The 52,634-nt window shown below is 42.4% G+C and overlaps 1 protein-coding gene across 6 annotated transcripts; it reads right to left on the reverse strand.

Annotated features, from left to right (window-relative positions):
- Positions 1–617: 617 nt before the first annotated feature.
- Positions 618–35,250, reverse strand: gabra1 (gamma-aminobutyric acid type A receptor subunit alpha1). 6 transcript variants are annotated; one of them, XM_069678105.1, is made up of 10 exons: positions 35,005–35,250; positions 32,534–32,639; positions 28,620–28,732; positions 27,504–27,571; positions 25,088–25,308; positions 23,591–23,673; positions 22,345–22,488; positions 21,401–21,553; positions 5,366–5,568; positions 618–4,750 (listed from the first exon to the last, which is right to left on the reverse strand). In XM_069678105.1, exons 2-10 carry the CDS (start codon positions 32,611–32,613, stop codon positions 4,427–4,429), a joined length of 1,389 nt encoding a protein of 462 aa, XP_069534206.1. In that variant the 5' UTR covers positions 32,614–32,639; positions 35,005–35,250; the 3' UTR covers positions 618–4,426. The 6 variants fall into 6 exon arrangements, with proteins under 6 accessions (XP_069534206.1, XP_069534190.1, XP_069534213.1 ...); XM_069678089.1 differs by having other exon boundaries at positions 34,945–35,250; XM_069678112.1 differs by lacking the exon at positions 35,005–35,250 and adding an exon at positions 34,640–34,785.
- Between the last annotated feature and the right edge of the window lie 17,384 nt (positions 35,251–52,634).

A 52,634-nucleotide genomic window follows, 5' to 3' on the forward strand; every position in this document is an offset into this window, starting at 1 on the left:
GTAGCTCGTATAGAGGCATCAGTATTCATTTCAGTCCGTTTCATAACCAGCTAAAAACTCGAGTGCAAACAAAGTGTATTGAACAAACTGAAGTTTAAACTATAGAGGGCTAAAGAGACGTCTAAGTTAGAGGTAATCATTGGGGACCATAAATGCGATGTGTGAAACCAAGTGTCAAACTGTCGGACGGACTGATGTTGCCATAGCGACAGAAATGAGCAAAAACTAAACAAAACTGAAGTTAAAATTTGCATGGAACGGTTTGTATCAGTAATGAGTGAGTATGAGTCTCCATGTCAGCATATGTCTGATGCTAGTTTGGGCCGGTTCCAGCGCATCGTACTGGTTTTGGGACCCCTCAATCATTTAGGGCCTTGTTCTCTCTCTTATGGCGCCATTATTTTGTATTTTGTTTAAAGGCAGCTTTTAACTTTTACCCTGTCTATTTCTTTTTAAATTAATTCATGTATCCATTGAAATGTGCACACCTTGCATCGGCCTATCAAATACTGTGTGCACACCACTACATGTGATGCACCCTCGACTTGTCTCTGCTTCAACACAGACCTGCGTGTGTCACGGATCCATAGCACAAGGACAGAGGTGTAGCCACGCCATTCATTTGTTTTCTTTTTATTTAAAGACTAATGCAGAGAATCAGATTCTACAGGGCCATATCATAACCAAAAGAAACAAAAGAAAACATTTACAGAAGGTTCACCATTTCATCTACATCCATCAGAACCCTTTGTCAGTATCAATGAACTACCAACACATTCCTGTGTACTGTATGTGGCTGTGTGTGTTTGTGTGCATTCTGAAAGTGTGTCTGTCCATGTGTATACAGTCTCGCTCTAGCTTCTCGTACCCTAATCAACGTTTGTGCTTTAGAAAATTAGTTTTTTTTTTACATTTCAGTGAAAATCAGAACATATTTCGCTTGATAAAAATACAAGAAAAACTCCAGTAGGTATCTAGGAATAACCAAAGACTCAATGTTGAAAAGCAAGTGCTGCTGAGAACTGCAATGGACCTTGCATCAAACATGAGGAAATAAACGAGTGATGTGCCTACAAATGTGATATTTACATGTTCGCTCTGCATATGACTGTGAAGGTAAAAGTTGGAAGCTCATGATTGCACTGTGCCTCATATTTCACATTCTCTCTCTGGAGCAGTAAATGTAGCAAAACCAGACCTGGCTTTAAAAATATTTGCAAATGGTCTACAGCATTTGTTTGATCCTGCTTGGAGTACAAGAGAGGGGCTTAGCAAAGATATTCCCAACAGAAACGTGTACAAAATTCACTTTTTTTTTTTTTTCACTCTCAAAGTCGACACTCTCTGGTGCTCCCTGTAATTTCATTGAGCTTCGGAAAGCAAAACAGAAACGAAATGATCCATTTAGCAAAAGAACATTTTTTCGACCGGCCTCCATTTTTTGTAATGACAAACAAGCTCAAGAAATGAACAGAAATATTGTCAACAAGGTGATCTTGTTACAGTTTTGCTCCTGTGTTTTTTTTTTTTTCAGTTCCATCACTTTATTGCATGTCTCTGGAGAAAAAGTGCAATCAACAATGAAAGCCCTTTTCCCTTCAACCACCGACAAATCCAAAGCGCAAACAAAAGTGATAATCCACTGTTTTTCTGTGATGACACCCTGTATAGCCATGGTGGGATGAAAAAGAACGCTAACGTGTGCGCAGCAGATAATAAAGCTAAGCTTTTTTTTCTCTTTTCTTTTTTTTTTTTTTATAATAGCTTGTAAATCTGAAACACAATGATCAGGGAGAGAAGGTCATGATGTGGTTCAAAGCTGTCCTTGCATAGCACGAAGCTGACTACATAAATGTAATGTTATTGTTCTTCTAAATGTGCAAAATGCATAACAATAGGTTGATAATACAAACAATATTCATCATCATCTTAGCTAATATCTTCATTAATAGAATCAAATACTGTATGCATTATATTTTACATATGTATATAGATTTTTTCTTCATGATAATAAACATACATACAATAGTTTAGAATTCAAATATCTTTATACAACTCTTCACTCTGAACTTCGCAGTTCCTTGACCCTCTGCTTGTAGGTTTAAGTGGCTGTTAATGGTAGACTGCTTGCATGTGTTTGCAAAGACGTCCGCCATTACGGGAAAGGTTCTTAATGATAATGCAAATAATAACAATAGCAACAGCCTCCGATCTGTCTTTCGTTTCCCCTCTGGCGATAGCTTGATCTCTTCACCCCAGCGCACAAACACACAGAGAATCCTGCAGGGCTCCTGCATGCCTTTCGGCCTGTTCAGTGCCCTGTAAAACATATTGAAAAAAGCACGCCCACAACCCATAATGCAATACAATGCACCCCCACTCTCTGACAAAGAAATGTCGAGGTTCTGTAGGTTAGAGTAGGAGCCAAAGGCTTCAGAACCCAAGATGGACACACAGTATGATGACTGTAAGTCTAAATAGCTCCTAGATTCTCCATGTAAAGTACACAGATGGAACTACAAGTAAGAGAGGGGTCGATGTAAAGCTACAATGGATATTCCCCCCAAACTGAGTGTCAGGTTCAGGTCCTAAGAAAAGCCCTTGCTAAGTAATATTGCTACATTAACATAATTTAAAATGGACTGTTCAGAAACCTCAACGTGCCACGTCAGAGAAGAAGCATTTCCTTAAAGAATTCTTTAGAAGTGAAAGGAAAAAAAAAAGAGCAAGCAATGTGTAGGACAAAAAAACAAAAGCATTCTTTTCACATTTGCGTTAGTTTCTGTTGGTTTTTTTCTCGGAAGAGGGATTGACATCATGCTACAAAAATATATTCATCTTCGTCACTATCGTAGAACTACAAGACAAGTCCTCTGTGCGAAACACAGCGCCGGCTAAAGCAAGATTACAGTGCCACTGCAACTCAACGTCTCCTCTCTCTCTCTCTCTCTCTCTCTCTCTGTGTCTCTCGTTGTCTCTGTCTGTCTCTGTCCCTGTCTCTCGCTGTTGCTCACCGACAAGCAGCAACAAATAAGTCCAAACGGGCGTGTGATACTGAAGGCAGTGTAGCTGGTACTTTCTGAGTGTTAACGTCTCAATTTTCAACTGAAAGGAGATGGGAAGTATGGAGGCTGTGGGGGAAAAACAGACGCGCCATCAGTCAACAAAGTATTAGCCAATCGAAAGCTTCGACTCTGAAAATGGAAAAGGCACTTCTCCTCCCACTCAGCGTGCCCCGCCCCTTTTTAAGCGAAGCTTACCGTACTTTGTCATGAATGGCGTTTTGGCGAATGAGGCCCCACCGTAAATAAAACCAACAAAATATGTAAATAATGAGTTTAATACTATTTAAAATGCACTCCAGGAGATTTTTTTTACATTCTTACTCATAACTAGCCAATCTCAGTTTACACCGTTGATGTTGTTGCAATTGTTGCCGTCAGTGTGTGCGCAAACACACGTTTGAATGATGTGTGAAAGCAGCTTTGAATGGAACGCTAACTTGGCGAGAAACAGTCACTTAAGCATGAATTAGACCATATATACTCTTTTTTTTTTGTAGAAATGATCATAAATGGAAAGAAAATAAAGAAAATAAAAAAGTTTACTCTCCATGTATTTAATAAACAAACTCTTTAGTTACACTCTGCAAAGCTTAAACATAATATTGACATCTCTAACACTTGGTAATATTTACAACGCTGTGAAAGGAAATAAGAATATTTTCAATGCTGAGCACAGAGATGATTGAATTTTTCTATCTTTTTTTTATCCCTAAATAAATGGTGTGTCCACTGAGACATGTTTTATTGCTATTGCAGAAACCCCTAACGTATTTTGAAGGATGACGTAATTAATCTCATAAAACATCTACAGAGAATTGAAGACATTTCGACAGAGACTGAGTGTGGCGTCTCGCTGCTGATGTCAAATGAACTAAGCTATCAGTCGATGTTGATCTCTATTTTGAATAAATAAACTGAAATAATAAGATGCCCTGACCATGCATATACACAAGTGCCTTTTACCGTGTCTGTGATTCCATTTTTAAATAAAAAAACAGAACAAAAAGAAACATGTTGAAACAAAAGCCCCTAAACAAGTTTGGGCCATGTGCAGTTGTAGAATAGCATTCTCTTGGCTATATATTTATAGTAGCATTTTCTTAGTAGCATCATCCGAGACCTGAACAACACCCTCAGAAGTCTTATCACTTTTTTTTTTCTCTATTTAGTTTTTTTCAAAGTCGTCAAACTTTAGGTAAACATAGAAGCAATGCAACAACTGGGAATTCAAACCAGCATGGACACCATGTTTGTCTGAAAATAAACACCTGTTTTAGGAGGAATAAGAAAGAAACAGAACCAAAAAAAAAAAAAAAAGAGAGAGAACTTACAGTTATAATTTAAAAGGAATGAAACATGGATTAGTGTTGTGGATTCATCCCCTGCAATTTGGGCTTCTTATTCAAGTAGGTCGCCCAGTAGACCAAGTTAAAGGTTCCAAAGAGCAGAGGGAAGGCTATTCTGGCGATCCTGTCGATCTTGCTCACACTGTTAAAGGTCTTCTTGGCCTCTGGAGGCTTGGGCTTTGGCTCCTCCTTGGGCTCAGTTGGAGGCGGCGGGGCGCTTTTGGCAATAGTGGCCAATCCAGGGTCCCTGGCAATATTGGGGGCGAAGGCTGTAGCAGTGGCAGCTGGGTAGGCTGTGGTGTTGTTCTTCTTCAGGAGGGACTCCTTCTTCTTCTTTTGCTACATTTGGTTGGTTCGGGGAAAGTGAAAATGATACAAGTCAGGCTTAAAGGTTTTTTTTATTTATTTATTTTACAAAACGGTTGTTTGAGAATCCTGATGAATGAATCCACTATGTTGAAATATTTCCACATTGAAGCGATCTAAAAATTAATACGAGGGACTATTTTTTGTGAGATAACGGAGCATAGTTCTGCTAACTGCAGCACAGAGACAAGTGAAGCAGAAAGCACAAGATGAACACTAAACTATTAATGTTCATGTCATGTTGCTCAAATTGCATTTTCTATGAGATGAGGTGGCGACAACAACAAAATGTTCCCTGCCTGGCCTCGCTCCCTTAGTGGTTAAGTGCTAACTGTCCTCCTGAATGACTCTATGAACTATAAATCCAGATATATAATTCGTAGGGTGTTATTTTTGTTAAGTTGTTTCTCGTGTTTTCTTTCCCTGCCCTTTACTTTGCCCCCATTTTAGCAGTAGGATTTTGTGATCACAACAAGGTTAGACACCGTGAAATCCACCCTCTTCTTCTATGTGACCATATTTTATCAAAGCTTTATCTCTGATTATTTTCTAGAAATATAAGTAAAAAAAAACAAGGGTTTTAAATACCTTCTCTGGCACCACACTTTTCCCGTCCCAGGCGTAACCCCTCTTGGTGAAGTAGTTGACTGTGGCAAACTCGATGAGGGCTGAGAAGACGAAGGCGTAGCAGACGGCGATGAACCAATCCATGGCTGTGGCGTAGGCCACTTTAGGGAGGGAGTTCCTGGCGCTGATACTGAGTGTGGTCATGGTCAGGACAGTGGTCACTCCTGCAGGGAGAGAGACATGGACAAGTCAGATATTTGGAATCTGATCGGAGAGCAGATAATCCAGCGGATGTCATTAGTACCATAACGTATGAAAAGAAACTATGGGAGGTAAGTTGGTATTGTTAAGCTTATAAAAAAAAGAAGATATATATTACTCATACTTTCTCAAATCTTAAGGTGCAATTATATGAGTGATTTTGTTCTTAAAGCAAAGCAGCAAGCAGCTCTATCACAGTTATCTATGTATGCAGATGACGCTGTCTTTTAACAGACTTCCCTTAAATGCAGTTGGAAAATGCAGTTGGCTTCGGATATACTGCTGCTTACTAATAGCAGGCAAAAAAAGGCACCAATTCACCAGCAGCAATACGTTAAATAAAGCATAAATTAACACAGTCGATGCATGTTTCTATCCAAAGTGTCATGGAGCTTATGTCAGCCCAGGAAAACCAAATGGCTGAACTGCAGCTGCTGAGAGCCGAAATGAGGCACAGTGTGCAGAGAGGGAGAGGAACTGGGTCAGAGCATATCTAACGATGCGGCGCTCATCACAGAACAGGCTCCTGCAGATGTTTACACACCAAATAACATCAGCCCGAGCAGCAAACAGTCCACAAATTCAGCCTGAGCTTTCATGAATGCGCTGACGAACAGCTGGCTTGTGCATGAATGATAAAATATGAAGAGGCGAACCTCCCACGCGTGTGGAGAGACGTGTTTATGTGAAGAACACACATGTGCATGATACAACAACAGACACACGACACGTTTCAAAGCTCCACAGATCGTACATGCATGCATCCTGTCCTTAAAGGAACAATATGTGATATATTTACTGTAATTTATCATAAAATGGTCATGATACGTCATCAGAGTTGAAATACTGGCTTCTCCGACAAAGATGCTGCAGTTTGTATGCTCTCCTCCTGAAATTTCCATTCCGGTGCGGAACGTCTGTGTGTGTTTTGGCCTGCGCGATCCCGCCCACTTCCCATTTCGTTACCCCGGGTTGCCAGATATGAAACAAACTGGCGCACAGGACTCGTTGCTTGTCATTGTCCAAGCACACGTCTTGCACTTGAGTAGGTTCAGCGTCCTTAACCTGGCGACCCTCGTAAGCCTCGTGTCGTACTAGAAACGTAGCTCTGTTAGGGAATAGCTGAGTGCGTGAGTGTGAGTGTGTGCACATGAGTTACGAGGGGGAGAGTGATATCGGTAACTGAAAATAACAGAATGACTGTACAGTAAGGCTGTGTGTGTAATAAAGCCACATACTCCTCAAGACTGAAGCCGCGCTACCGTGTCTTGCTTCCTGCTTGCTGCTGCGTGTGTAAAGTGACGGGAGTTAGCCCCAAAGCTAGCGGCGGCTTTGGCCCTGGGGCAGACGGATAAGTGTCCAACACGGTCGGAACGCTGAAGCAGGAAAGGCTAACATTCAAATCTGGGGAGGAGAGGTCGCTAGCTGTCAATGTTACATATTGTTCCTTTAAAATCGTCTGCAAACTTTATTTTACACTTCAAGCAAGGATAATCCTTTTTGAAAAGGCTTTTTGAAACTGTTCCTTTCATGCTGAACTGACGTCTGGAATTTGCTCAGCGTGAAATGTCTGGAACTTTGAACTGTGCAATCCGTATTAAAAATAAATAAAGTTGGACAGTACAGGTGCACAAAATAAAAATAACACAAACAAAAGTCAAAGAAAATCTTTGAATAGTTGGATTCAACTCTAGTTTTTCTTCCTATTAGGCATCTTTCAGTCAATACAAGCGAGGATCTATTTGTCTCCACTTCTCCTCTTTGCCAGTGTAATTTTCTTGTGTTTGTTTGACTTAATAATCACTTACTTTTCCAGTGTTTGCGACTAATGTATCATCCGCTCACTCAGTAAATCTCCGGCTTCCTTTGTACTACAATAGTTTTTTTCATGTGGACTTCAAAACCCAGACATAAAAACTAAACACCCATTATTAAGCTGCTTAATTGGTCCTCAGCTAAGTGTGACTCATTTTACCACTGCCTTTGCGATTAACAGGAAATGGCTTACAAAAAGTACAATCAACAAAGACTACAAAAAAAATGAGTCATATTAAGTTCACAAGTTTGAGGATGACTTATGTCAAAGAAGGGAGACCTGCATGAGCAAGACACAAAGGCTGACCTTGTAACCATAGCAGCAATAAAAGGCAGTTGAGCCTAATCATCTCCTCTCTTGCAGAGTCTAAAGTTTCATTTTCTGTATTTGATGTTATTATATTGAACAGAGTTTTTGATATTGTGTCCACCAACTGATACCCGAGTGATTACACGTGTCCTGAAATGTTTCCCCTCAGAATTGAGAATTCTTCGTACTCTTCCTCCTCACTTCTGATGAAGTGCTAAAGGATGAATCACTCGTTCCTCATCCTCCCACTCTCTCTTCACATGCTTTTGGCATTGCTGACTCGGTGCGGTGACATGAAGCATAAAGGATGATTATTATGTTCTCATTAGTCAGAGCCCAAACAAATGATCATTAAGCGAACAAGACACCTATGATGGATTTACTGGACGTGCGTAGTAGGTACACAAGCTGCATGATCATACAACGCTTGTGTTCATTATCACTGCAAGGGAACAACACATAAGTAGGTCAGCCTTATTTATTCTGTATAATTTTGAGCTTTTCATTGCATGTTCCTTTTTCAAATGTCTCCGATAGATCCTTTGTTTGGTTAGATTAAAAAAAACACCTTCCTCAAGAAGACACAAGGTGTAATTGCACTTGGCACGAGCACAGCTTAACGAAATAAAACACAAACGATCGCTTCACTTAAAAGTGGCAATTATCAATTCCAATTGGATGTCCATATGAGCACCCAGGAAGGAGGCACATTAAAATATACTGATGCTACAGCGCATGTATTTATAGAGTTTTGTGATGTAGTAAAATCCACACATGACCACGCTCTGCGCTGCACCCTCTGCTAAGTAGGGCACTGAATGGCTTGTTGATGTATTGTTCCGGGAACGCATGGCGGCAGGAGATATGAAAATATCAAGAGATGCTAAGTCACATATTCATAGCAGATTTTCCAGCCCTTTCATCTCAACTCGGCTAATTTCTATTAGCCAAACAACATTATTTTGGGGGGAAAACATGCTGCATATTTTTTGGGAACATGTCACAAGTCATTCATATTAAACTAAGCTGCAAATGTTCACTGAACACACTTGCCATGTTTGTTCCCTCAAGGAATGAAACACACACCCACACAAGAACTAAATCAGATAGTGTGTGGATAGCAGAGACTGTTCACGTTCTGCTCTGTTTTGTTGTCCCTCTGTGATGAAGCCAAATTAAGCGTGACTTAGGTAGTAGTGGTTATGTTAAGGCAACAATAGCCAGGCTTGAGGAGTAACGCAATACAAGTAACAGCATTGTGTAATTAGGTAAGGCAACTGTATTCCGTTACAGTTACAGAAAATAAGAGGTAATTAGATTACAGATACATTTATTAAAAATGGGGTTTAATAGCAGGATTACAATTTTAAAATTAAGATGATATAACACCAAAGATGCTCTATAACATCTGACGCCTCATTTCTAAACCGTCCGTCTGACCGTCTCTGATAATACCACGCACCTGCGCGCACACGTTACAACACTTCACGACACACAAGTCTCACAACATCACACCTCAAAGATCTAATTTAAAGAAACATTTACAGGTAAAGACCAACCGCTAACGTTAGCTGCACTGAAATGTTAGCTAACCTGTCGTTTTCTTCTACGACTGCTGAGCAATAGTCTGTGACTCCAGTGACAGCCGCGGCCGGGATGGTGTGGGTAAAAACACAAGCCCCAGACTGGAATAAGTTGATGGCAGTTCACTTCAAGTTTGAGTTTGAAGTAGTTTGAATAGCAGAATTAACTAAGTACATTTAAATGTTCATAATTACCGCTATTAATTTAAACAGGCATTCATGCATTACAAAAGACTATTGAAATTTATTTTCTCTTGTCTTTATTTGCAGATTTAGCATTGCAGTAATCCAAAAGTAACTGAAAGTAATCAGTTACGTTACTTACTGAAAATATTTGGAATAGGTTACTGATTTAGCAACTGTATCGGAATATATTTTTAAAGTAACCCTCCTAACCCTGACTATAGCACTTGGTGATTGTAGGCTGGAAGTGAAAAAGGTAATGCTGAAAGAATTAGATGTCAAAATCCAAAGTTTTCTACTACCCCTCTTGCAAAATATCACTCATCGCTTTTAGAATTGGAGCTTAATGCTATAAGTTTGCATAAAATCCAGCTTCAAATTACTTGCATGCAAATTTCCATTTTATCTATCTATATAGAATCTATATTGCATAACATGCAAGCTGTAATGCCGCATTAAAGAAGCAGTTTGGTGTCAGTAAAAGTCATTTCAGGTTCGAGAGCAGCGTCTTGAGATTCCCAGTGGAGTTAAAGTCGATAACATTAAGGTGTCACCGCTTATGAACATTCTGCATTGGAGAACAGCCAGTGCAAAGTGACTTTGCCAGCAATCATGTGTTCTTATGGCCTCAGCAGGTGCTGGAGCAGAAAGGAGCACGGCGACTCACATCCATCGCTTCTGTACAGAGAGGTACGGACATAAGATGGAGTAAATGAGGGATGAATAAGCACTCACAGAGATATCTGTTATGAGGAAGGAGCAGATAGCCAAAATATGTGTGGGAGGAGAATGAAGGCCAAAATGCATATTTAGAGATACGTGGGGCGCAGTAGGTAGACGGTATGAATGCAGGTAAGGGAGGGTGGATGGAAACATGGGCGGCGACAGAGTGGTGTCAATCTGTCAGGTATTTTATTTGCCAGTAAATCAGTTAATTTTGCGGGGGCTGGCAAAGGCTGCACCACTGGGTATTACACAAGTCCTCACAAAAGCGCCCCGATGCTTGGAATCATATATACTTTACTGTGTTTGACAAGCTCCGTTGTCATGGAAACAAGTCTTCCAACTCCTCCAACGTCTCAATACCACAAGAGGAAAATGAAAAGAGAGAAAACATTTGGTGATGAAATTTGGAACGGAGGACGAAAATGGACGATCGCACAGCGTTGGTGAGTCGGTTTCTCGCACACGGCACAACACAATGCTGCACGCGTGTGTCTGATTATGCTAACAAGGAAGAGTGATATGCGTCTCCCAGCCCCAGGAAGAAAGATCCCCCTTTGTGTCTGTTTAGCGATAGGCCTACTTAGGAGTCATTTAGAACACCAGTAAGTTGATTCATTAGAACATGGCTGCAGAGCTGCTTTTAAATGACTCCATTTGACATGTTGTAACTAATAGACTTAAGGCTTTGAAGGCTCTTAATGAACAAAGTCACTGATCTGGAAAGTTCTAACTGGATTAATAGTGGTGTAACTCAATTCTCGGGACTTCCTTCCACTCAATTTAGCCCAGTGTGCACAAGTGGTGACACTTGATTTATATGATATATATCTGCTAACAAGGTTTTTGCCTCTATTTGCAGACACACACATACAGGGTGAAAAAAAAATGATATGGAGAAAGATGATGTGAGGAGCAAATTTAGGGAGAGATTTAAGGTGATTAATGACAAGGTGAGGAAGGGGCAGGGAGGCTATCACTGCTGCCTCAGGCAGAGGGAGCTGATATGACTTTACACGCGTGCAAACAGTGCGAATGTGCATTTTTGCAGAATAGGGAGCAGATAATGCGCATTTGGTTAATCGGTTTCTGACACTGCAAGGTAAAGCTTATAGAAATTTGATTTAATGTCTATCAGGGTAATCAGTGATGGAGTTTTAGTGCCCGACTGCCTGCACAAAGATGCAGATTAGAAAATAAATTGCTCCCGGCATTGCTAGAAATAAATTCACATGCACTTCGAGTTCAACTTTGTTTGTCCCGTAAGGTCAAACAATTCCTCAGCAGAAGGTGCAAAGTCATTCCTTATTGTTATTGTTGATCTTTCTGACAGGTCGTTGATTGCTCTGTTGGTTCCAACTTTGGCACTTGATCGACAGCCCCTTGAATGACAGGCTTCAGCTAATCTGACCAATCCCAAGCCAGTGAGTAAAATGTACTGCTCAGCCATTGGAGCACAGCCAAGCCGCAGATTTTCAAATCTCTGTGGGGGAGAGCGAGCCCTCAGGAAACTGGCTCCGCTCTCTCTCTCTCTTTCTTTTTGCTCTCTCATTCCAGGCTGAAATTTGCCTCTGACAGTGTTTTGACTGAGTAGGCAACCAATCAAACATGACAATCAAAATGTGGGACGAGGTCAAAGGGACATTGTGAAGTGGGACGCGAGCTCACTCAAGGAATGCGTGTGTGACTTTATACGCTGCATCCAGGCGGGGTGCTAAAGAGGGCCTTGCAATAAAGTCTGTTAATGAACTGTTTAACAAACTGTTCATTGGCATTTGCTAAGATGCAGACACTGTTTTATGCTCAGGGCTTTAAAACACCTCTAATTGAAGTTGTTTTTCAATGCTGCATCAACCTCATCTCTAAGAATTTCAAAATAAGATCCCAGTAACTGGACTGCACTCAATCGTACGGCTTTTTATATTAATACAGTTTGAGATGCTTGCAATAAAGCGGCTGTTCATGAACTGTTTTACAAACGGTTCAAACTGTCATTTGCAAAGATGCAAACCCCATTTTATGCTCAAGGCTTTAGCAGAGCTTTTGTAAGACTCTTAATACACCTCTAGAGCAGAGATGGCAGTTATGAGTCTTTGCAGTGATTCAGATCTTCAAATATCGTTCAGCTGCGAGATTAGCTCACGAGACTCGTTCGCCAAGTCGTAGCGACAAAGAAACAACTCACTCACTCCTTCCTCGCTCTCACTCGTTCATGAACGATGACGGTTTCCATTACAAGACCTTCTGACTTTATAATCTCTTAATAAACGTAACGTAGTTTGTGTTCTGTCAGTGGTTTAAACGTCTGTGTATTGGCTTTGTATGCCCGCATGAAATGCTTCCGCTCGTAATCTGATCGTATCGCTCACAAGGGCCATTCTTGTTCAGTGGACAAGTGAGACACATTCGCTCAAGTGATACATCCCGTAGTTCTCCTAACCAATGACATGGTCATTTGTTAAATACAGCCAACCTCCAAAAGGCTATTGGCGTGTGCTAACAATCAATCAGTCTGGTTTTCTACAAGGAAGAAGCAAGGGATTGGGAAGCTGCGAGCAGAGCAGGCGCAATTCTGTTGGATGTTAACATCAAGCGAGAGAGAATTTAATGAATGGCAGAAATTAATCAATGCATGGAATTGAACGGATCATTAAATTCACTTAAAAGATGAGTCCTTTTTGAATGAATCGTTCATGCCCGAAACATCTCTACTCGAGGGGAAGTTGTTTTCTGTGCTGCATCAAGATATTTCAGTGAGAATTTGAAATGAGATTTGTGTAACTGGACTGCATTCACTGGCAGGGCATTTTAAGATTTAGGAAAGTTCGATACACTTCAAAATTCATTGGGAGGACATTTGGTTGGGAGGTTAGATGTGCAGCCGCAAGACTGACTGCAGAGGCATGTGGTTGAGATGAGGGGAGGATGTGGAAGAGGTGATACGATAATAAACAGCAACATCTATATTACCAAGGTCTCCATATTTTTCTCTTATATAACTTCATTATTTTGAAGATTTTCATTTATATAAATGTCTGTTAAGTCACTGTCTGTCGCCGAATGAGCTAACATAATGGTGACTGAGCCGATGGCCCACTGATGAAAGCCTCTTGTATTTGCAGTATTAAGGACTGAGTGTCTGGTGCGACAGCAGTGGTTGGTCTGCCAGAGAGGGTAGGCGGAGCTAAGCGGCTGCTTTTCTGGTCTCTGCAAGTGTTAACAGTAATCTACTATGGCCGAACAAACAAAGACAAGATGGATGACGACAGATACAACTTCAAAAATAAGTGAAAATCCAAAGAAAAAGAAACAAATAGGACACTCAGATGAAGGCAAACAGTATGAAAAGGAAAGCGACCGTCAGCGAGGAACAACCGGAGCCAACCGTGGACGTCACACATGCCACACGGTCTGGATATCTGCGAAGTGTGCTCCAGCAATTACCGTTTATCGCCATAGGTGCTGCCAAAGAGAACGAAACTGAGTAATTAACCACTTTAACCAAGTAATTAGACATGACTAAACATCACCCTTTAATGATTATTAATTATTAATTTGTCCGTCATATAGCATATTAATAGTGTAGAGGAAAAATGAATTGCACCTGCATGCATTTTAGAGATCATTTTAGCGGCAGCTAAGTATTTTTACTCACGTATAGTAACATGTAGATGAGCTGGATTATACTAATAAATTGTCGAGGCTGCTGGAGTTGTATAACACGTAGAGAATGCTGATGAATGAGCATGACTGTCGTGTAGGGAGTTGTCAAACAACTTTCTATATCCCCTCAACCAGTCCCAGGAGTGCAGCTGTCTTTGTTGGATGTCTATCACCGTCTCCAGTGTGCGGCAGCTCCTCATTTATTCATGCCTTATCAATAACAGAAGCCTCGGGGGGGGGGGGGGGCCTGACTCACAAACACATCACCGTCAGCATCGCTACGTCACCTCACATTTACATAAAGGGAGAAATAAATTGACACGCTGATTGGCAGGTAAGCTAAATGACTATGCCAGCGACACAGCTGCGGGAACTGCGCCACAAACCCCCACACAGACACATATATACGATATATAGTAGCACTGCCTACAATGTTATCAGCTAGTAATCATGGCTTTATGAGCTTCCAATGGCACACAAGCAGTGTACTCACTTTTTTACACATACAAGCAAAATCCAGCACACACACACACGAGCAGTTATTCCTTAATGAGCGGATACATTAAACAGCATCACGGGAGAACCAATAAATACACAGCCAATCACTCCTAAAGAGGAGAGAAGGAGGCAAGCTAATCTTCTGAGCACTTCTGTCCCTGACAGCTTAGAGACAGAGAGAGAACGAGAGCGAGAGAGAGAGAGCGCCATATCAGCACCATCATTTCCTGTTTCCTTTTTGGTTTTCATTCAGACTGCAACTAAATAAATCGCCAACAGTTTTCCACCACACCGAACTGGCGATAAACTAATCAGCCTCTTAATCGGCACAATGATAAATAAGATAACTCTACCCACTGCTGTGTTTTTAAATTGCCTATTCATCTACGGGGCAGGCTTTAGGAACAAGATTTAGTGCCGAGCTTGTGCTTCATAGACACAGTGTAATTTAAAGTGTGTTTGCAGCATTGCATTTGTTCATGTTAATGGGCTTTTTCTGTCAGCTTCGGACGTCTGTGTTGGAAACACAAACCTGATCACATCTGTAGTAATAACAGAGCACGTATAGCGTTACAGTAGCTGCTTGTTTACTCTTAGCATCGGGGCAGCGTTTGATGCATTGTGTTTCTGTTGTGAATTGAAAACAAAGAGAAACCAAGCTGTGAAAAGGTGTCTGCAGGAGGAATGACTCAAGTGCATTTGTGTGGTTTTAGTGATTCCTCTCGCAGTAAATAAAATTGCTTTCAGGGGTTTTTTGTACTCCGAGATCTGTTTGCAGACAAAGAAGATGTAGCACTGCCGGCTGCATACGTGTTAAAGTAATGGCTTTTGTCTCCCGGACATAGGTGTCTTCTCCGTAAATGTTCCTAACAGCTTTATTCAGCCACGACAGGGCCATTATGGAAAGAGCGATAAAGTTTGTGGAATGTTTTGCACCAGGGGCCAGATGCATAAAACTCAGGGCGGGTTCATGATTAAATCTGTGTTTACGCACAGCGAAATAAGAAGTGCAAACACTTTCTTTCAGTCAGAGTTAGAAAGCAGCGTGGGTTTCGTGTTACAATAGAAGATCTTTAACAGATAAATGATGATTCAAATGTCAGATATAAGATACATTTCATTATACATAAGTGTTTTGTATTAAGTTTATAGATGGTTGACATTTTACAGATCGCTAAACAATCTGTGAACAAACTGTTTTTCACTGTAACTTCATGTTTCTCTGCATCATGCCCACTTTGTCATTTCACCTGAAGCTGCCTCAGCCAAACTAGAGTGCTTCTTTCCTTTCCTGAAGTAGCATGAGATGCAAACATTCTCACCACCCATTCTTTCTTTAATAATCTTGTATAAATAGCAGGTTATGTGTTGGAACAAATGTATTATTCTGTCTTTGAAGAATTTGACCATCGTGGCCATGAGTGTCCTCACATGTCACAGTGAATTTCCCTATTAAATATTGTTATTTTCATCATTTATTATTATTCTGCTGCGTACTTTATAGAATATAATAGTACTATTATTATTATATAACACATTATAGTCTAGTATTCTATACATATACACTCATATTATACTGCACATGCTGTACATTATGTACCATACAACACCATATTAAATCCGACTCTGTCTTTACTGCTGTACTGTACATTATTATATTAGTATTATTATCATAATTATTGACACATACTTTATATTATATCGTACTGTATTATACTTTTTTTTACTATCCACTCAATATTCCATATCATACTACATTATATACATACTGTAATATACCATACTGTATTTTATTCTATATATTGCACCTTACATTGTACTATATCTTATACCTCACATCATACTGTATTATCTCATACTGCTAAAATGCCGCTGCTATTAACCACACATGTCACTTTTTCCCATAAACTTTAGATTGTCACTTTTGTATCCCAATTATATTCAAGTCTTATTTAATTTGATCTATTCTTATTTTATTTGTATTTACCTTGTTGCTACTTCTGTCTTTGCAACACCCGAATTTCTGGGGATCAATAAAGGAGAATCTTATCTTATCTCTACAATGTCCAAAAGTGAGCGAGTATACAGTGACAAGACATGGAGTCGGGGAGCTCATTTAGATCGAGCAGTCACGAGTTTGTATGTGAAGCATTTTGATGAATATTCGGGCATTTATCGATGCAGCTGACATTAATGACAAGCAAAAGTATGGAGAGTCAGTGCTGGTCTGGTTGTCTTATTAAACTGATTTTCCTTTGTGCAAAAGTGGTAACTATTCAAAGACACAGTCTCTTTAAGTCATAAGGTAGAACAGTGTGTGCTTTAAATGTCTGTCTGAGTATATAATGGATTAACCTTCAGCTGAATGTGACAGCATTAAATATGTTTAAAATCATTAAATTACTGTTCAGACTTTGAGGTACAAATGACCTGTGTGGTAGATTTCCAACTTCAGCACATTGAGTGTTACTTGTGCTTATCAGCATTCTGAAACTATTGCTGTCAAGCTCTCAGCCGCCTGTTTCAAACCCCTGACATCTGTCTGCATCACATCACTCTCACCGAACGTTTACAGCACCATTTACAAGCCCGGCTTTCACAATAATCAGCGTATACAGCAATGTAAAGCCGCAGCTAGACGAATGGAAGCAGAGGTGCTGGGACATATTTCCCCCTGACATTACAAACAGTGACGCCGCAGTAAACGTTAGCCTGCGTCTAACATGTACAGGCAGCACAGTTCACCAGGTAGATTATTTAGGTTGCATTTGACATGTGATTCACCACATAAAGACAGACTGTATACAGTACAAGCATGATAAGAGCTTCTTTGTGAGACAGTTCACTGTACTCTTTCATCCTAATAGCTCTCGACACATGTTCAATGGTTTGATATACGGCATAAATCCTTGACTTCGATGATAGCCAAAGGATTAAGATGGCACTGAATGATCTTGATTGTCTGCTATGTCTTTTTAATGATTCATTTACAGCCGTATTGACTCTGTAACCTCTTTTAAGAACAGCCTCATTCATCTGCTGTCTCAGATGATGCATATTAATCACGACGATGACCTACCTAGTATATTTGGATGCTCTGCTGCTCTGCGCCTCCATGAAAGCGCGCACATGTGTTTATTCAACTGTGTGCGCGTGCGCATGTGTGCATGCGTGTAATCTCATGAAGCAGAACCCACGATGATAGCATGAGGGACACACACATGCCCTAGATAGATGTTTGAATCTAATCTAGGCCATCCTCATTTCCCCCCGGACACGTGACAAGCACCGCAGGTAGCTAGCTAGCTGTGGCACACACACGCATACGCATATGAAGGCACTTAAACATTGCAGAAAAGAGTCGAAAAAATCTGCTGCAGAGCTGCAAAGTCTGGTGCATGTATAATGTTTCTCTGAAAGCTCTTTAAGCAGTGGGCCAGGGGAGACACTGACATCCATGAGAAGAGAGAGAGAGAAGGAAGAGAGAGAGAGAAGGAAAAGAAAGAGGGGAGAGTAGAGGCTGAGGTAACTCAAGGACATTCTGCCTGCTGCTGTGCTTTGCTGCTACAGAGCATGCTGCAGACTAGCAAGAGCTTTCCTTTTGGGCGCTATTATGTAAGACATTAGTGTGACAGACAGACAGATACACACATACAAAGACACACGTACACATGCCGAGACACATGCACACAGCACACACAGGCCAATCTGTGCGGACACACACACACACACACACACACACACACACTGATGAACACTTTTATCACACACAGCCAGGCACAAACACACACACTTGTAGAAACACATTCAGAGCACGTAAATCTGAATTCACACTGAGCCGTGTGCCTGAAATTCTACTGCAGCCAGCCACGACTGATTAAAGCTCCCGTTCACCTCGTTGGTGCAGAGACAGAACAGAAGAGAAGAAGAGAGGATGGAAGAGTTTGCAACTGTTCAATCAGGCTTTTTAACATTTCTTATTCTTTAAAGGAATAGGTTGACATTTTGAAAATGTGATGTTAAGCTGTCTTGCTGAGAAAAGATTGATATCACTCAGTCACCACTGTGAGCAAAGACACCAGGAAGTCAGTTCACCTGCCGCCTGGCAACTGCAACGCTACATTTTTACAGCATGTTGTCCTTTTCTTCCCCTGACTGTTTATGTAGAAAACCAATTGCTGTTAAAGGAGCAATTCACCCCTCTGGAAAAAGCCACTGTCAGTGTGTGTTCTCTGTAATCAATAGAAGCAATAATATTTGAAATTGGCGCCATAGCTGTGGAGAAAGTTGTACAAACAGCTTGTGGTTTCGCCCATCCTACATTCCTACAACACCCAGCGTGCATTGCGCCCCTTCCTCTGAAAGGAACGGCCCAGCTGGAGTGAAATACTACCGTTTTCCAGTCAAGGACATTGATCGCTGCAGGCAATGGCTCAGAGCGGTACAGAATCCAAAATACGGCGAGAATATACCGGTGGATGGTCTAGAAAATCTTCAGGTCTGCAGTCTACATTTCAAACCTGTCGATTTTGAACGAGACATGACATCGGAGGTGGGCGTCCTAGATTGAGGAAGTGTAGTTTAGCAAGCTCCCTGGCATCCGCCAGACTGTAAAACGCGCCATCTGGCGGAGGTTTTCCAGGGCCCATCGGAGAAGCGGATAGCATCCTCCAAAGGCACAGAGCGAAACTGCATTTTTTTCTACCATATTGGCATTAGCTCCGCATAATAGCATGATAGGACTGAGGTTGAAAATCGGCGAACTGGCCCTTTAACAGAGATATACATATGTATACACAATCTGTTTGGGTGCGGTAGGATTTGGGTGTCAGAGGCTTTCTGGATTCACTTGTAGTCCATTTGTAGTCCCTATAGTACTGACCATTTAAGCAGGCTTTGGTGCATGCAGGAAATCAGTGTGAAGAGCAAAAGAGGTGGAATGCATTGGCTGAAATATGATTTCATATATAATCAGAGACCGATTATGCTTTCTTTAGCTTTTATAGTTAATATTCTGTGAAATCTGCATTTATATTCAGACTTTTATTTATAGACATTATCTGTAGAAGTTGTCTCTCAATGCCAACACATTTCTCGCATCTCCATCCGCTAGTTAGACTGTAAACATTGACCAGGGCAAAGACGAGCAAGTCTTCCTGAGTCATTATGTTCCAAGATTCAGACTGAACAAAGAAGATTCAACATGTCAATAATTGAGCTGTGGAGGTGTTTTCAAACTGCAGACAGACCTCTCCTCTGCCTCAAGGCTTTATGCTTTAAGGCTAGGCTACTTGCATCTGTCATCCACCAGTGCAAACATTTCCCTAAACTTTTTCCTGTTAGTATAAGAGCATCTTTTTTTCACATTTTGCTTTGCTTTGATTGTTAATCAGACGTCAGTAATCAAACTCAATCAGACACACTGGGACACCTCATTGTTCTTTGATGCAGCCTCCCTCACACTGAGGTCCTGTCTCGCCTTTTTTAGTTGTGTTATTAACACTGTCAAAAATATTAACAGCAAAAACATTTTCACATCTTGGTGCAAAGAAATTAAGCTGCACTCTGGGTCATTGAAAGCAGTGTGCTTGAAAGCCGTGTGTCGCACGACGGCTTCTGATTATTGTGCGATGTTTTTCTTTTCAGAATAAAAGCAGATGGTGCTGCGGTCATTGGCAGTCGTGATACGACAAATACACTGTTAAGTTTCACATTTTGACTGAAATAGCTGTAAAACAATGCCATGCATTGAATGTGTAATAATGCATAACTCCTGTACAGTCTTTAAGGTGATAATCTTGAAGATTTTCACTTAAATACATTTCTGTTAAGTCACTATCTATCACTGAATGAGGTAACAATATGGTGATTGAGCCTATGGCCCACTGATGAAAGCCTTTGCATTTGCAATATTACAGACTGGGTGTCTGTGGGGACATTCACAGAAAAAATCACAAGCGGCGCCCACCCAGCTAGCAGGGAACGTTTCCATAACATTGGCTAACATTACCTACAAGTTCTAATTAGGTTTGAAAGAAAACGTTTTAATCTAATATTCAAAGAACTTTTTAAGGATGTTTATCATTTCAGATAAAGTTCTTGTAACTTTAATACTTAAGACAAAACGTTTTAACTGCAACATTCTGAAGATACTTTCAGGATGTTATTGAGGCCTAGGATGTCAGAGCGCCTTTTAAAAAACATTTGCTCAATGTTACATAAAAACAAAGGTAGAACACGCTCACTGCAACATTCTGAGGATCTTTTCGGTATGTTAGTACGGCCTCAACTATCAGAACGTGATTTATAAAATGTTCCTGAAATGTGATTTGAACATTCTCACTGCAACTTTCTGAGGACGTTTTCAGAAAACGTTCTCCTGCTATTTAAAGGAACATTCTGGGAACCAAATAAAAACTTCCCACTCAAAACATTACCAGAACATCGCACGTAACATTCTCTTAGAACAAAACATTTCCAGCTGGGCAGTTAGTGACGCGTTTTCCATCAGCCAGCAGTGGTTGGTCTGCCAGAGAGGGTAGGCGGAGCTAAGCGGCTGCTTTTCCGGTCACTGCAAGTGTTGCGAGTAAACAGTAATCTACTAAGCCGAACAAACAAAGAAAAGATCGATGACTACAGATACAACTCCACAAATAAGTGAAAATCCAAAGAAAAAGAATCAAATTTGACGCTCAGATGAAGACAAACAGTCTGAAAAGGAAAGCGACCGCCAGCGAGGAAAATCAAGAGTTACAACCGAAGCCAACTGTGGACGTCACTCATGCGACACTGACTTGTTCAGTGGTGCCGCCAAAGAGAACAAAACAGAATTTTTTTTTTAACATCAACTCAGTTTGTTTAAAGCCTCGCTCAATGAAACTATACTTCTGACTGAGTGTCTGGTGTCCTGTCATCATATCCTCCACATTTATTGCCCAAGAACAGATTTGGAACCTTCTGTTTTCCGGGCTCATTTCTCGAGTCACAGATGTTTAGAAGGGAGGAGAGCCGACAACTCACCAAACACAGTCCTGGCAGGGACGGACTCTCTGTTCAGCCAGAAAGACACTTGGGAGAGGATGACTGTCATGATGCAGGGTAGATACGTCTGGATCACAAAGTAACCAATTTTCCGCTTCAGGTGGAAGTGGGTTGTCATCACGACGTACTCTCCTGTTGCGGGCAGACAGAAGACAAGGAGATGTGAGAAGGAAAGCACAAAAAAAAACGTTATTTTCCAGATGTATGCAACCTGTCCCCGTAGTCTGGAGTGTTTATTTCTAAATGGTTTGTTGTGTTTTGGCGTTCACTTTTATTGCAGTTGAGATTTATTGGCACGACAACGGCTGTAATTTGTCAGCTAACTCGGTACCCCGGCATGATCCATTTCATCAGCGCATTCATACCCAGTCGCAGAGAGAGGACGCACAGGAACAGGAACAGCTCCGGCATTTAATCTGGTTCTAACAATATGTTGATTTTCAAGTTTTTCCACAGACGAAAACAAATAAAACCAATAACAGAGCGCGTTTATGTATCCACACAGCTTATTCAATAAAGCTTGGGAGATACAGTCACTTGGGGGGGCTTGCTGCAAATAAAGCTAAGCGTGCCTTAGGGGATAGAGCTGTCGAAAGCATTACTTTCTGCCTGCGGCCAGCGTCACTGCAAACAGGTCACCCATTTTACGCTGTCACTAATTTGTGCCAGTATCAATGGAGAGGGAGAGGAGGTGGGAACAAGATGTAATGGCCGGTAGGGAAATTACGGAATCTGGGACGTGGCGTGTCATATGTGAAGGGAAAATTTGCTGTTTCAGACCAGCGGTGCGCTCGGTGAGGGGTGACGAACACGACTGTGTACGTGTTGAACTTGGACATTAAATATGGCGAGTTACAGTATTTAAAGTGCAGAATGTTCCGATAAAATTCACAGCTTTATTTAAAAGCCTGGCAGAAACCTACCTGTGCTGGACTGCACCACACCGGAGTCCACACTCTGTCCCATCAGATCGTACTGGTTTAATCTGGATCCATCTTCCGCCACCACCACAGACTGGGCAGCCCCTCTGGTCCACACGTACACTACCTCCGCTCGAGTGTAGGCATCTGACAAGGACGAACAGAGTGAAAAGTTATAAATTATTTTGCTGCTGGTCGCCGGGCACGTCACGTGGTCCTTTTTCAGGTTGTATTTTTGGAGCTGCTAGGGATGCCCGCAGGAAGGAGAAAGGAAAAACAAATCTGAAACGAGGTCTCCGCTTAAATCTTTACCTCGTCTCATCTTTGTCCTCTCGCATCTCGTCTCGCCGCTCTCATCTCAAACCTGCCTGTCTTGTCTCATTTGCTATTTAAGCACATTATCCTTTTCTCTCACCTTGTTGGAGTGTTTCATCTCATCTCTTTTTCATCATCTAAGCTCATCCCGCTTTATATTTTGTTTCCCCTCCTCACCGACATTTTCGCACGTGATGCAATGCGATGTCGTGTCACTTCATGTTATCCCCCCCCCCTGACTTATAAGGAAAACAAACAAACAACCTCCCAACAGGACAACATGACCTTAAAAGAGCCAAGTCAGTCTTCTCTCCCCTCCGGCCAGCCAACCTGTCAAAGCTGCAGTGTGGCTCGGCCACTGCAGAGGAAAAGGATGGCTCCTCTGCAGACTGCAGCATAAGGAAGAGAGCTCATCACTGAAATATTTAGGGAGTGAGTTCAATTTAAAGGGGGGGGGCCTCGGTCCTCTCACTCACACTGTGCAGCTGTCTAAAGGATGGCAGAGAGGCAGCGTGACGTTCTCTTGCTGTATTCTTGCTCGCTTTCCATCCCCCTCTAGTTCCACTCTCTTTTTTCCTCTCCATCATTCTCTCTCTCGTTACGACGTCTCCAGGATGATCAGGGTAGGGGTAGCTGTCAGCGGTGAGCAGCTGGTGTGATGTTCTGGAAGTATAACAGAGAGTGCTGCCGTGGATAAACACAGGTCTGCGTGCAGGGGTCTTGCAGGGTCTTTCAGGGCCTGGCGGGGTTGAATGAGGGGGAGACCAGAGGGGCCTTGGCAGGAACAGGTCCTCTGGGAGGACAGCTGTTACCACACTGTCATCCCCTATCAGACACCTGTGCCGGGGTCGTGCTTCCAGTTGGATGTGGACGTGACAGCGTGTCATACAGATACGTGTGTGCGGTGTATGTAAGGTTGCGTGTGTGTACTTACAGCTGCCGAACTTCAGTGGACAAGCATGGGCGTCCATAGGGAAGTCTTCCAGGTGCATGGGACATTCTGCTCTTACTGTAAGCCTAGAGAGACAGAAAGTAGCACAACAATAAGGGAAAACAGAGCATGTGCAGAGCCAACGCAGCGTGACAGTGCTGCTTCAGGAAAGAGGAAGCGGCACAAAAATAATATTTCGGCACAGTTAGGCACCGGGAACATGTGGTGCTGTATTTTTTGTTGCTGTCTTTTTCGCACCAAACCCTGTCAAACTGCAGCTACTTTGCCAAACCAACAGAAACGCTCCAGTTGCCTGAGCTGTGGGTTTCTATTTCCTGACAGCTTGGTGAAAAACAGCATGTCAGGCCACCCGTGACACACTAATCTCCCATCCATCCCTCATCTCGCTCATCTGTGACAGCAGCGCGGGCTCCGCCTCCACCCCCCCCCCCCCCCCCCCCCCCGCCTGCTAGTAAACATGCTAAAACAAATGTTTTACGATCCCCGCTCGAGACGGCTCACATTAGAATCACCCTGTGGTGAGTGCATCAAGGTTTGTACTGACTTTTTATTTTTTTCCCCCCCAAGGCTTTTATTTACCCGCACCTCAGCTGAAGGCTACTGAGGTGCCACGAGTGGTTTTAAGCTCAGCTCAGCTGGTCGTACACCTTATCTTCCTGCTGTAACTGTCAGGGAGCGTCCCCAAAGTGATAAATCATGACGGGATGAAACCGTTTTATTTTTACTGGTGAACACTACAACGGGAGAATGACAAATTGTAATAAAAATATATGTGATACACAGATCATAAATGGCTGACTATATCTCTAGACAACAATAAATAAATATATATAAATAAAAATAGAAATTTAGTAGCACAGTGAATCATTTGGATGTAAAAAGAGCCACACTATAACTTGGATTATGGTGTGGATTCACAGTTAAACACAGTAGAAGCAATGCACCAAAGAAAAGTTGAATAGCTTCTTGCTTATTGCCTACAAAAAAACGGGAACAAAAACAACAGAGTGAGTATTATCTAAGAAGCTTAATCCTGACATCGCCACAAATCTCCATTATCGCCTTGAAAAACCACCTCCATAAAACATTGTTTCACGGGGTAATGTCCCTCCATCATCCTGAACATTATCAGCCAATCCAACAAACGCCGCTCTGGTGCTGGAGCGTCCGAGCAATGCACCAAATGTGCTTACATTCGCAGCTGAAAATAGTCCCCCAACAGTCGCATTATTACCTTCCAATTTGTGTAAATTGTTAGTGCTGAGCTGTTTTAGGGAAACACAGAGGCTATTTGTGCTTCTGAATGGTCATCTATGTGTTGGCACTATATTTACAGCTTGTTAATAAATTCAGTCACCCTCTTTTCAAGTCCAATCATATAAATTCAGTGTCTATAAACCCAATTGAAATCTCTGCTAGCTTAAAAACTCTCTAAAATCCCTCATTGCACCGGTGTAGTGGTCGAACATGTCGTCCTACCTCATGGTGTACAGCAGGGTGCCTTCCTCTGTGATACGCAGCAGCTTGTTGGGCATGGTCATGTTGTGGGCCACCGACTTCTTGCCGTTGTGGAAGAAGGTATCGGGCGTCCAGATCTTGCTGGCCATCAGGTTGTTGAGACGCAGCACGGCCATGGGGCCTTTGAACTTTAACCTCTCGTCCTTCCAGCTCTGTCTGAAGAAGACATCGATGGTGTACTCCTACGGGGGGGGAGATCAAAGTCAGGCAGCGGAAACAGCTGGTTTTGGGGGACAATGCTGAGTAATCAAAGCTTGTTTTTCCTTTCACTTGTACCTTCTCTTCCTCGTGTCACTTTGACTTCCTTATGGCCTATTTTCTCTGCCGGTAACTGTCTCTTAATGTTAAAGGCGTTAGCTAACATAGGAGGGATGTAACGGATGGTTTCTGGCCCGTCACTGGCTCCTGTCGCTTTAATACGCTTTGTGCAAATGGGGGATCATTTTTTTTGCGTTGGTCATTTGGTCTTGCTTTGTTAGGTAAGTGCCAAAAATGATTATTGTTAGCATTTGTCTTTAGGGGAACTACTTTTCTCAGTAATCTAAATTACACTGGACAAAATAAGGAAGCAAAATTAAGGGCACATTTCATTTGGAAGGCAGCTAATGACTGTAGCTGAGAGCTGAGTTTAATGGTTCCACATGACTGGCCGACAGAGGCTGTAAAAATTACAGTTCAGCCTGTGTTTTTTTTTGTCTTCTCTGCCTTTTTTCCCCACTCAGTCGCGTAGGATAATTAGTATGAACTGAAACAAAGCTTCAAGGTAAAAGAGAGAGGGAAAAGCAACGGGGCTGAAGATGGCGAAAACTGTTCTGCAGCTCCTTCCTTCTGGCCTCAACACGGCAGCAAAATAGTCCTGGGCTGCATGTCAGCCAGTGCAATTAACTGAGATTATGTCAAATAGAGTACACACACACACACACACTTCACGTGCATAAAACAGAAGTGTGTTTTCTTCAAGTGGTAAAGGAGAGGCAGTAAGACATTTGGAGGAGATTAATTGGTTTCCGGTGCACGGGGTAAAGATCAGATGCTCATGTTTGAACAGCCTGCAGCTTTTTTTGAAGGTAGCATATGGAAGGAGAGCGAAAAATACAGAATGGTGATGATTCATGTTTTAAAGTCTGTATTTTTATTTTAAAGGGAACTTTCTTTATCAAGAACCTTAAAATGGGAGATGCTTGACCTTCCAAATCAGAGCTACGCGTATCAAAGCGCAGATTTTTGCTTACATTTCCTGACTAAAAGATGAAGTATCTTAAAGTGATAATCTCAAAGATTTTCATTTAAATAAATGTCTGTTAAGTCACCATCTATTACTGAATGAGGTAACACAATGGTGTCAAAAATCACAAGCAGCGCCCAGTTAGTGACGTGTTTTCCATCAGCCAGCAGTGGTTGCCAGAGAGGGTAGGCGGAGCTAAGCGGCTGCTTTTCCGACCTCTGTGAGTGTTGCAAGTAAACAGTAATCTACTATGACTGAACACACAAAGAAAAGATCGATGACTACAGATACAACTTCAAAAAGAAGTGATAATCCAAAGAAAAAGAAACAAATTCGATGCTCAGATGAAGGCAAACAGTCTGAAAAGGAAAGCGACCGTCAGCGAGGAAAATCAAGAGTTACAACCGGAGCCAACCCTGGACGTCACACATGCAGCACTGTCTGGATATCTGGGAAGTGTGCTCATGCAATCACTGTTTATCGCCGTGGGTGCCGTCAAAGAGAACGAAACTGAAACCTTTGAGATTACCACTTTAACCTTCTACTGTAGCGTTTATCAAGAATCAATCATCCTTCCAAATGAAAGCTACGCGTATCAAAGCATAAATTTTTGGCTGCAATTTTACATTTCTTGAATGAAACATTAAGTACCTTAACCCGGTACTTCTACACAGCTGTAATCAATGCCATATGATTTATTCCATTTCCTTCTTTTTACCACATTATGATCCTTAAAAGTGAATATCCACTCATTTCTAAACCACAAGCTTTTTGGGTAAAGACAGATAACTGTGGGGATTGTTCTTAAATGTACACACTTCATTTAAGGAGCTAAACAATCAAAATATTTAAAGCTGTGATTATTAATGAGAATCATATAAACAGGATTTGGCTTCAAATGCACATAAAGGTCACATGCAGCCATATTTACGTAGGGCAGGATTACGACCCATGCAGCAGAAAATACATCCCACACATGCGACAGGTTTATTAACACATCAGGAGTTAATGGAATTAACCTTCAAATTAATAATTATCTCACAGCTTAGACACCGGTGTGGCCAAGGAAGGGTGGATGGGGAGGGGGACACACACACATAAGAGAGGGTGGAGGGAAACTGGTGACATTTAAAGAGGCAAAAAGAGTCTTACCATGTCGTGGTCCGAAACTGGCCCGATACTAGTCACGAAAATGTCAGTCTTGACTTCAGTTACACGCTCTGTTGAAGCAGGAAATTGCCAGAGTGAGTGACTATCAGTGGCACTCATTAGCCCCCTAACTACCTGTTAATACAGGCCCACCTGGCTATAGCTTCTGATCCATTCAACACTATTTTTAACAAACACACACACACACACATTGGAGAAAAATAAACAACACCATAAAAGTGCCCCTCTTAGATGTCGATAACCATTTCTGCTGCTATTGGCTTCAGTGTCAGCTCCATTACCCGGACACTGGTTCAATCACTTAATGCATTTTTTTTTTGCATTGCTGTATTACTGAAAATATGCCACTCCGGTCCCATAATACTGAGACAAAATAGGTCCACTTAGGATTCAATCGGAGGCGGTGGCAGAGGTGATGTGTGCGTTAGAGAGACATCACTCCTTGCGATTCTGAAGCTGAAATATGACAGCATGATTTATGAATGATACCCATCATAATCCATAATTTCTTCCCCTCTGCAGTTCAACTTCTAGCAGGCCCCGGTTTTTATTCGCCTGTCTGTTTGATGCTTGCTGCATCACGCTGTGCGATCCTCAGTGTCCTTCACACACCGATTCTCACATTATCTCTCCCGTTCTCTCTCTCTCTTTTTTTTTTTTAACTCCCTGATTCCTTCCTTTTTCTCTGTTTCTAGCATTTTCTCTTTCTGGATTTGTCTCTGGGTCTTTCTGCCATTTTGTTTCTCTCTCTCAAACAATGGACAGTTGACAATAGAGTGAAGAGGAGCCCACGCGATACAATGACGTTCACTGTGCTCTGCTAGAAGTGCTGGCTTTGTGACAATTCAGTGTTTCACAAAAGCAGCAGGTGAAGTATGAGTGTCCAATTCTCCTTTTTTTTAATTATCACACACACGATCTGACACTGAAAGCAAAGCCGCCACGTACTGCGGATATTACCATGTGTAGTTATGTGGAAAGATTGCTATTCATAGGACTCTTTTTGGATGATATTTCCATATCTGCAGGGAGCAAAAACAATGATTCAAACAGTCACCATGAGGGACAAAGTACATGCAATGACTCGGGTTTACTGACCTCCCAGTCCTGGCCTGAGGCGATTGTCATAGCCATCCAGAAGGCTGTCTAAGATCTTGGTGAACACTGTAGTGTTATCTTTCTGTTCATCTGTCATGCCGTTCTGCCCAGAGCTGGCAAAGAAGCAAAGAAGGAGATTTAAAGTCGTCACAGCTAGAGCCCAAAACCACAGTCCAAACTGCCAAAAGAGTAGAAAGAAACTCTGCACATGAATCATATATCAAAGACGGAAAGACAGAGGATCAGGGCTCTGTAGTTAGCATCATGGCTCTGTTTGAGAGCACGGGTAGCACAGAATGTGTTGCGAAACACGGAAAAGGAAACTTTGTGATACCTTTTATAACGGTGACGCATTTTTCCGCCATAGCCACTTTACCATTCAAAGATTGACCCATGGTTTTGCATGAAATAAGATGAATAAGCAAACGCGGAGCTGTACAAGAAGGGGAAATATCCCATGAGGTCAAATTACCCTTTGGAAAATCTGTGTATTTATAAAGGAAATGTTAAGCTCTCTTCCTCAGCGGGGTGTAAAACCAGGCATGCAGGGCCCACGATATGTAACAATCCCAGAGATTGTGAGAAAAGATAAATCACAATCCATTATTTATACCTTAATCTGGTCCTTTACGGACCACACAGGCCTCTCTGAATGTGCTCTTTGAACATGAAACAAACTGCTTAGAGCAACGCTGAAAAACAGTCACGATCAGTGATCGCGAGCGCCGAGTTTGCAGCATCTCCGAGCATAAATATTTCAACGCACTCATAATCAGGCATACAGGCCCTAATTGTGTATCATATATGCAGGAACGCATATAGGGTGTTTGTGCATGTGTTTGCGTATCTGATTCAATGCATGCACACAGTGTACGCTGAGGATCTGTGCACATATGCGAGCTTGTGTACTTATCCCCGCATATGTTTGCATGTGTGCATATGCTGATAATAATCACATGAAAGTCTCTTGTATTGTGTGCCCCTCAGCAATTATCTCCTCCCACTTTTGCTGCCAATAGTGTTGGGTTTGATTGCATGTTAAATAAACAGCAAGTGTTTGGAAACAACCTCCAAGGAGAGGGAGAGGTCATCAAGATTAGTTAGCGGGGACCTGCGACGGGAGGGAAGGAAAAGTAGGAGGGAGAGCGGCGCCCTGGAGAAACATGTGAGGACAGGGAGAAAAAAGATGGAGACGACGGAGATGGAGGAGGGGGAGATAAAAGGCAGAGGTTGGGATGAGGTGAGGATTGTGTTAAGTGAAAGTGGGGAGCGGTGTTTTAGAGAGACGCGGCTCGCAGTCAAAGCTGTGGGATTGAGTCAGATCCTCCAGCTTTGAGCGTGAGCCGCAAAAACAGTTCGCTTTCAAAAATAGGGACGCGCCATCCACGTCACACATGGATTTGTATAAAAGGGTTAATGCGACTCTCTCTGCCACCAATTTCGCTTAATCGCAAGCAGCGTTCAATCTGCCAGAAAAGAGAGAACCGTGTGAGAACCAAAGCCAGTTTTTCAAAACTGCAGAAACTGTGATGAGCAATTTTGTTGGAGGTAACAGCTTCTGAAATACTCAAATTCAAAACAATAATTAATCTGTCTTGTTCAGGTCTGGGAAGCCAATTATGTATAAATACAGGAAGCAAATCAGCGGAGGCAAAATTAAAACACAACCTCCTCTTCCCTCCCTTCTTAATATTCCGACTTTCCACATTTATTCACGCATTTCCAATTTGCCAAATCACAGCAAGACGCCGCAACAGTTTTTCGGTCTGCCCTGAGGGTTACAGTCCGCTTGTTTTAGTCTCCATAAACAGAGAAAACAAGCTTGCGTGTCCCTTGACTCTTTCAAGAACCAAAATAATTAAAATGCTATTTTAATGGGGGAATACAGGGAAGAAATCCGTGCTTACAAATCAGGAAAAATCAGGGTGAAAAAGGGAGTATTTTTTGTGAAAAAGGAGACAATCTTTTGCTTTATTTTGAAATTATTACACATACATGTCAAATGTGCTACCTCACCCCAGCACTTTTCCACATAAGTAATGGAGGCAATAATACAGCACACTTGCCTCTTTAAGACAGTGTTTATCGGACACATGTCTGGGGGGGGGGGTTGTATGTCAAGGGAAAGAAGAAGAAATTGAGAGGGGAAAAAGGTGCTGTGGAAGAATACACATGTTTATCAGCCAGGGGCCACTTCCTCATAAAACATTGTACACCATCCCCATCTACAGGTCATCTGAACAGCAACAGTGCCGTTCACACTCACTCTGCCAATGTCTCTCTCTCCTCTTTCTCCATTTTACTCTCTCTCTCTCTTTCTCTCTCCCGTCACTCGGATATCTAATTATAAGGCAATTTCTTTCGTTGGCAACATACTGTAGCAGAGTGCTAGGTCTTCCTGATTACCGTGTCTTGTTGAAATCCCCCAAGGTGTGTATGAATGCATGTGTGTGATTCTGACTTCAAAAGGGTGGGGTGGATTATACAGTAAATCTTTGGGTGATAATTGCTTTGCAGTTTTGCGACGACAGATTCTCTAATGTGCTCAACATGCAGGACATCAAACCCAGTAAATCAGACCCTCCCTTTTGCTAAAAGTCAGCGCGTGTGAAACCTGGATCAAATCAGGCTGCAATAATGACGTATCGCAGAAGCATCGTACATTTCAAACAGGGCAAATCCCATCTGTGTTCCTGCACGCGCTCAGGGCGCGCAGGCTGAAAGGTGGACTCTGTGCTGTGTGGATGTTTGTGGTCGTCACAGAGAGAGAGGAGAAAGATCTCGAGACATCACCGTTCAAGTCAACTGCCTATGACAGCTCTGCTGAATTATTCAACCATGCAGATGAGTGTGATCCCTTCAGTCTATCCGTGATTCTGCAGAAGAACCGTAAGATGAATTGTGCTTTTCGCAGTAATGTTATAGTCGCCATATTTATTTACCCTTGTGCTTGATGTCAAAGTTACCCACATAAATCCAACAAGTGCAGCCCCATTATGATGTTTTGCATTCTGCTACACACGACTGCCTGCCCAGCATTTGAATCATGCGGGAATTAATGCAGTTGCAAGTCACATGACAGTGGATCTTATTGCTGTCATCTCTCATCCAATCATTCCTCACTGGCTCTCCCTCACTCGCTCTCTCTCTCTCTCTCTCGCTCTCCCTCTCTGTGCGCGTCTGCTTCTGGTTAGGTGACATCCGACACATCCGAGTTGACATTGAGAAGTGTGTCTGTACATGGACCCTACTGTCCCTGCGGTCACTGTCACAAACACATGTGCGCAAATGTGTGCCAAATATCACTGAGGAACACACGCAGCACGCAGGGCTGCAAGCCCAGGATGGAGATGTTGTGTCACAAGTCTATAGAGAACCAAAAAAAAGTGGATAGTTGCAATTTTGGCAACTATTTTTTTTTACTCTGTGTTGCACTTTCTATTACCCCTATGCAGTTATACGCATGCAGTGTCCTGTGGGGATGCCCCAGTTACAACCACAGTGATAAGCTCTGTAAGGGCATAAAAACCAAGCAGTAAACCAAGGAACAACCACAACATCAAACCAGCAGGTGCACTTATGGCGACCCCCATTTTCCGACTGATTTCCTGGCGGATTTATCAGCCAGTTGACCATTTTTCACGCACTTAGACTAAAATGTGACAACAACAGTTCCTTCCAACAATCATCTTTTTTAACCGAGTTTGATCTTCACAGTTTGTTCCCCAAAAAATGATAAACCCAATGATTGTTTGTCTATACTATAGCTTCTAATCCAAGTCATGCAAACATTGTACATGATTTGTAGAGATCATTGACACATCTTGCACATATTTAGCACAATCCAAGGATCCAGTGTTACACACAGGTACATGCATACAGGTATGCATTTGTTAGTTAAAGTTCCTTCTTACCTTTTCCCACCCAGCACGCTGGTGGCGGCGAGCAAGCAAGCCCACAGACACAGAAAGGCCGTCCTGCTCCGTCCACCCATGGTTGCAATATGAGGACCTTTCACTGCTGGAGGTCAAAGAGAGAGAGGGGGGTTGAGCATCATTACCAAGTCGTATGAGCCAGTGATCCACCATTAACCCCCACCAATATGTCATCACATCAAGTGTCAACAAACATGTAGATGTGCCAAAGCAACAACAGCCGAGGTGGAGGAGGTGGAAGCTGTGGGGAGTAAAGACCTTGTCCCTCTGGAGATGCTTTATGGGAGGTTTTTGCTCCTTAACATCCCTCACAGATTCACTGACAGCGCATGAATCAAACCAAATGGCCCTGCCACATGCGTTGGGCCATCACATGCCACTTGACACACGCGCCCCCTCCAAGATTTACATCATCATTTTGAATTATCTGTCATCCTGACAGAGACATATTCTGCTCCTTAACTATGTGGGAGACCGGGTTGAAATAGCTGCTCAGCATATCGATGATAAGACACGAATCCAGTGTAAATACGACTTTCATAGCTGACGCTCAATAGGCATGCATGAGTACGGCTGCATCTGTAGCGCATAATGATTAAGAAGACATAACAAGGCAACACATCATCGACCACATAACAGCCCGTGTGAGCTTGTAGCACCTGTACACAGCCTCCTCTAATACCCTGCAATGTGAAACGCGGCGGTACCGCAATATCAACCCCAAATCCCCCCTAAAAATAAGAGCATTCGCTTCCTCCTCAATCATTAAGCTATGATGTCAGCCAGGTCATAAAGTATGTGAGCAATTAGCCTGCGCTATTGCGCATGCAAAACACAATGCTCGGATGCACGGTCCATTTTCATGAAGGCATGATCGATGTGTCCACGAAATGACCAATTACTTACTTATGGAAAAGCGCTATTTGTGAAATGGACACAAAATCCTGCCACTGAATCACATCCCACATAGAAGACAATACCCCTGCTACTTGCTTGTGATGTTCCAAGGTGCACTGTGAGCGGATGGGAGTCGGGGGGGAAAAGACAATGCCCTCTTGAAATGAAATAAAAATAAATATAAATCCGTTGGTTGACAAGGATTTGACAAAGCGGGGGATGATGCAGATTAGCGAATGGAGGAGAAAATCCCGCACAAGCTCACTTTCTAAGTTATTCAGAGGAAATGTCACCCCTCTCTCTCCACGACGATATATGAACATATAATCAGCCGGAGAGAAATTTAGCATGCAACTGGCATCCCCTGCAAGGCAGCTCTAAATACATGCATGGCGATCCAATCCGTGCGTGGCGGAGTAATTAAGCAAATGTGCGTTGATGCTGTTTTATTCGGAGCGCTGTCCGTGGTGCTGAAACCAGCCCGTTAAAGGCATCAAACGGCTCTCGTTCGCCATAAAATACCCCTTAAACGGTCCCAATTTCGACGGCAGACTCCCTCTTCTCCCCAATAAAACTCGTCTTCGATTCTAGCGGCGTCCAGCCGCACAAACCGTCGCTCTCTAAATCCGAGTGTTACTCCCCTCTCCCCCTTCTTCTGCTTGATAAAAAAGGCGAGAAAAATGGAGCAAAATCACTTACAGCAGATGAGTCGGGGTTATATTCGGTGTCCGCTGGCTATATCCGCAAACTTTTCAGAATATCTTTTCTAGCCGGACTGAATGAGAAAAAATCCTCTGTGATCTCAGATCTGACGAATTTTAGCTTGAGGCTGGAGAAGCGGCTGCTGACGATATGCGCAGGTCTCTCTCACTGTTCATTGGTGAGGCTGTAGTGAGTTCAACTCTCTCAGTCTGTCAGCAACAACACAGAATATGAACTAAACTAACAAATCTAGCTCAATGCACCGAGGTCTCTTTCAAAATAAAAGGGTTTAGTTCATTAATCGTGTCTGTAAATAAAGTGCATGGCGAACAGACTTTGTCCAAGCGCAGACCATTTAATTTTAGACCAGGCTGTACCAACGTAATATAAAGAGCAGCCCGCCCATTTTATATGCAGCACAATTTAACTTCCACTGCTGTCGCCCTAATCTCTTTTTCAGTGGCTGCTAAAGAAAAATCCTCTTACATTTTCAGCTGGGATCCCTTGTTTTTTCTCCCCCATCGCGCTTTCTCGAGCTGTCTCGCTCCCTGACTCCTACGTGATGATTTCCAAGGGGATAAAATTGACATTTACCAAAAAGACAGCCTCGCGACCAAGACAGCTAAAGACAAGACTCATAAAAACGGACAGTGAGTACTTACGATGAAGCACACAAAACAATAAAACACGGATGGATGACACGGCTCGGTTACGCGCGCACACAAGCAGTGGAAAAAAGACACCTTCCAGAAAGAAAAAGAAAAAATGTTAAGAAAATCGTGTTCCCTCACCAGCTTTGCACTGATGAGACGAGCCTCTCTCTGCAATAAAATCCCCCTCGAAGCACTCACCGTCTCCTAAAAGCCTGCGTTTCGCATCGAGACAACAGCACAGTGTCTCTGTTTACAGCCAAATATTCTGCTGCTACAGCCGCGCCACTCAAGACTGAGCTGAGAACGCCGAGGAGCGCTGAGCTGCGTGCATCTGCAAGAGAGGGAAAAAAAAAATTGGGCTGATGATACCCAGCGTATATTTTTGTAGTCATCTGCGTATTTCAAGTTAAACTACAAATCAGAGGACATTTTCATCACCAAGGACTACATACAGCAGCAGGCATGAGAGGGAAACGAGGACTATTTTATGGGCAGCTCATACCATAACAGTGTCATTCATGTATTGCATAAGCCTCATATTAATCCCAGCTGTTGATTTTGGAATGCTTAAGACAAGTCGTGTTTTTTTTTTTCGCCCTCAGTTTTGACTGGAGGTTTATTTCCATCAGAGCAGGCAGAGTGAGCTGGCAGTGTAGTCACGTCAGTCTGGTCTGCAGTGCAACGTTTCCTCTGAGTGTGTGTGTGTGTGTGTGTGTGTGTGTGTGTATGTGTGTGTGTATGTGTGGTTGTGTGTGTTGCCTCCTCACGCGTGGTTAAAGTAGTACATGTGCGTGATTAGTTATGAGGGACGTCATGGGCTTATATGTGCCTCTGTATTCTCTGTATATAATAAGAGGTCTATCTATATCTATCTATCTATCTATCTATCTATCTATCTATCTGTCTGTCTGTCTGTCTGTCTGTGTGTCTGTATAAACTGTACACTCTTAACACAATTTTCACGCCTTCCTAATAAAATACAATAAATAATAAAAAGAATCCAAATATTTCACATGCACTTCATCCCCTCTTTTTTTCCTCTTCTCGCGCTCTGCTCATTCCGTCCTCATAACCTGATGCAGCAGGTGCACGCGCAGATTTTAATAATAATAACAAGCAGCAAAGAGAAGGGAGAAAAAAAAGAGAACCCTCCACAACCTCAGAGAGCTCCTTCCGTGGAATTAATGCCATTGTAATGCAAGTGGAGTATCATTTCAAGCTGCTTCCCTTCTCTCAAAGCCAGACGCCACCGCTGCATGTGACTCGATTTGCCTCTGCGCGCGCGTGCACGTGCGGGCATGCATAACCAACACGTGCCCGCGTGCGCGTTGAGCTGGCGCGCACGGCCGAGACGGAGAGTGGAGAGAGAGAGAGAGAGGGAGACGCGACTCGTACTTTTCCCCCTCTCTCTCTCTCTCTCTCTCTCTCTCCCTCTCTTCCTCTCCCCGCCTCCTTCTCTCCTCACGTTTGAATAACCTTTCGTTCTCCCAAAAGAGGAGAATTTCTTCGCGGGCAAACAACAGACAGCTTCTCCAACAAAACACTGCGCGTGATCAATTAAGACGAATTTCCAGAGACGCCGCTCAACAACAGGAGAGGCGACTTGCATTCCTTCTCACAGCTCCATCTCTGGGCAGGTGATGGGAACGGATAGTGAAGTGAGGTGTGTGCGTCCGTGTGTGCGTGCGTGTGCGTGCAGCTGGGGCTAAACGGAGAGAGATGGATGACGGTAATTTAGGGGAGAGATGTGCAGGTTATGGGGAAATAATCACTCGCTGTGAACACTGCTTTTTGAATTTTAAAAGAAGGGATATTGACGAACTACGCCCCCCTCCCCTGTGTGTTTGTGCATCCATCACGGCGCTGAACGTGCTGATGATTTGTCTCCTTCCACACAAACTTAACGTAACAACTGTGGCGAATTGATATTCAGGGGCAATCTTTAATCGCTGACACATTTAACCCATTTAACATTCCTGTCACATGTGTATTTGTCCATCTGATCTTTTAAAGTGAAGTTTGTGAGCCTCTCACTAAAAGCACCAGGGTCCGTGCCTCTCAGGGGGAAAGTGGCCCCTTTGAACACTTACAACCCTGGAGGGTTAAGCTGACCTCTTTTTAGTTTAGTGAACACCTGCGATTTAATGACTCTGACATGCCCAATCCAAACACCCCCAGATTCTCTGTCAGTCCACAAGCACACAGACAGACAGCAGCAGATGTAGTCTCACTTTCAGTTTACTTGTAGGCAGTAAAGAGCATTTAAAAGGGATGAAACTAGGACAGGTGGAGATGGTTTTTCTGCTTTTTTTTGGAGAGGTCTCAAGCACTCTTCACAGGGGAGGAATGTCTTAATTTGGCATGTGATGTCACTGCATCGGAGATTCCTGGGGCTCTGTGAGCCAGGGACTCTTCTAGCCCGCGGCGTGTTGTATCCCCGGTTAGGTCAGGGATGCTCCTCAATGAAAAGGTCGCTTAAAACTACTTTCTGTCCAGTGGGCAACAGCAGGCAGAGCTCACATCTGGCTGCCTTTAACTGAAGCTGCAGCACAAGAGAGAGCAAGAGAGAGAGAAAGAGAGAGAGCTAAACCCAAGTGCAGTACTTCAGTTCAATTACTGCAGAAAAGCTTGATTTGTGCTCGGCCTTTTCCGCCCCTCGGGCTTGTGCTTTTCAAAGTGCCAGCGGGTTCAAACTCTGCTACTGCTCTGGCTCTTGAACCAGGGCTTAGTGTCTGATGCCCAACAGTGTCTCATTTCTCTTCTGCCCACCTCCCCTGGATTCAGTTTTGAACTCTCATCCATCCATTTTTTGAATGAGCAGGTTAATTGAGAACTTCCACAGGTGTGGGCGAATCAGTGGTAATTTCAGAGAGTTTCTATCCTCATGTAACCATTGTGTTATTGCAGAGCTCTTCCAACAAACAGAAGAGAAGAAAGGCTGGCACCAAATCGACCTGAATTCCCCATCAGAAGCTGGTGCTTCTAAATTGTTGGGTATCTAGAACTTGTTGCAGTTTAACAGCCACTCTGCCTGCAACCTGTAGTTCCCTTTCTGCAGAGCATCACTGACAGGGTGACTCGCCTCAATCAGACGTCCGGAGGAATAAATCAGGCTGTGTCGAAGACAAAAGAGAGCTTCCCCTCTGTGAGCTGCTCTCTGCAATCAGCCAGAAGCTGCCATCGCCTCTGACTCACTGTTTAAGGCCAAGTCCTGTGTGACACACACAAACACACACACCCTCGCACACATCTGCACGCACACACAAACACACATTCATATTTATTTCTACTCATGTACACTTGCTAATATGTGCAAACATGCACACTATACATATCTACATGGATGTTTAAATGTACACACAAACAGACTGCCTGTGCACTCATGAATGTGCTTTCATGTGGACACAAATAGAGATAAATGCTGATCTTTGATAATCGTGCAACATCTGTGGGAAAGATTGCACAGAATTTTTCAGTCGTGTCATACAAGAAGAAAATACGAGAAAAGATAAAAACACTGCGGCATCATTTTGACTTAAAACAGCTTTAAAACATGTCAAAGGAATAGAAGAACATTAAAGCACAGCTTTAGGCAAATGAAGAATTATGTTTGTATGAACGCTGCCAACATCCAGTATTTATGAATAACCTGGGTCTTTGCCACATGCTGTATTAAACATAAAGCCTGCCAGCATGCTGGAGAAACCCATCATTACTGGTGTAAACAAACATTTAAGAGCACAGCTAAAACAGTTGTTTTGCTTTGTATATTGAAAGGCCTGTCAATCACTTGAGAAGTGAAGTCCACACCTGTGTTTAAAGGTTTGGATGTGGGCAGTGCAGATTGTACTTTTAGAACGCTTTAATAAAAAGGCACTTCAGTTTCATCACTGCAGCAGAACTCTGAAGAAACATATTTGAGATGTGACATTTACAGACCTCTCTGACATTTATCCACTGTACGTCTATTTTTAATAACCGGTTCTCTCTTCTCGAATGTGACAGTGTCTCTCTGTGTGCGGAGAGCAACATGTTATTTTGTGGAATATCATCTATAGCAGTTTATATTGTACCCTCTAGCTATACTGCATTTGGGAAATCAGGTTTAGCTACTGCTCCGTGGAGCTCTCCAAGAGAAGATATCAAATCTGTAGCATCTCTGGGTTTATATAGATGACGAACTACACTCATTTTAAATATTAGCCTTAGATGTACTAGATATTAGACTCTTAGTACATCCCCCAGTTATTGTTACACTTAGTGTGCTGCAAGTAAAAAATAACTCTGGGTGATAAATGTGGACTTAATTCTGCAAGTTTCCAAAAATAATACCCCAACCAGAAAATAAAACATTCAGCAGAGCGTATTGTTCAGCATATTAATACAACATAAATGAGCCAGAAAAAGTCACGTTATTAAAGTAAACCAAGATGCATTCTGCACAGCACCTACAGTACTATTACAAAAGCTTAAGCAAACATACAATGTGTGTGCAGGAGCAAGCAAATCCTGTGTGCATGCACATAACAGACAAGCATGCATATGCATACGTAAGATTGTGCACAAATATCCATTAATATATACCACATATGCACACTGATAAAGGCGCGCGAATGAGCCACAAATATGCAAAACATAATGCAGAGGGGAAAAAAGGAAGTGAATCTGAATCTAAAGCTGAGGATCGTCTGCAAATCTCTGCGGGCCACTGCAGGCAAACCAGTTGCTGTTTTCACACTCAAATATTCATGATTGCCAATATTTGCTGCGGTTTGTAAATGCCATGTAAGCTCCACTTACATGTATGTGTTAACCTGGAGTAAAAGATTCACGGCCCTCTGCTGTCTCTTTGTAACTACAAGTCCATACTATTGATTCAGCCCCCAACGGACTACTTTATCTTAGTGGAATGTGTGGGTTTGTGCATGCATATATGTGTATACTATACATGCATGTGTGTTACTGCTCTTAACTTGCAATGCGCTTCTACTTCTCTGTATTTTCCCGTAATTACACCTTTGCAAATAAGTCTATTTATAACTTATGATTACAAATCTTGCTCAGAATCAGATTTTCACATCAGTGACTTATCTCCGTATCTTCACAGTGACACTATCAATACTTTCCCGCAAGGTTAAATCTTTACACGGCCTCGTCATGTTATATAATTCAATAGTTTTCTACCCACAGTGACTAAATTATACCACAGTGTCCTATAATGCACTTAGAGATCATCTCAGTGGGATTCCTGCCATAATTCACTTAATTAGCTCCCATGCCAATATGAACGTGTGTATGAGCTGCTGTTAGATATACAGTACATACATGTGGTGCAGAGCTTTAAACTACAAAAGCCCTGTTGTCTCATATTCTGTGCATGGCTGTAAACTATGTGGAGTTAAATCTCCTGTGAGGAGTTTTTATCTGGTTATGAAACGGACTGAAATTAATACTGGTGCCTCTATATGACCTGCAAAATCAAACAAGTCCATCAGCGAGGACATTGATTATATCTTTATAGTTATTTTTAATGCCTGTATGCACTGCTGGGGGGTAGGTGTCAGATGGGGTGAATAACTTAAACTGCCTTTTTCTATATTTTCCACAGCAGTGAGTCACAGCGAGTAATGCCTTTGACGTAGTGCTTTGTCCACAGGGGGCGCCAAAATCAACACAAACCGAAAGTTCCTCATAGGAGCTTTAAAAGTATGTAACTGTATGTTGATATTATTTCATGTTAGAATAATGCTGACTTGGTCATCCTCCAGAATCTTTGTCATGTTTGTAGTGTTCTGGTTTGCGTTTGTAGTCTGAGTAAAAACATGCAGAACGCAACTTCCATAATGCAATTCCTGAACCTGCGAACTTTAACTGAGATTATTTAGCATTTTATTAAAGAGGGGGTATTATGCTGTTTCACATTTTAAGACATATATGTAATGTAACAATGTTGGATATCCAGACTAAACGTGGGTGAAGTTTCAAATCTGTAGGTAAAAGTATGTTGGAGTAATCCCCAGGCTTCTCAGCTGCAGTCTGCGGGCTGCTGTGAACGCCAGGTTTCACACAGTTTTTTCCACAAGCCTCAGCAAAGCTTTGGAGAGCTGACCAATCAGAAGAAAGCGGGCTTGTAGGGGCGGGGTTTCTTAAAGGGACAGAGCTGACTGAATCGTTTCAGGCAGAGGCTGTATGAGTTTTTTTGACTGAAAATTATGCCAAGCTACTCCACAGGTATCACAGAGTGAAATATAAGGCTTGAAATTAGCACAATAGCCCCCCCTTTAATGTCTAAAAACAGATATCTGCATGTTAGTACAACTTACAGTTTGGTTGTGAATGTTGTCTCCTCACTGCAGCTACAACTGAAGCCATTAAATATGTCTGCTCCCTCCCAGAAGCTCTATATTGTCGCCAGTCGCTGACCAACAGGTTCTGAGATCACTGAGTTGGCAGGCATCCATTACCCTGAATAAACTGTGTAAATATATGAAGTCATTTGAGAAACATGCCCGAGGCTGGCCTTTAAATGAAAAAGAAAGAAAGAAAACAACTAAATAAACCCACCCTTGTTCAGACACACTTCCTTTTACATTTATTTCAAGGGCTCAAAGATTTGTTTGCTCATGTTTCATGTCGTGCCTGCCAGCTCCTCACTTGACTGTACTCCAGTGCAGAGGATGTACTGCTCTCGGATGTGTCAGGTTTTTCCCACTCACATCAATACAGCCTCTTGGAGGCAGCCTCTAGTGGCCATTAGAGGAAGTGCCTCTGTGTTCGCTTTAACATTCAGCTGCGGGGGTTTCTGTGTATTTTGATGACCTGTAATCTTCTTTCGACGTGTACTTGTCAATCACTTGCCTTTTCTATGGAAGACAAATTTAAACTCCTCTCAGGATCTCAGTTTTTCAGTGTCTCCTCCTTCTGGTTTTGATCTCTCTCTTGGCTTCTCTATCTCATCCGTCTTGGTCCGACTCCATACTGGCTCTTCTCTCCCTTCCCCTCTCAAAAACATTGACTTGTGCATTCACTCTAAACATATACACACAAACAGGGCTGTGGATGCAGGCGAGCGGGGCCACGGAGCGGAGGCAGACCGCACAGCAGCAGCAGCGCTCTCACTCGTCAGTTTACATAACACTGATTATAACCCTGAGATTTAGCCAACCAACGCGCAACAGTTCAGTTTGGCCTGGGCTTTAAAATCTCACTGACCATCTGTTCTGCTGCTTAGTTGCTTTTACTTCAAATACTTGTCATGGCTGCTGATTCTACCTTTTAAAGCTGTATTCTTCTGCCACTCAAGCATCAGACAGCAGTGCTGTGACTTCACTTGATGCTGCTTTTCTTTCCTTTTTCTTTTTTTTGCCAGTTTTGCTTGCTGAAAAGTACTTAAACAACTTTACATCCTTTATTATATATATTTAAAATAATCAAAATAAATAAATACTGAAATAAATGATTGTAAAGACCAGCAAAAGCATAAAAAAGTGAGTTTGTGTGGTTGCATTGTGGAATTTGGTTATGATGTTGTATTGGTTGTTTAGTGGTATTTGGTGGTGATGAATTTGTTTGTATTATAGTATTTGGTTGTGTTGCTTTTATTTGGTTGTGTTGTTGCCCCGGGGATCAATAAAGTACTTCTGATTTTCAGCTGTACTCTGTGTGTTCACCTTTTCTCAAAAAGTACTCGTGTGTTGTCAAAATGACGAGGAACTTACAGGGTGCTGGTTTAGCTCAGTTGGTAGAGCGGGCGCCCCATGTACAGAGGCTACAGTCCTCGTTGCACTGATCGCAGGTTTGACTCGCGGTCTGCCGATCATTTGGTGCATGTCACCCCCCTCTCTCTACTCCCAACATTTCCTGTCTCTCTTCAGCTGTCCTATCAAATAAAGGCAAAAGCCAGAAAAAACGTTCTTTATTCACTTGCGTTTAGTCTGCTTCATTTTTTTTCGTAAACTGTGCTGTGTTAATTTCTGAGAGCCTCTGTGTAAAGATCTTTTTAAGATTGTTTTAGTGTCAAATTTAATTGCGGGCCAGATATTCAATATATCAGGAGCCAGTGTTGTGACCAAGTCAATAAGTCTCAAGTCATTTCTTGGGCAAGTCAAGTCAAGTCAAGTCAAGTTACAGGTTATGTCAAGTCAAGTTGAGTCCTTAGTTAAGGCAAGTCAAGTCAAGTCACTTTTTTCCACCCAAGACACAGCACTCTTACCTGTAGTATCCGGTCTTTATAAAGAGAAAAGATAAGGTATTAGTAGCCCGTCTAATAATGATATTATTGGCCAATTTATATAACCTGTTCAGAAAGTATGACAATGAATTGTATCTGTATTATCTTGGCAAAGACGCAGCCATGATGATGGTCTGGTCTGAGACTGTATTGAGTAGTAACGAGTACGACTGATGAGGAAAAACATCAGGTGGCGGGGGTCTTTGATGTTGACATAGCGACGAGTTTGACTGACAGCCAGTCCTCCAATCATGACAATCACATACCGGGGAGCTTTTTGAGTCGTACAATCATGATTCCCAGTTTGCACTGCGTACATACCTGATAGTTAGACAGAAACTTGACAAATGTTGAATTCTATCATTTTTTATTTAACCGCTAACATTCAAACTTATGAACACACACAAGTCATCCGAGTCATCATGCCTGAAGTCACCAAGTCTCAAGTCCACATCTCTGTCAGGAGCTCTATGAGCTGAGGACACAAACAGAGCTGCCCCTCTTAATAATGTGCAACACACATACCAGGTTTGTGTTCAAGAATCAATAAGAGAGTTACATCCATACTGAGATATCAAAGAAGATTCTTTGACTGCTCTTTGAGAATGGGAATTTACTTCCTCTTTATATATTCCAATACTTTCTTTATATTTTTTACATCTGTTTTTTACATCATTTTCTTTCTCCTCCTATTTTTATTTACGTTTGCTTTTGGCATACTTTTATGACATGCTCCAAGACATCATTAGTATCCCAATCTCACAAGTTTACAGTAACACCCTACCAAACACAGGTCACAACTAAGATGTCTGAATGCACTCTGATGGCATGTTGTACTCTTCCATAACTTCTTTCCACTGAGTCGTGCATTTTAACTTTTCAAACGACCCTTTCCAGCATCAACCTGTTCGGATCCAGTTTGGGTAATTCTGCTGATATCAGGTGATCCCTCAGTGACCATCATCCAGCTGCCTAATGCTTCTCTGAGAACTAATCTGCGGTTACGTCAGTGGTCATTTGTGTTAATAACTGATTGTTACAGCGGAGAAGTCCTCTCCATCTGCACTTTGACGTTGCTTCCGTGCTGTCCTCCATTTGTCCGATATTTCCTCTGAGTGCAGTTTACAAGAGTGCTGACATTAATGGGTTCATAAACTCTCTTCCCTCTCCAGATGCGCTGTAGAAATTGCAGCGCAGAACCATAACTGTAGCCATGTCAATTACATATAATGACAGTTCCTCTCGTATACCTCACTAATCCCAAAATAAAGACAGAGTGAGCGAGCGAGTGAGAGAGAGAGAGAGATGTACCGTGATTGTTAGCACAAGGTAACGAAACACAGAGAAGGTGACATTATCAACATGTGGGCTGAGAGATTCAGTGAGACTGTTGCTGCCTCTATTTCTGGAGGTGTAGGAGTATTTGTGTATGCAAGCATACATGTGTGTGTGTGTGATTGAGAGAGAAACCGATGGTGTCAGAGTGTGTGTAAAAGACAGAAAGTGACAGAAAAAAAAGAGAATGAAGGAGGGAAAAGAAGGATTTTTCACACATCTCCTACCTCATTAGCACCCATCATTCAGTCATTCACCAAAACTGTGAATTTGTATGGAGGCGCTATCCTGGGTTGCAGCCACGGAAAGTTGCTCTCAAGTTCCCACCATGCAGCCAAGACTGAGAACGTTCCTCTTTGACTCTTATGATTAATGCCCTAAGAGTGGTTGTTAGCATATTTGAACGTGTCAAGCTATGCAGAACAGTGGCTGGCTGTACACACCACTACGTTAAATAAAGAAAGCATGCAGTGCGAACCATCACTCTTTACAATTAATTTACCACTTCCCCCTGAAGATCACTGTACTGTGCTTAATTGCTTTGTAACAAGCACAGACTTCCTCCCATATTGACTCTCTGGTTAAAATGTGTGTAAGCAGTGATGGTGCTTTTGCTGTTGCGCATTGCAGTGTAATTTAAAGTTACACTTCAGTTACACGTCATTACATCGCTGAAGAAAAGGGAAAAAAAGACATTTTTACTCACACATTTGCACTCATTTTCAAGTACATTCAAGTACCGAAACCTACTGACTTAAAGTTGTAATCTCGAAGATCTCAGGGTGGTTCCCTTTGGCGACACCTATGGCGATGAATGGTAATTGCGGGAGCACGCTTCCCAGATGTCCAGACAGTGTCGCATGTGTGACGTCCACGGTTGGCTCCGGTTGTAACTCTTGATTTTCCTCGCTGACGGTCGCTTTCCTTTTTAGACTGTTTGCCTTCATCTGAGCGTCGAGTTTGTTTCTTTTTCTTTGCATTTTCACTTATTTTAGAAGTTGTATCTGTAGTCATTGATCTTTTCTTTGTTTGTTCAGCCATAGTAGATTACTCTCCGCCTACCCTCTCCGGCAGACCAACCACTGCTGGCTGATGGAAAACGCGTCACTAACTGGGCGCAGCTTGTGATTTTTTCTGTGAAAGAAATGCAAAGGCTTTCATCATTGGGCCATAGGCTCAATCACCATTGTGTTACCTCATTCAGTGATAGATAGTGACTTAACAGACATTTATTTACATGAAAATAATCAAGGTAATCACTTTAATATAAAATAAAGTGTATATACACATGTATTTAAATCCAAGTGTTTCATTGGCATGAAAGGTTCTGGAACAAGTTTGCATTGAAGTACAAAATATGCATTTAATCAGTGCAAATGGATAATGAAATAACAGTGGATAATTGAATTCTAAATAAAAAAGAATGGAGAATGTAATAAACGTCCTATTGAATGAAACTTTAAAAGACGTAATGTAATAACAGCAGTGTACTCACTAAATTTGAGCATCAGTGCCAAAACTGGGCCTGAAAAACATCTGAAAAGCAGGTTAACTCAGAGATATAGTATAGGTAACCATGGAGACAGCCGCTGAAGCAATGTGACATCATAAACATCACACACAACTTGACTAATCTTGTTGTCTGGCTGCTTTGCAAAGCATCAGATTTCGTCACCTCCGCCTCTTGTAGCTGGTATGAGCAAATCAATCGGACAGAGACCTACAATTAGCCCTCCTTGATCAGAGCGTGGCAGGAACCAAAGTGGAACAACTTGACAGCTATTTTTGTTTTTCCCTCTTTCAGCGCTCAATCTGCGAAAAGCTGCTGCCACTCAGAATACATTAGAGGGAGAAAAAGAGAAACACGAGAGGGAGAGCGAGTCATACTTGGCATAACGGCAAAATAATTGTCTGCCTGTCAGTCAGCCTCTCGACCTGTCAACTTGCCTTTAGCAACCCTACTCATATGCTGTTAAACTGAGGGTGAACCGTGCTAAGTGGGCAGAGAAACAGTTAAACACAGAAATTAAGAGTACCAGGAAGCAGTGACACCAATTTGTTTGCGTTGTTTCTCTACGTAAATACTGCTAACTACTCATTTTGCTGTCACTTGTAGCTGCTGCTGCTCCACCTCTACCATAACATTGACCTGCAGGCTTTATCTACTGCAAACACCCCAGTGAGCATTCTTCCGTTGAAAAGACGTTTAAAAGACAACTATGGCCCCCATTGAAAAGACGTTCAAAACTGGTTCAAATGTTTTTCACCGACTATTTGAAGACGTTGATTTAACACTTGTGTTTAGACCAGATTTCACCTGCTTCTGTCACAAGATTCACCACACGTACACACACATATTAATGGCAATGTACAAGTCGCACAGCGGCTAAAACGATTGTGTAAGTGAGCAGTCACCGACGAAACAAGACTAGCTCCAAACCTAGTATGTGGCTGACCGCATCAGGTCAATGTGCGCTTTTGTGGACAGTGTTTTACAAGGACTTATGAGGCCGATGACAACGTGTTTGAAAGTAGGTACGCGCTGCGGACGTAGGTGAAGACAGCGGACGAGCATCGGAAGAGCAGCCACGCCTACTCCCCTGGCGGTCAGCCAAAAATGAATGCATACGTGGGTGGAGTTGGATTTGATCTCATGAAAGCTGCATTTAAGTCCAGCACTTCTCTCTGTTGGCCGCACCAAGGTCTCCTGACGCTCATATTTTGGTTAAGTATTAAAGAACTACATCAGCATCCAGGAGTCTTCACAGTCAGAAGAACCTGGGCATGCTCAGTCTTTTTCTTCTTCTGTGGAGAATGTTCAAAACTGCTCCCTTCACGATGTCTCTGAAAATTCTTGTCAACATCACACGGCCCATAAAGCGCTGCAGTTTTATATTTTTTCATGGAAAATAAAATGCGTTGAAATTATGACTTAGTCCAACTGCTGCAAAATGATTTTGGAGAAATGTCGCGACAATCATAATTTTCATCGTGTGTTTCTGACACGATGTCGTAACCATATTTCAGCTGGTTGAAAGATAGTTGAAATTAGGTCTTAGGTCAGACCTGATTTCACCCTGATTATAACCAAATGTTGACATTGAAATCCCAGTTGGTGCTCACTGGGTTGTGTCTACTGTCCCTTTAAGATGATCATAGCCGCTACCCACTCCCTGCTGTGGTGTGTCGTGGAAGAGAATATCAACATCCAAAAAACTCGTTAGAGTTACTAAAGAGTTTAGAAACTGAACTTAAGTGTTTGGCTATCTACTGCAAACATATCTAATGATAGGCATTTTGGATTGTGTAATGCATTTGTATTTCTCCTTTAAAGCCACAATGAGCTAGCTTCAATCCAGCCCCATGGATAGCAATTTAGGCCTCTAATTGGAATAATGAAGCAATCTATAAGACTGGACTGGACTCTCCCTCTCGTCATTAAGAAAGACTAAGCCCCAGTTGTCGGTGTTCCGTTAGAGAATGCAATGAATTGGTGATATGTTGTCATTTTAGGGTCCAATCACAAACAAATCAAGTTTGTACAATGACCCTGCTGATGAAGCAATAACAAAGACTCTGGTTTTTAATTTTGGCTCGCTTTCCGACCCTAAGAGATTAGCATGAGCACCATCGCCTCCTGGCGAGAACGAGCTGCTGTCATCTTTGACCTTCAGCCATGCAACTGTTATGAAGAGCAGGAGAAAGAGGAGTGATGTGGCAGAGTAAACAGCTCAGGGGATGTGGACTGACAAGGTACAATACACCATCTCTATTTGTGGTAAGATCAATAACATGAAACATGTCCCATAAATTAAAAGGGAGGTTTTTTAGATGCTAATACCTACCTTTTACATATAAATAACAGCTTTTAGTGCTTAATGTGAATTTATGAGAACACCAGGCCTGACCTGCAGTGGCAGGCGTTCAGAATTTTAATATACAAACATCCAGACTCCTCATAAATTCTAATGCCAGTTATATAGAGGCAACAAAAATAAATGGATACCGTTAAATAAACAATCAAAAAAAGACTCCTCGTAGCCGCTGTAAATGACTTCCTGATTGTTTGCACACACTGCAAGCCCTTGTTTCTGTGTTTACATGCATTACCAGCATAATAGTCTTGTAAACAAGATTGTTTCCCCGCTGTTCAGTACAAAAGATGCAAGGGAACAAGTTCTGCAGCTGGGACATAAAACTGAAGCGCAACGCTCGATATAAACACGAAAGCAAGGAGACACTTTCATCACTCGCACACCTCAACAAGAACCTCTACTTACACACAAGCGCACAATGGCCCTCTAGCTTTGTGCTAGGTGATATCATCCATGCTTGGACTGTCACGTTCAAGGTCAAGCGCTTAATGAAGATTGATGTCGGTGTGATGTGGGCCTAAATTGACAGCAGTGACAGTGCGGCGCTTTTGGTGTGAGTGTTGGTGTGTGTGTGTGTAAACATGCAGAAAGAACAAAATGAAAGACAAATGTGTGTAAAACATCCCGCATGATTTTTTTTTTTTTTCTTATATCCTACCGAAACTTTCTGAGAAGTGTAAATAACACTCAGATTTGTGTAAACAGTGCTAACAGGCTGTGTGTTTAGGCCACATTAGCTCGTCCCAAATGCTTTTCAACCCCCACTGAGCCTCCATTCAGCCTCAATAGCTCGTTGACTGTGATTGATGGAAGGCAACAGACCACGTTGGTGAGGGAGAGGTGACCACCGGAGCCTGCAGAGGTAATAAGGTGTGATGGTGGTTGAGATGGCTGCAGTGGATGTATTAGTGGCACATACAGTAGACTGTAGGTTCACATTCTCTTAAGCATCAATCCCGTTTTGGTGAAAGCGCCCCGGCTGAAAGGACCTCGCAGGTTCTGACAGTTTGCGAGTCAATGTTGTGGCTTTTTATGTGTTCAGAGAGCTTGTCACTCTCTGATGATGTGAATGAAAAAGAGACTCAGCGGCCTTTTAAATAAGAAAAACACGAAAATATGGAGATTTTACCACTCAAGGCATTTGTTAACAAGATTATGAATAAGTGGCAAACAAAAAATATTTCTCTATGGTGTTTGGGCACTTTAATCAGTCTAATATGTCTTTTTAAAATACCAAATTGTGACCAAAATTTTACCAAATATTTATGAAACAGATTCATGGGCCAAGCAAAGCATTGCATTTTGTCAACAACACATTCAAACTGGGCCCCTCCTCCTGCTCTTTGTCACCAGAAGCTCACTCTCTCTCCTGCGAGGACATGCCCACCCCGCTGAGCTAACACAGACAGCATCACGGTTACCTTTGCGCTAGCGGGCTAACTGCCGGTTACCTTTGCGCTAGCATGCTAACCGCCGGTTAGCTTGTCCTACCCGGTTTGAAGCACCTACCTGGCCAACTCTGCATTGCTCTTTCGCCATGTTCGCCGGTCTGAATGGGGCCCAGTTGCTAATATGAACCACAACAGCGCCCCTCCTGAAAACGTCTCGTGCAAAGCCAAACAACAGGATAGATGCAGAGGGAAGGGTCTCACAAGGGTCTGCACACACACTCACTAACACACATGTATAGAGGCCCATAAGTGATGATTTATGTTATATTTGTAAAAGCAGTGACGTGCGGAGAGGTTCATGGCTGGTGAGGCACTGACTCCATCAGAATCAGATTTACAAATATATGAACTCAACAACAGAGTAGATTATTCACCATTTGACAGCAAGGGCTGGCTCAATTCGTGGCAGCGGCAGCGAGTAGTGGCACTTCCTGCTTCCTGCCTTCCACTCCAGTTGCCGGTGTCTGAGGCAGCTGCCACTGACCTGCCACTGACCTGCCACTTACTCTGAAGCTGCGGAGTAGCATAAACATTTCTGGGCTCACCAGCGCCCCCTACGTTGAGGCAAGAAAACTGCCTGCCTCACCCAGTGCCTCTTCACTGCCGTTGTAAGATCGCTGAGCACACTAAACAGGTTACACACATATATTATATACATCAGCTAAACTATGGAAAGCCAGGGGGGCATATATTAAAAGTGTTTGAAAGTGTTTTATTGGCGACATACAGAGAGACAGTAACACGCTCTCATTGCATGGCAGAGCACAGTTTGACCTCCTGACCGCACGTCACTGTGTAAAAGTCTATATTTTATTTTTATAGGAAAATACTACTTGATGAACACTTAAACAGTAAAAGGTTAATGTACTGCACCTTTATACAGCTCTTTTAGATTAAACCTTTAAGTTGATCATGACCTGGATGACTAAGAACCATCACAGACTCTTTTATCGCATATCTATTCTTCGGACCACTCATGGTGCTTTACACAACATGTCAGCATTCACACACTCAAACAAAGCCAATCAGCATTCTTATACATTCACACACATTCACACCCATTCATTGTCTCGAGAAACTAGGGGATACTTCGATACTACCTCTGGGCCACAGCCACGCCCTGTTAAAGCTCCCCTCCATCAGACACAATTTATTATTTCAAGCAGAGCATTTTATGTCTTAAACCATGACTGGAGCTGCTCTTTAAGGCAGAGGAAGAAGCAGAAAACTATCACCATAATAATCCATAAAATTGTAGCGGGAAGGTACACAGACAATGCAATGGAGGACTTGTTTGTAGTGTGTATAGACATCCTTCTATGTCAATATTTTGCCTTTGTATAGACTGAATACAGTGTTATCAGGAACAACCACAAACATGATCATGTTGTTCAGGATTAGGTCACGCACAGGAGGAGTAGGTTTAAGTATCGGTTTTAAAATTAGAGTGAGGAAATGAGGCTCAATTATTTCTGTGCTTAGGGTTGTAAGTAAATTAATGGTTTGGGTTAAGGTTAATTCTAGGGTTTGGATGTACTGCGGCAATACATAACACACAAAGCAAGAGGAACAGATGTGTGTGTGTGGGGTTGCACATATACCTTCCTCCAGTCAATAGCCCTTTTTACACCTCAGTGCGTTAATGAAGCTCTGCCATCACTCAGCCTTTACCATTTTACTTTGGTCTAAGTAACGCTGACGTACAGCTGCTCCAGTGTCTGTTTTCACATAGCGTTCTGGTATTGCGGAAGCAAAACGTGCGTGAGGTGTAAACAAACAGAGCGTGCTTCAAATAGGAACTACTCCCGTTAAGGGCCGAGAGGCGGAACGATTTCGCCCCACCATTCCGTCTCTGTGCGTTTCACATAGAAGATGAAACGTGACAGAGGTGTAATAATCGCGCCTTGAACTGGCAGTGTATGAGGTGCTTATGACTTGTACATGTACTGTGCATTAAATACAAAATCCCTTCACCAAATAAAAACATCCACAGCAGAAAGTTAAACCACAAAATGTGAAAGAGTTAATAAACTGTATTTCTAGCGGTTGGTAGATGCCCATGTCTGAAGCACAGATTTTCTATCCCATCGTACGTCATGATTTCATTCTTGCTTCTTTAAATGTCAAAAATAAGCTTGAGCTGTTCATTGAGCCTCAGTAAAATGATGTAACTTCAAACTCTGTAAGTTTGAATGAATAAATCAAAGCTGTCTTTTATATTATTTTTTATCTCTTTCAAAGCGGCTTTTATTACATTTTGCAGAACTTGGGGAAAGCATAGTGGGGGATGAATCCGGACCAGATTATAATTTACAGGTTTTAACATCAATAATATGCAAATTTCAAGCTTGTTTCTGAACATATAACAACTATGACTTTGTTAGAAAAAGTGGTTTGTTTGTTTTAATCAGAGTTGGAGGTGATAGTTCTGACTCATGGACCACTTTTCTTTATCCCTTTATGGTAGAAAAAGTATGAGTCTGATTTTTTGTTGTCATAAAAGACTGATGAAAAAAGTCATCACACGATGCTCTTAGAAATAAAAGCTGTTGCTGCTTTGTCTGTCAGAACCATAGACTGCATAAATAATGGACGTAGTCTCAGCGACGTCACCCATTGGTTTCTGAAGAAGCGTATTGAAGCCCGAATTTCGTCGCTGGGGGTCGCCATATTGGCTAATCCAGAGACGGGCAAAGAGGCGGAGAACGACCAAGCTTAAGCCTATGGCTGAGCTCTATGGGCGGGCCGCATGAATCAGATAGCTACGGCTATGAAGCTAGGCTATATGCTCCTCAGCATAGCTAGCGGTTATTAGCCATAAACTGCATAAATAATGAATGAGCTAGTTTGACTTTGCCAGGAGGAGATTCTGTTTGTGACGGTGACTGACTGCAGGTGTTTAGTTATCAGACTAAAGAAGTAGCGGAGAGAGCAGCG

Source organism: Semicossyphus pulcher, unplaced genomic scaffold (assembly GCF_022749685.1).
Source record: "Semicossyphus pulcher isolate SPU_LCO1_2020_fin unplaced genomic scaffold, fSemPul1.0.p SCAF_10, whole genome shotgun sequence".
Taxonomy (NCBI): Eukaryota; Metazoa; Chordata; class Actinopteri; order Labriformes; family Labridae; genus Semicossyphus; species Semicossyphus pulcher.

Excerpts from the sequence above, each read along its gene's own strand:
- gabra1 (XM_069678105.1), bottom strand. The coding sequence starts at position 32,613 with ATGGGTGGACGGAGCAGGACGGCCTTTCTGTGTCTGTGGGCTTGCTTG. Across the intron at positions 28,733-32,533 it reads AGCGTGCTGGGTGGGAAAAG|CTCTGGGCAGAACGGCATGA; the intron begins GTAAGAAGGAAC and ends CTTCTTTGCCAG. Across the intron at positions 4,751-5,365 it reads AAAGTGTGGTGCCAGAGAAG|CAAAAGAAGAAGAAGGAGTC; the intron begins GTATTTAAAACC and ends AACCAAATGTAG.